The 72,089-nt window shown below is 38.0% G+C and overlaps 1 long non-coding RNA gene across 1 annotated transcript; it reads right to left on the reverse strand.

Annotated features, from left to right (window-relative positions):
* Positions 1–12,001: 12,001 nt before the first annotated feature.
* On the reverse strand, positions 12,002–57,806 carry LOC141413841 (uncharacterized). The gene is made up of 3 exons (XR_012438778.1): positions 52,073–57,806; positions 17,079–17,142; positions 12,002–16,370 (listed from the first exon to the last, which is right to left on the reverse strand). It is a non-coding gene; the product is annotated as an uncharacterized lncRNA (long non-coding RNA).
* Positions 57,807–72,089: the final 14,283 nt, after the last annotated feature.

Consider the following 72,089-nt stretch of genomic DNA (forward strand, 5'->3'; position numbering starts at 1 on the left):
CCACCTGGGGAAGAGAACACTCCAAGGAGGGAAGAGTTTCTGCCCTCTTGGTCACTTTCCCTCATTCCATTAGACACAGTTTCAACTCCTTCATCTGCTGAGTTCATTCATAGTCAATCTATCTTTTCTCTATTGAAAGTCTTCACTGATTCTCTGACCCAAACATACTTTCTTCTTAAACTCTCTCTCATCTGACCTCCTAGACCCCTTTATCCATATCTCTGTACCTTCCCTAGGCCATCCGTATTTCACAATATGTGTTCCTACAGCCTTTTCAGAAACAAAACGGATCCAGGTCCATCCAATGATTAAGTCAGTATGTGAAGGTAAATATAAGTGCATCTTGTGGGGGCAGGAGGGTAATCATTCTTTCTTGGGATGAACTCTTGAGGCTGAAGCCTCTGTCTTCTCCACACACATTCCAGATAGGAAAAGGTAAAGTTTCTGTTTTAGAGGAATCATTCAATTCCCTTCATTCCTCACAAATCTCAGTGTCCATGAGTATATATGCCCAGGAGTGTCAATCACCTTCAGGGGCAGAGTTGGCTGAGGTATAACACAGGGCATAGAAGGTTGGGTTGGGACTCTGAGTTAAAGATATTAATGATATATCTAAAGGTTCCTCCCATTGTGTAAGGACTATGTTAAGGAGCATTGATTCCAGGAGGGCTGAAACTTGTGCCCTTCCCCATGCAGGGACTCCAGAAGTGGCCATTGCTGGGATGGGGTGGTGGTGGACTGAAGACTAACAAATAGTCCCCAAATTCCACCAACAGGTTGTTCCAAGGCAAGAGAGGTGCCTGGTGTAGTAAAGACTGATGGATTGAACAGTAGATATCTCATTATCAACCAAGATGGTTTGAAGAACTGATTCCCCTGTTAAACTGCTATCTATGGCAAGCAGCCTGACAATTATTTCTAGACTTAGAATGATGTTAAGAAGGAAGAGGTTCACCTCCAAAGACGTGTCTGAGGTTTATTTCCTAGTAGGCTGACAGATGAGAGTAGACCAAGTATTACAGAAGCACAGAATAGTGGGAGAAAAGGAAATATAGGGTATCATGCTCCAAGATACTGAGCAGCAGATACACATATGTAACCAATTAAAGATCATTTAAACATTAGCATTAGTGTTTTGTAGGTGTTTCTTCAAATGCATGAATCACTGAGACAAGATGGCTCTCACACCATATTGCTTCCTTCTGTTAAGTACAGCACAGGCTTTCACATGCCAAAATTGTTAATCTGACTCTATTTCTTGTCTTTTTAAAGGTGTTCACCAGGTAAATAAGATTTTTAGAGCATAATTTCCATATTTTTTCTCCTAAGGCAAAAACTCATCTAAGGTAAAATGTAAGCAATTTAGAATTCCAACCTGTCTTGGCCCAGAGGTAATCCACAAATATCTGTCTCTCAATGTGGATGCTGAAGGAGTTTATTTTTCTCAATATTCTGAACTTCAATTACAAACCTGAACAAAGCTTTATTTTAGGGAGTGTGTGGAGAGAAAGACTGATAGACTATCATTCAGATCTTTTGGCTCCCTGTGAATGCTGGTTTGCAAATGACACTTTTCTAAAATAAGTTATTATTACTTCATTTCTCGGTGAAGGGTCACCATCAGGTGTCCTGAGAGGACACAGAGGCTTAAAAACCCATAATCTCCTTAGTGAGGGCAACTGTATGTAATGTAGATTATTTTTAGCATGAATTAGAACCTTCCAAAGTAACTTCTTATCAGCAGGGGCAGTAGAGGTCCATAAAAACTGGGGTACCAAGCTGAGTCCCTATAAGTCTTAAGAAAAGAAACAGAGTACAATTTCATTGTCAGTATCTTTCATGTGAGTTTGGATGGAATGACTCTGACTAATGACAATGTGGTAAGGGTCAACCATAAGTGCAAGCAAAAAGTACTTTTTGTCTTCTCCTGAATCAGTTTTGTTCTTGACATGTAATGCTCCTTCATAAGGAAGAAAGGTGATTAAAGATTGACTCATCTCTTTTGCTTGGATGTCCATTTCCTTCTTCTTTGTTATCCTGGAGCTAACTTTATTTCTCTTCTATTTTATTCATGATGTTTCTTTTTAAACAGTGTTCACTATTATATAGGACACCCCATCCCTCTCTTGTCTACACAAGCCTGCTCTCTCCTAACATCTTCCAACTAACATCTTGGAAACTAACATCTACCTTCAGGCCTATGGACTTGTTCCCACTGCCTAGAACATTGTCCAAGTTCTGCATCTATATATCAGCATTCAATAGTCTAAAGTTACAGCTACAAGGGCAGTTCCACACACAGATGACTGCATTGCTTACAGGTTGCTGCCCCTCCACAGCCATTTTACTACTTCCTTCTTGTTTGTGGCTATTTTGTTGATCATTGCAGCAATCATCTCTTGCTGGTATCTCTAAATGTGTATAAAGGTTGTGTGTTGCTTCTTACATTACAAAGTGAGCTCCACACCAGCAAGGATATTGGCTAATTTGTTCCCTGAAATTAGGTGGACATCTATCACAGCATGCACTCATAGGAGAAGCTATATTGTCATGTATTCAGTAATGGGACAGTGCATCATTGGATGGCAAGATGGGATCAAGTCTCCCATGCATTATCAATTATCTAATTATAAGGCTACTCACATGCATATACATCAATTCTTCTAAAACTTCAACATGGTCTCAATTATATCTACTGTAACAATGAAGAACACGAAGTTTTGATTGAGCAGCACTGTAGCTTGCCAAAGAAAAGATCATGACAAATTTTCCTCCCGGATCTTAATACACATTCCCAAATTGATGTATCCATTATCAGCCCCACCTTCCCTGAGCATTAATGAATTCCTCTAATTACATCATTCTTTGAGTCAGTGTAAGGAAACTCCTAAAAAATAACAAAACAAAAGAAAATCAGTTTAAGGATTGATGAATGAGTTTGGGAAATTACCTATTCGAAATAATCCTTTAAAAATATCTGACAACAAGGTTAGCCAGTGGTACTTTCTCTTACAAATTCAAATCAACTTACAGAAAGCAATGCCATTGGGTGAGGAAAGCATGTTGCACAGAGTAGGTGAGTGAAATTTGATCAAGCACTGAAACCTGCAAAAGCTGTAAGAAATGGAAATTAATGCCTTTGCAAATTGAATCAAGAGGAGTAGGATCAGGAATAGAAAGTAAAGGAAGAAGAAGGATAAAAAATAAATAACTTGAAAAGTAGATGTTGGATGAAGAAGAAAGAGAAGGAGGAGGAAGTAGAGGAGGAGGAGGAGGAGAAGTGGAAGATGATGAAGGGAGAAGAAGAAGGAGTAGCAGGAGGGAGAAGAAGGGAGAAGGAGGGAGAAGAAGATGGGAGAAGAAGGGAGATGAAGAAAGGAGAAGAAGAAGGGAAGAAGGGAAAGGAAAAGGAAAGGGAAGATAGAGAATGAGAAGAAGGAGGAGGAGGAAAGGAAGACACCACTATAAGTATGAAAAAAATGAAGAGGACAAACAGGCCCAGAGTTTATAAGATGAATTATATGTTTGAGGCATTTCCAAATAATTTTCCTATGGGCATGTTTCACTGGAGTACTCAAAATGTATGGTCCAAAAATCTGTGTACTCATAGTTTGCAACAAATCACAGGTGTCTTGGTTATGTTTGATCCTCTGGGTTATTGCTGGTGGAATGCTATGTTAATCTTGTTCATATTCTCATTTCCTGGGAAGGACTAACCTGACTCTTCATGGAATAAATACAGCAGGTCTTTGTGCTCATCTCCAAAGATAATTTCTTGATCCTGTTCATATATGACAGAATATCCAACAAAAGCCACCTCAAAATGAAGCTAGTGGTGTTCCTCATGCTGGTGGCCATCCTCCTTTGATGCTATTCAGGTGAAATTTGTACATGAGAATGCTGCCTTTGATCCACATATTATTTACTTGGTACCCAAGGGATCATGCTCCAACTTCCAAGCTCCTGTACAGGTCAACCTCATTATAAGGAACCTGGGTAAAATTCTCTTAAAAAATCACCATAAATCCAGATAATTAAAGAAGGTAAGCCCTCATAGAGGTTATTCCTGCATTAGAGCTGCTTGTAGCAAGTGTACCATTATCACTCAGAGCATTACACCATGGTCACAGCTATCACAAAATCTAGGATATCCTTGGATTAAATGTTAAAATTTGATATTTCCATCAAGACAGAGAAAGATATTTGTTCATGGACCTCGGTCATTGGAGCCATATATGTTTCCAAAACAGAAAAGGAAATTTTCCTGGAGAGAAGGGTCTGTCTTCAGAGTTGGACCCAGCAATGAAGAGCTTGGTTTAGTAAAACAGACCTTTGCAAACTTGATATGAACCTTCAAGAAACCTTTATTTTCTCATAGTCCTTAATGTTAAATGCTGATGGGAAGAAGAACTCATGACCTCTGGAGTCCCTTTCTAGTAATGATGTAAGAAAACTCTCTGCCAGCTACAAAGTGCTCAATGTCAATACATCTCACATGTAATGTATTTGTATAATTTACAAAGTTTGTTTATGTTCCCCACCTTCCTTTTCCTCCCTTCCTTCCTTGTTTCTGATGTTAGGTGAGATGGACAAAAAAGGTGAGGTACTCAATTTAGTAAGAAAATTGCAGAATCAACACTAAAAACAGCTGATGTGAATCCAAGTCTTGAGTTCATTCTCCTTCACAGGTTGGTCACAAGAGGTAACTTCAAATAAAAGAAGTCTTGTTACACATTGTCTGTTGAGGCAGGCTATTGTCAGAACAAAGGCAGGTAATGGATATTATACTAAATCCAATATTTATAGGACAGTTGATAATCCTATGCCATATTCTTAATAAGAGTAGTAACATGTGGCATGACTTTGAAAAAAAAAGACCAAATAATGTTTAATATGACCCAACAAGTCAGCACATCTCTTTTATTTAGCATTCATTTGAGACAAAGATTCATAGTGTTCCATTTCACTGGGCTTGCATAATACAGGAAGAATTAGCAAGACCTCATGTGCACCTCCAATCTGGAATTTTATTTCCTAGAATTTAAAATCTGGACCATCACCATAATCTTTCTGAATCTAGGTCTGAATTCAGACCTAAAATATATTTCCCAACAGGTATTCTTCAAAATGTGTTCATACCACTGATAATGAGCTCATGTTCCCATTTGTCTACACATGTTCTGGCTGCACACTTCTGGAGAAGATAATTGCACAGACCATCAATTCTACAGTGTCCCTGAGTCAGTACCAGGAACTTGTGACTCCTTTAGTCAGTGAGGCCTTCACCAAAAATGCTATGGGACAAAAGAAACTATGTTTTCTCAACCACCCAAGTGACACCCTGATCAAAGAATAACTTATGATGGTAATTTTGGTTTCTTCTTTTTGCTTTGTAGCATGGCTGACTAGAAAGATGCATGCCCTGAGATTGTTACTAGTTATGTCAATGCAACTGATGCACATAATTTTTTAAAACTGTCATGTAATTTAATTATGTGGTGAGTCAAATACCATGCATATTAAGAAAGCCTTCCAAAGTGTCAGGCTGATGTTTTACCCTGTTTTGAGAATCTTCAGTAAATAATAATTGGAAATTACTAAGCAGAGGAGAAGAAATCTCCCAAGCAGTATTACCTCTCCCTCAGTTCCTCTCTCCCTCTCTCTCTCTCTCTCTCTCTCTCTCTCTCTTTCTCTCTCTCTCTCTCCTACACACACATTTTCACCAAAGGAAAAAATCCAAGGCTCCCAAAAACATCTCATTTCTAGGAATGATTAACAAAGTTCCTCTTTGGCAATAAGAAAATAAAAGTAAAAATTCTAACTCAGAAAAATTTCATATGTACCTAATTTAGAGAATTTTGAATATACCCCTCAGCAGCCAAATTTGTTAGCATACCATGTTTGCAAATCTTGGAGGCTTTCTTTTAGCAAACATTGAATTAGTAAAACAGATTCTGGATTTGAAAACACTGTGTGAGATGGATTGTTTAAAAAAAAAAAACATTGTACAAGAATAAGTACTTCCCTAATTATTATTATATGTTTCTTACTAATATATTTAAGGTTCCATTATTCTGTTTAAAAACTCTTATGGTAGAAAACTTAGAAACATATCAGAAAACATAAGAACAAACTATGCAGCATTTCCACTTGAAGACAATGGGAATATTTTTATTTCAGACATGAGTTTGAATAAGCATCCACAGTATCCAGTCCCAATATTATACTGAGCACCTAAGTCATCAATCCTTGGTTCGTCTTCAATAGTTCTCATTTTTAGGCTATAGAGAGAGAAATTCAGAAATATTACATGCTTCTATTTGGCAAAATACTATTTCTGAACTGTATTTTAAGAATTCTGTGTTGACAAGAGACCACGAATAGCCAAGGCAATACTCAGTCAAAAGAACAATGCAGGAGGTATCACAATACCTGACTTCAAACTACATTACAAAGCAATAGCAATAAAAACAGCATGGTACTGGCACAAAAACAGACATGAAGACCAGTGGAACAGATTCGAGGACCCAGATATGAAGCCACAGAACTATAAGCAACTTATCTTTGACAAAGGAGCTAAAAATATACGATGGAGAAATAGCAGCCTCTTCAACAAAAACTGCTGGGAAAACTGGTTAGCAGTCTGCAAAAAAACTGAAACTAGATCCATGTATATCACCCTATACCAAGGTTAACTCAAAATGGATCAAGGATCTTAATATCAGACCCCAAACTCTTAAGTTGATACAAGAAAGAGTAGGAAATACTCTGGAGTTAGTAGGTATAGGTAAGAACTTTCTCAATGAAACCCCAGCAGCACAGCAACTAAGAGATAGCATAGATAAATGGGACCTCATAAAACTAAAAAGCTTCTGTTCATCAAAAGAAATGGTCTCTAAACTGAAGAGAACACCCACAGAGTGGGAGAAAATATTTGCCAACTATACATCAGACAAAGGACTGATAACCAGAATATATAGGGAACTTAAAAAACTAAATTCCCCCAAAACTAATGAACCAATAAAGAAATGGGCATGTGAACTAAACAGAACTTTCTCAAAAGAAGAAATTCAAATGGCCAGAAAACACATGAAAAAATGCTCACCATCTCTAGCAATAAAGGAAATGCAAATTAAAACCACGCTAAGATTCCACCTCACCCCTGTTAGAATAGCCATCATCAGCAACACCACCAACAGGTGTTGGCGAGGATGCGGGGAAAAAAGGAACCCTCTTACACTGTTGGTGGGAATGTAGACTAGTACAACCACTCTGGAAAAAAATTTGGAGGCCCTTAAAAAGCTGGACATCGACCTACCATTTGATCCAGCAATACCACTCTTGGGGATATACCCAAAAGACTGTTACTCCAGAGGCACCTGCACACCCATGTTTATTGCAGAACTATTCACAATAGCCAAGTTATGGAAACAGCCAAGATGCCCCAGCACTGACGAATGGATTAAGAAAATATGGTATCTATACACAATGGAATTTTATGCAGCCATGAAGAAGAACGCAATGTTATCATTTGCTGGTAAATGGATGGAATTGGAGAACATCATTCTGAGTGAGGTTAGCCTGGCCCAAAAGACCAAAAATCGTATGTTCTCCCTCATATGTGGACATTAGATCAAGGGCAAACACAACAATGGGATGGACTATGAGCACATGATAAAAGCGAGAGCACACAAGGAAGGGGTGAGGATAGGTAAGACACCTAAAAAACTAGCTAGCATTTGTTGCCCTTAACGCAGAGAAAACTAAAGCAGATACCTTAAAGCAACTGAGGCCAATAGGAAAAGGGGACCAGGAACTAGAGAAAAGGTTAGATCAAAAAGAATTAACTTAGAAGGTAATACCCACGCACAGGAAATCAATGTGAGTCAATGCCCTGTATAACTATCCTTATCTCAACCAGCAAAAACCCTTGTTCCTTTCTATTATAGCTTATACTGTCTCTACAACAAAATTAGAAATAAGGGCAAAATAGTTTCTGCTGGGTATTGAGCGGGGGAGAGGGAGGGGGCGGAGTGGGTGGTAAGGGAGGGGGTGGGGGCAGGGGGGGAGAAATGAACCAAGCCTTGTATGCACATATGAATAATAAAAGAAAAATGAAAAAAAAAGAATTCTGTGTTGAAAGAGATATGAAAGCAGTTTAATTTTCTATGTAGATCAGTAAATGACTTACTCAGTAAGAGTCCAGGATAAGTTTTTCAAAAAATCTTGAAACTTGAGAGAGTCATTGAAGGGAGCCTTTTGGGGAAATGACATAGACACAGCCCCAGAGCAGCACTTTTTTGACATCAGTAAATATCTCCTGAACAATAGCACATGACTACATGGTCTGAATGTCTCCCCAAGCTTTCTTGAATGCTAAATGCTCATTTAAAAATGCACAAAACTAATGTGAAGAAAAGTTTTTATTTTCAGTGAGACAGAGTTGAAAATCTAAATTATGTCCCTATTTTTGTTTTGCAGGACAAATAACAGCAGTTATTGTGCTGAGTACTAACTTTCCTTAAATTTTTTGACTCTGTGGATTACAGTGAGTGACCAGAAACCAACTGATGATGCTGTAAATCATAACTTTTCTCTCCTAATTTTTAACTTCTTATGAAAAGCAAGACAATTGTTGAAACCATAAATATATTTTCATTTCAATAAACTAATTACAAACCCAAAAGTGTCATTTTGTTCTTTCACCAAAAGGAAGTCTTTAGAAGCTCTCCCATATCACACTGTAAGGAGTGTATATGTCACACACTTCTTCCACCCCAAAACACACCAACAATTATTCATTAAAGAACTCACAAGGTTCTGTCAAGGGCAGACACTGAAAAGCATCTGCCTTTCTCATTATCTGTCTCCAGAATAGGCCCTCTCCCAAGAGAAATCCTCTAGTGCCTTCCTCCCTACAGCCTGTGGACAAGACCATCTTTAGATTCTCAGGCAGGTAAGCTCTGATGTCAGTTTTTCTCAGAGATGTGTTGCCACTTTGTTAATCATTGCTATCTACACCCTAATCCTTGTGGCCCGTGGTTTAGGAAAGAAGAGGATGGAAGGGCCCCGTGGAGAAGTTTCTTCATTTCCCCTTCACTGCATAGTGCCAGGACCATTCTGCAATAAGAGACAGGGCAACTGTGATTGAAGAAAGATGGTGACATGTGTCCAGGCAGAAATGCTTCACTCTGTCTTCACTCTTAGTCCACAAGTATGGATATGGGTATATATTGCATCTCAGGAAAACAAAAGTTGAACAATTTTTTACACAAAAAGGGAATGGGATAGCAGTCTCCTGAGAATGCTATTGTAACAAAAGTGCTTTGATTTCTAATTGTTGCTGAGAAAGACATCAACACCAATGAAATATTGTGTGTGCTTATAATTATCAAAAATTTCTAAAAGAGAATGATGCTTAGACACAAAAGACATTAAAATAGGAGTATTTTATGACTGATATCACTTTGAAAACTACCTCATGGTTGAAAAAGAAAAATACATTGTGTGTTAGTCCATTTTATTAGCATTTGCACTTTCTCCACAGACAGGCAGTCACCAGCCCCAGGAGAAATAGTGACTGGAAATCTCCCTGTCTAACATAACTACCCCATGCTGGTTTGTATGACTATACTTCCTGGAAAACTACATGATGCTGTGATGTAATAGCAATAAAGCAAACATGCAAACTTCTGAGACAGTGGGAAAAATAGTACATGGATTAAGAGGGACAAGGATTTTCCACAGAGTTAAAAGGAACTCATAAGCAACTTTTGTAACTTAATCTAATAGATTAAGTTTCCGTCTGCAAACAGAGCATTTGCTAAAAACACACAGTCCAGCAAGAAATAGTATTTTTAAAAGTGTATTACTTGTTAGCTCCTTTTTAAAATGAAATAATGTGGGCTGGAGGTGTGGCTCAAGGGATAAAGTGTCTGCCTAAAATGAAATAATGTATCAAAATTTATTTTAACTAATAAATAAAACCACAGTAATTGTACATAATTATTGGAATATATGTGACATTTTGGTATGTATATACACTGTGTAATTTTCAAATCCAGCTAACCATATTTCTTTCCCCAAACATTAACCAATTCTTTATGGTGAAAACATTAGTAATCCTTTCTTTGAGCTTTTTGAAATGTACATTGTGGGGAGTGGACTATGAGAAGCCTATGAGAATTGACATAAACACAGCTGTGTCAAATAACCTGTAGGCTGAGTTTGGCATGACCCCAGCCACAGAAGGGGGCAGAGCAAAATGCAGCACAGCTGTTTTTCATAAGATGTTTAGTTCAGAGAGTAGCCCTCACAGGTTTCTCCTGTTATAACGTCACACTCCTCCCCAAGAACTGTTGCTCCACCTCCTTGTTTACTGTATATAGAAGACTCTCTGAAGGAGGACCTGGTGGGATTGGTTGATTGGCTGGCTGCTTGCAAGGTTGGCTGCCACTGATGACACTGCTGGTAGTTGTGTTGTGTGTCAGAGAGTCTAAGGACTGAGACTTTAGAAATTACGCTAGAGATTAGAGGAAACATGGGACAGTGAAAGTCTGAGGACCAAGACTTTAAAGAATAGAAAACAGTTAAGGTTTTAAAAATAGAGAAAAGAAGTAAAGTAAAAGAAGAGAAGTAAAAAAGAAGTAATGTGGCTGTTGTGTGTCTCCATCCCAACACCCAGCACACCTGATCCCAACTTTGTGCATGTTTGTCTTCTATCCTTTGTCCTTTCTGCATCTCCAGTAGACCCCCGTTAGGTTTGTAGGCCAGGGACGCAAAGCTTGTGAGAGTGCATCATATTATCTTTGTCTATATTCACTTTCAATTTCTTCACACAGAAATATGCAATAAATAACACTTCATATTTCAGTTTTTATTAATGCTTTGGTGGTTACTTAAGTGTCTTCAGGAACATCTTTCTTGGGTATTCTTACAATTTTTACTTTCTCTCATTCTCGATTTTGTGAGTATTGATCTTTGATCATTAAGACACATATTTACTTTTATATAAAGTAATATTAGTATTATTAAAAATAAGTATTTGAATCAAGAATGAGTTTACTTTTGTAGTATATGACCTGTTTGGAGAGCTTCTATTGGTGTCAGGTAACCATGCATAAGAACCCTTTGTAAAAAAGAAACAAACCCTCAGTAATTAACACTTTTGAAAGGGTTTTCACAAGTCACTCCATTTAGACTTTGACAATTTGTCTTGTAAATCATCTTGTAAAACATGAAATGTTTGTCCTTTAAAGCCACTTTGCAATTTAAAACAATTGCAAAGTTTGTGAATTTATACAAAATTGTTTTAATGACAGTATTTTCTTTTATAATTTTTATCAAAGCATAGCTTAAACAATTAATATGTTTTGCATATAGAATTATATGCCAAAGGAAACTTAGTGAATACCCAGGAGAAAGCAAGTTTAAGCAGATTTTTATAAAATAATGATTGTGAAAAAAACATTTATTAATAGTCCCAAATAAATTGTGAAAAATAGTTGAATTCAAACTGTATTTATGACAGAATGACACAAACTTAGTCCATGTGACTAAACTTTAAGATTATCATTTTGTTGTAGGACTCACGTAGACTTTATTGTCACATGGATTTATAAAAGGTCTTTTTGCAGATTGTGTCCTTTTGTATCATATTAGTATAGAAGTTATAGAATGTCACTTTTTAGCTAGGGCAAAGATAATGAAGCTTGGACAACTAAGGCCAATAGGAGAAGGGAAACAGGAACTAGAGAAAAGGTTAGATCAAGAAGAATTAACCTAGAAGGTAACACCCATGCACAGGAAATCAATGTGAGTCAATGCCCTGTATAGCTATCCTTATCTCAACCAGCAAAAACGCTTGTTCCTTCCTATTATTGCTTATACTCTCTCTACAACAAAATTAGAAATAAGGGCAAAATAGTTTCTGCTGGGTATTGAGGGGGTGGGGGGGAGAGGGAGGGGGCGGAGTGGGTGGTAAGGGAGGGGGTGGGGGCAGGGCACATATGAATAATAAAACAATAAAAAAATGAAGCTTGGAAATGACCTTGAAAAGCAAACACAGGAGCATTATTAATAAAGTGTATTGATTTCCAAAACCCCAAGAACATATTTTGGGGACAGAGACAGGGATATATCCATCATGGCTAGAAAGAGACACATGCTTTCAGAAACATGGTATAAATGAACGACACACTCACAGCAAGGCTCAGAAACTTGCTGGCCTTTGAAAGCTAAGAACTTATAAGGCCTGGGTTGCATTGTTGCAACTTAGTACTCTCTTTCAAATCCCTTTAGGTGAGGTCAGAGATCAGTTCCACAGTAGAGCAAATTTATTGCCAGGGCCTCATGGAGGTATGCAAGCCTTGACTCTTGATGACAAGGAGTGTAGGATGGAAAGAGAGTCCACAATAGTCAAGTGTTTTCTTCATTGTGGAGGAAAACCACTGGAACCCTGCCTGAATGCCTATGGACTTCATTATCATTTCACATGTCAGATTGCTACACTGGATCAGCATAGCCTAGAGGTGCAAGGGCTTTGAAGTATTTCATGGATCTTCTTACATATACTTGTGTTTTGGTCTACTACCAGTATTAACATACTGGAAGTCTAGTGCTATTCTATTTGCCTTTGATATGTTCCTGTGAATTTGAATTTATTTCCATTATACAGGTAATAATTTTGTCCCTGAAGCAAACTGTGTCATAATGAAAATACTTCTCAGTTATCTAGAGAATTCTGACCATCCAAAGAGAATGTGATAATTGATGTTGTGTGTAGTTAATTTTCATGTGTAGCAATGCTCCCCAAAATCTAAGTTGCATACCAATGGTACAGAAAATGTCTTTTGGCATAGGTAGGAAATTGACACAATGCGAATCTGTTTTCTTTGATGATTCTGAGTCAGATCAAGCATTTGTGATATTTGTTCTTCCATCGTCCTGGAGTGTGTTCTAGAAAAGTTTCCAAGACTTGCTAAACAAAGTGAAGGAAGAAAGCTCAGATGTCCAATGACCTTATCCAAATTGTTGAGTCACGTTGTAACTCTGAGTTTCAGCAAGAAATGTGAATCAGGTGCATGAGGTAGTAAAAGGTGGTCTCTTGGAATGTAAGTGGTAGTAGCATCAATTCACTCTGAGCATGGGTAAACTCAAGGACACAGGTTTCACAGGCTCAACAAGGAACAAGGGAAGAAAAGAAGTAATAAAAACATGTCATTGAATTTATGAATTATGATAGGATGGTAATTTGATTATCAACGAGATTGGAACCAATTTGGATAAATGTACAATATATGTATTACAACTTATAATCATAGAAATAAAATTTAGATGTTATAAAAATGTATCTCCTCATTTTCAGAATGTTTCTTTTATGTTTCCTGTTCCTATCAGTGATGTTATTCATTGTCAATGTCATCCAATTTGAGTCATGTTTTTCACCTTATTAGGTGAAAATACTTGATACATGAATGGACACAAGAAAGCATGAGTTGTGCTAAAATGATGTTACTCAATTCCTTGAGTCCTCCAAATTATAGATTAAAATTTACATTTTAATGCATCCCTGAAGATTCTATTGAATGGTTTCTGGGCCATTGATGAACTAATTTTTTCCTGATTATTATTAAAAGCAAATTTTAGAAAACACCTTTTCTAAAATCAAGTTTTAATGCCACAATATTGTACTTTAATTTGTACTTTTAACTGAGGAGCAAAGGCTTCTACATTTCTATTCAGTGTTATAGATTAACATTCACATTGGGCATAGATAGACACACAGTCTGTCTCTGGTAAAATGGAATAAGAAAGATTATGAAAGGGGAGAAAGAAGTGAGAATCCACACATGAAGTTATATCATTAGGAGCTTGAGCTGATCCTTAAGAAGTTTACAGATGTTCACCTGTCAAAAACAAATCTTCGGGAATTCAGTCTGTACCCTCACTGAAAAGGGCTAATGAGACCAGTACGTCCTTCTGAGGACTGGAATAGTGAGACTCCATGTGCCTTGGGGCTAGTATGTATTCTCAATCCACTACCCACCAGTACCTGAGCTTCAAAATTCATAACTGAAGCCTTAATAGAGGTTTAGACCAGTTGCTCACACCAATAATACCATCTAGGTATTAAGAAGGTTAGTCCTAGGCATGTCTGAGTGATAAAAGGGCCTATCTAAAAAATAACTAAACTGAAAAACAGATGGACATATGGCTTAAGTGATGGAGTACCTGCCTAGCAAGCATGAATACCTGAGTTGAAAACATAATACCACAAAAATAATAACACTAATACCATTTGATCTGATCAGAAAGCAATAAATGAAGGTATTGTAATGTAATTGACTCTGCTTAATACCAGAATTGGATTTGAACCAGACCCAGATTCTGGAGTGCATTTTGTTAGCAGTTAGGATAAATAAATATTCCTTGTTGACAGATGAGATTCCGTTTGCTCTTTTGTCTTCAGAAAGTGGTGAATCATTTTCCATAACTTATTTCTAATTATCCTTTTCATTACATAATCATAGCTACTGACACTTACTGTCAAATGCTGTCCCAAATGCTTTTCTTGTATTAACTCATTTCTTTCATAAGTCCAACAAGGCAGGCATATGACCCGTATTTCCGCAAAGTGAAAACTGAGTCTGAGAGGTGGAATAACCTGTTTAGGATCCTACAAGTAGAAAAAGCAAGAGCTGAGCTTGAACCAAGATAATTTGGCCCAAAGTCTGCCACCTCCTCCCTCTTCACCAAATGAATGCATTCTGACTTTGAAAGTTCAAAACAAAGCATGCAATTAGCTAATTAGTAATCTGACGGAAGCTGCATTTAAATTGGGGATGATTTTGAGAAAAATTGATCTCTTTAAATGTTATAATGTTTACATCTGGAGCATGGCATATATCTCCATGATGCATTCCTGTGTGGCAGGAAAGAGAAAACTTACACTGCTCTCTCTTTTAAAGTTTGCATATTCCCATTGAAGTATATTTTGATATATATTTTGGTTCTATTACTGCTGTCAATGGTGTCATTTTTTTCTGTTATGCTATATAATGGTTATAGTTGGGTTTAGGAGAGCCATTGATTATTAGACTGATTTGATATTCAGTGATGTTGGTGAAGTCTATTCTGTGTTAATAGATATTTTTGAATTGATTATTTAGATATAAGTGGATAAGTATGATAAGTAGATATAAGAGGATAAGTATGAATGATGATTTTTTTCTTGTATTCACTTAATATAGAATTTTCCCTATAAGCAGAAATATTTTAAGTTATGATTCAAGACATTTAAAATATAGACTTTTTAAAAAGAAGTTTTACATTTGCAGAAAAATTGAGCATAAATACAGAGATTTCTCATTTACCTCAGACCCTCCACACACATGTACATTCCTTTCTAGTCTGAACACTTCTCAGAAAGTGACATGCCTTACCACACAAAGTTTATAGTTAACATTTAGATTCCTCTTCATCTTGCATATTTTAGAAATATGGACAAATGTGCAACAAAGTGCACTCACAATTATATAATGTATCAAGCACAGTAAACTCACTGCCCTAAAATCCTTCTGTGCTCTATCTGTATTTGCTCCCTTTTCCCTGACCTCCAAATAGATTTTAACCCTCTCTATCATTTTTCATTCCCAGGATGTCTTATTGTTGCAATTAAATAGCCTTTTCATAATTGCATCTTTCATTTAATAATGTTCTTTTCAGGCAATTCCAAGCTTTTACCAGGTTTCCCTTTGGGTGACAATAGAAGTCTATTGTCTGAAACCACCATAATTTATTTATCCTTATTAATGAATGCCATTGCATATTTTGTAATATAAGTTCCCTTAATTATTTCCTGATTCCTCACAAAGGGAACATGTTGGTGAGTTGTTGCAGTACCTGTGTGCTTCTGATGTGGTTGGAGCCTCTTTACTATGACTCTTTGCTGTCTTCTTTCCAAAGCATTATTCTTGGTGGATTAGAAATCTGAATATCTAAATCTGAATATCTAAAACATTGTCAAATCTCAACCATGACCAGTCTGCAGCTCTTCACTGAAGCCAGGCAAATCATATAGGTAAAGTGTTTTCTCCAAAGGAAATTATCCAAAAGGAAGTGATTTTTAAATATTTTAGGGTATAAATGTAATGAGGAAGATGGTTAGGAGATGGAATCCAAATGGAAGAATAGGCTTGTTTTATATTTGATGAAAGTGGAACTGAAGCATACCTTTATTGCTGTCACTTATATCACTAGAGGAAGGGAATGGGTCTTCTTATAAATATGCTTTCCCATAACTGAAGGGCTTTACCTTCTTGTGTTGGGCATTTGTCCTACTCTTCCCAGAAGCCACATATGCCCATGAGCTGCCAGAGACAACAAATTTGAAGATATAATCTTCAATTTTCAAAAGAAAACTGAAATTCCTGAAATCCATTCCTGGGGACCTGAAATGAGTGCTAGGTTGAATTTCTATATGGATGCTCTCTTAGACCTGGCCCCTACAGGAATGAGCAAGGTGTGAGGATTTATACTGAGGAATGACTTCAGGTCCCACTGAGGAAAGAGGGCTGCCAGCCAGGCCTTGAAAGCTGCTACCTGTCTCTGTGTACAGTACCTGTGAGACTCACTATGTACAAATAGCCCTGAACTCCACACACCACACAGGATATTGACCTTGAGCCAAAATTGCTCATTATTTACTAAAACTGATATTTGATGCACAAAAAGCACTATGATACTGTCCACATCTCTCCTGCTGGTCATTCTTGCCCTTTGCTGTTATGATTGTATCATTGGTGATAACTCTAGCCCTCATCCTTGTTGAGTTTCCTTCTCTTGATATTAGATAAAACTATTTGTGGTATGGTTGATTAAGGAACATATCTATATTCTAAAATTTCTGCTGAGGTTCTTGTCCTACCCACTAGAACAAAGACTCTTTAACTTTCTCTTGAGAAGAAAATCATGCAGGCAAATGTTAAGAATTCTTCTGCTTGTAGATTCACATATGGACTGTGACCTATGTTTCAGAAACACCAAGGTATAATAGGAATCTTGACTCTATTACATACCATGCCTTGAATCTGGGCCAACTTTTTGAAGCATTTTATCTTCTTTACATCACTGTCCTTATATCTACAAACAAGAGTACATATAAGAAGCTCCTGAGATAAAGTCTATCAAGAAGTTCATTGTAAACATAACACTATCAGATGTTGTCACTTCAGACCATAGCTTTCATAGTTTTAATTTAGATTGATCAAATGTTGTAGCTGTGATTATGAATGGAGAATTCCCAGTCAAAAGGCACTCTATTAGTGTTTCATATACATGGTCAGTCTTCTCTTTCTAGAAATGATTTTAGATCACACTTTGTCATGTTGTTGTCCTTCTCTTCAGTGTAATTTCTCCTAAACTTCTTTGTGTCTCCACAAAGGCTATGACAGGAACATGCAAGAAAGAGATAAGATTTGGTTATCAACTCAACAATGCCCACAAGAACATCCTCAAAGAAGAAATCCTGCAATTAATCGCTAAGAATTTCATGGAGCTGTTACTAGACATGGTCAACCAAAACATTCAAGAGGCACTCCAGAAATTCCAAGACAACAAAAATAAAGAATATGAGAAGACACCAAAAAAAAAATGAACTTATAGGAGCCCTAAATGAACACAAAGTGAACCAGAGAACACTATAAATAGATAAATAAATGAAAGACAAAAATTGACAATATTAAAGATGAAGTGACCCATGATATGGAAAACCTCAGAAAAAAGAATGAAACAGAAATTTAAAAAAACACAAGGGAAGGCCATTCCAGCAGAATAGAACAAGGGAAGGACAGAATCTGAGAACTTGAAGATAAAATGGAAATTAAAGGAAAATTGAAGAGCTATTAGTCTTCAAGCAAAAGGGATTCATAATATACTCAACAAAATAATAACAAAAACTTCCCAAATCTGGAGAAAGCTATACCTATTCAGGTACAGGAAGCCTGCAGGACACAAAAAAGACTTGACCAAAATAGACCTACTCCACAACATATCATCATTAAAACAACAAGCACAGAGAATAGAGAGAGAATACTGAAGGCAGTAAGAAGGAAAAAAATAACACGTAAAGTTAAACCCATCAAAATCACAGCAGATTTCTCAATGGAAGCCTAAAAAGCAAGAAGGGTATGAAGTGAGGTATTCTGGGCACTGAATGAAAATAACTTCAACCCTAGGATACTCTACCCAGCAAAACTATCATTCAAATAAATGGAGCAATAAAAGTCTTCCATGCTAATCAGAAACTAAAAAAAATATGACCACCAAGCCACCACAACAAAGATGCTTCAAGGAGTCCTGCACATAGAAAATGAGAGCAAACAACACCATGAGAGGACAGGCAGTACCAACCCACAGGAGAAGAAAAAATAAGGATTCAGAGAGTAACATCGATTCAGCTGCACAAAATCAAACCCTTAAACAACAAACACAACTAAATGACAGGAATCACCATATACCTATCAATACTAACACTGAATGTTAATGGACTTAATTCCTCCATCAAAAGACACCATTTGGCAAACTGGATTAAAAAGGAAAATCCAATAATCTGTTGTTTACAGGAGACCCATCTCGTTGATAGAAACAAGCAATGGCTTAGGGTGAAAGGCTGGAAGAAGATTTACCAAGCCAATGGCCCCTGAAAACAGTAAGGAGTAGCAATACTTATCTTGGACAAAGTAGACTTCAAACATACATTGATCAAATGAGATAAAGAAGGACACTACATACTAATAAAAGGGAGAAAACACCAGAAGGAAATAACAATTATCAACATATATTCACCCAATGTCAGTGCACCCAATTTCATCAAACATACTTTGAAAGACTTAAAAACATATATAGACTCCAACACAGTGGGGGTGAGAGACTTTAATACCCCCTTCACCAATAGATAGGTCATCCAAACAAAAAATCAATAAAGAAATTCTAGAACTAAATCACACCACAGATCAAATGGACTTAGCTGGTGTCTACAGAATATTTCATTCAACTTCTGCACAATATTCATTCTTCTCAGTAGCCCATGGAGCCTTCTCCAAAACTGATCATACCTTAGAACACAAAGCAAGCCTCAGCAAATACAAGAAAATAGAAATAATTCCATGCATTCTATCTGATTACAATGCATTACAACTAGATCTCAACAACAAAAACAACAGTACAAAACATGTAAACACATGGAAGCTGAACAACACATTGTTCAATGACCAATAGGTCACTGATGAAATAAAAGAGGAAATTAAAAGTTTCCTGGAACCTAATGAAAATGAAAACATGACCTACCACAATCTATAGTACACAGTGAAGGCAGTCGTAAGAGGAAAGTTTATAGCCATGAGAGCATATATTAAAAGGTCAGAAAAATCTCAACTATATAACCTAATGCAAAATCTCAAAATCCTAGAAAAACAAGAACAAGCAAAACCCAAAACAAGCAGAAGGACAAAAATAATAAAAATAAGGACCAAAATTAATGAAATAGAAACAAAAAAAATAAATAAAGAAGCAATGAAACAAAACTGGTTCTTTGAAAAAATAAAAAAATTGACAAACTTGACTAAAATGAGGAGAGGAAAAAACCCAAATCAGTAAAGTCAGAAATGCAAAAGGGGAGATAAAAACAAACAGTACACAAATCCAGGAAAGCATCAGAGACTACTTTGAGAACCTATATTCTAATAAATTTGAAAATCTTGAAAAAATTGACAAATTTCTACATACCTATGACAATCCAAAATTGAACCAAGAGGACATCAATCACCTGAATAGATCCTTAACACAAAGTGAAATTGAAGCACCAATATAGTCTCCCAAAAAAGAAAAGTTCAGGACCTGACGGATTCTCTCTGAATTCTATCAAACCCTTAAAGAAGAACTAATTCCAATTCCCCTTAAACTTTTCCATGAAATAGAAAGGGAAGGAACACTGCCTAACTCATTTTATGAAGCTAATATTACATGCATCCCAAAACCAGACAAAGACATCTCTAAAAATAGAACTGTGGGCCAATCTCCTTAATGAGCATTGATTCAAAAATCCTCAATAAAATAATGGCAAACTGAATACAACAACTTATCAGAAAGATCATTCACCACAACCAAGTAGGCTTCATCCCAGGATGCAGGGGTGATTCAACATACACAAATCTGTAAATGTAATACAGCACATCAATAGAAGCAAAGACAAAAACCACTTGAGATGATCTATTGATCATCTCAATAAATGCAGAAAAAGCCTTTGATAAGATCCAACACCACTTCATGATACGATCTCTAAGAAAACTAGGAATAGAAGAAATATACCTCAACATTGTAAAGGTTATATATGACAAACACATAGCCAGATCACACCGAATGGAGAAAAACCAAAACCCATTTCCCTTAAAATCAGGAATGAGACAAGGGTGCCCACTATCCCCACTCCTATTCAACATAGTCCTGGAATTCCTAGCCAGAGCAATTAGGCAAGAAGAAGAAATAAAAAGAATACAAATAGGTAAAGAAACTGTCAAAATATCCCTTTTTGCAGAGAACATGGTCCATATTTTAAAAACCAAAAAAAATCTACCCAAAAACTCCTAGACACCATCAACAGCTACAGCAAGGTTGCAGGATACAAAATCAACTTACAAAAGTCATTAGCTTTTCTATACTCCAAAACAAATGAATTGAGAAAGAATATATGGAAAAAAATTCCATTTTCAATACCCTCAAAAAAAAATAAATACCTTGGAGTAAACTTAACAAAGGATGTGAATGACCTCTACAAGGAAAATTGCAAACACTTGAAGAATGAGATTGAGGAAGACTACAGAAGGTAGAGCAATCCCCCATGCTCATGGATTGGTAGAATCAGCATAGTAAAAATGGCTATGCTACCAAAAGCAATGTAGTACATGTTTAATGCAATTCCCATCAAAATCCTAATGATATTTATCACAGAGATTGAAAAATCTACCCTAAAGTTCATTTGAAACAAGAAACTGAGAATTAGCCAAGGCAATACTGAGCAAAAAGAGCAGCACTGGGGATATCACAATACCCGACTTCAAACTATATTACAAAGCAATAGCAATAAAAACAGCATGGTACTGGCACAGACATGAAAACAAGTGGAACAGAATAAAGGACCCGGATATGAGTCCACACACCTATGCCCACCTTATTTTTAACAAAGGCACCAAAAACATATGATGGAGAAAAGGCAGCCTCTTCGACAAATGTTGCTGGGAAAAATGGTTACCCATCTGCAAAAACCTGAAACTAGATCCATGTTTATCACCCTGTACTAGTATCAACTCAAAATGGATCAAGGACCTTAATATCAGACCCAAAATTCTGAAGTTAATACAGGAAAAAGCACAGAATACTCTGGAAGTAATAGGTATAGGCAAAGACTTCCTCAATAAACCCCCAGCCGATCAGGCATCAAGAGAAAGAATGGACAAATGGGACTTCATAAAATTTAAAGCATCTGCACAACAAAAGAAATGGTCTCTGAACTGAAAAGACCACTCACAGGGTTGGAGAGAATATTTGCCAGCTATACTTCAAACAAAGGTTTGATAACCAGAATATACAAGGAACTCAAACTAAACTCTCCTAAAATCAATGAACCAATAAAGATATGGGCAACTGAACTAAACAGCACTTTCTCAAAAGAAGAAATTCAAATGCCCAAAAACACATGAAAAAATGTTCCCCATCTCTGGCCATAAATGAAATGCAAATCAACCACACTAAGATTCCACCTCACCCCTGTTAGAATAGCTATCATCAAAAACACCACCAACAACATGTGTTGGCAAGGATGTGGGGAAAAAGGAACCCTCATACACTGCTAGTGGGAATGCAAGCTAATGCACCCACTCTGGAAAACAATATGGAGGCTTCTTAAAAATCTAAACATAGACCTGCCATATGATCCAGCAATCCCACTCCTGGGGATATACCCAAAGGAATGCGACTCCCATTACTCCAGAGGCACCTGCCCACCCATGTTTATTGCAGCACTATTCACACTAGCCAAGTTATGTGAACAGCCAAGATGCCCCACTACTGACGAATGGATTAAGAAAATGTGGTATTTTTACACAGTGGAATTTTACTCAGCCATGAAGAAGAATGAAGCCTTATCATTTGCAAGTAAATGGATGAAACTGGAGAACATCATCCTGAGCAAACTTAGCCAGGCTCAGAAGACAAAAAATTGTATGTTCTCCCTCATAAGTGGACTTTAGATCTAGGGCAAATACAGCAATGTTGTAAGACTTAGGTCATGTGCTAAAGGGAGAGCACATTCGGGAGGAATGTGGATAAATAGGAAAAACCAGAACATGAAAGTATTTGATGTCCACACTGCAGAGGAGCTAATCCAATAATGTTAAAGCGACAGAGGTCAATATGGGAAGAGGATCAAGAACTTAGCAATCCTAAGAATCTCTCTGTATAGCTATCCTTATCTCAACTAGCAAAAGTGCTTTGTCTTTCTTTCCAAAAAAGAACAAGTAAAAATGAAAGTAAGTCAATAACAAAAGAATGAAACAACAAACTCAGTATTTCGTTAGAACTTTTCAAGATATTATGGCCAATGGTGAACCAAGAGATAAAATCTACAAAACAAAAACACCACAGAAAACTGAAGTCCATCCATGTGGTGCAGAAAAAAATCTTTTAGAGAGAGTAGCTTTTCATGCAAAAAGGAAAATGACACCTGGAATAGGATATGGGTAAGCGTTGATGAGCAATCAGGAAAGGATCAGAGTAGAAAAACACAACCATGTTTGGACACCTATCTGTGCCCAATTTTTCTTTTTTTTTTTAATTTTTTTTATTTTTGTGCTGGGGGTGCATTGTGGCATTTGCAAAAGTTCTTTTTTTTTTTCCTTTTATTACTCATATGTGCATACAAGGCTTGGGTCATTTCTCCCCACTGCCCTCACCCCCTCCCTTACCACCCACTCCGCCCCCTCCCTCTCCCCCCACCTGCTTAATACCCAGCAGAAACTATTTTGTCCTTATTTCTAATTTTGTTGTAGAGAGAGTATAAGCTATAATAGAAAGGAACAAGGGTTTTTGCTGGTTGAGATAAGGATAGCTACACAGGGCATTGACTCACATTGATTTCCTGTGCATGGGTGTTACCTTCTAGGTTAATTCTTTTTGATCTAACCTTTTCTCTAGTTCCTGGTCCCCTTTTCCTATTGGCCTCAGTTGCTTTTAAGGTATCTGCTTTAGTTTCTCTGCGTTAAGGGCAACAAATGCTAGCTAGTTTTTTAGGTGTCTTACCTATCCTCACCCATCCCTTGTGTGCTCTTGCTTTTATCATGTGCTCAAAGTCCAATCCCCTTGTTGTGTTTGCCCTTGATCTAATGTCCACATATGAGGGAGAACATACAACTTTTAGTCTTTTGGGCCAAGCTAACCTCACTCAGAATGATGTTCTCCAATTCCATCCATTTACCACTGAATGATAACATTGCGTTCTTCTTCATGGCTGCATAAAATTCCATTGTGTATAGATACCACATTTTCTTAATCCATTCGTCAGTGGTGGGGCATCTTGGCTGTTTCCATAACTTGGCTATTGTGAATAGTGCCACAATAAACATGGGTGTGCAGGTGCCTCTGCAGTAACCTGAGTCACAGTCTTTTGGGTATATCCCCAAGAGTGGTATTGCTGGATCAAATGGTAGTTCAATGTCTAGCTTTTTAAGTAGCCTCCAAATTTTTTTCCAGAGTGGTTGTACTAGTCTACATTCCCACCAACAGTGTAAGAGGATTCCTTTTTCCCCGCATCCTCACCAACACCTGTTGGTGGTGGTGTTGCTGATGATGGCTATTCTAACAGGGGTGAGGTGGAATCTTAGCGTGGTTTTAATTTGCATTTCCTTTATTGCTAGAGATGGTGAGCATTTTTTCATGTGTTTTTGGCCATTTGAATTTCTTCTTTTGAGAAAGTTCTGTTTAGTGCACTTGACCATTTCTTTATTGGTTCATTAGTTTTGGGAGAATTTAGTTTTTTGAGTTCCCTATATATTCTGGTTATCAGTCCTTTGTCTGATGTATAGTTGGCAAATATTTTCTCCCATTCTGTGGGTGTTCTCTTGAGTTTAGAGACCATTTCTTTTGATGAACAGAAGCTGTTTAGTTTTATGAGGTCCCATTTATCTATGCTATCTCTTAGTTGCTGTGCTGCTGGGGTTTCATTGAGAAAGTTCTTACTCAACTAATTCCAGAGTATTTCCTACTCTTTCCTGTATCAACTTTAGAGTTTGTGGTCTGATATTAAGATCCTTGATCCATTTTGAGTTAATCTTGGTTTAGGATGATATACATGGATCTAGTTTCAGTTTTTTGAAGACTGCTAACCAGTTTTCCCAGCAGTTTTTGAGGAAGAGGCTGCTATTTCTCCATTGTATATTTTTAGCTCCTTTGTCAAAGATGAGTTGGTTATAGTTTTGTGGCTTCATATCTGGATCCTCTATTCTGTTCCACTGGTCTTCATGTCTGTTTTTGTGCCAGTACCATGTTGTTTTTATTGATACTGCTTTGTAATATAGTTTGAAGTCAGGTATTGTGATACCTCCTGCATTGTTCTTTTGACTGAGTATTGCCTTGGCTATTTGTGGTCTCTTGCGTTTCCATATAAATTTAATGGTAGATTTTTCAATCTCTTTAATGAATGTCATTGGAATTTGGACAGGAATTGCATTAAACATGTAGATTACTTTAGGGAGTATCGACATTTTTACTATGTTGATTCTACCAATCCATGAGCATGGGAGATCTCTCCACTTTCTATAGTCTTCCTCAATCTCTTTCTTCAGAAGTGTATAGTTTTCCTTGTAGAGGTCTTTCACATTTTTTGTTAGATTTACACCTAGGTATTTGATTTTTTTTGAGGCTATTGTAAATGGAATTGTTTTCATACATTCTTTTTCCGTTTGCTCATTGTTAGTGTATAGAAATGCTAATGATTTTTCTATGTTGATTTTATATCCTGCTACCTTGCTGTAGCTATTGATGATGTCTAGAAGCTTCTGAGTAGAATTTTCTGGGTCTTTAAGGTATAGGATCATGTCATCTGCAAATAGGGATAGTTTGACAGTTTCTTTACCTATTTGTATTCCTTTTATTCCTTCTTCTTGCCTAATTGCTCTGGCTAGGAATTCCAGGACTATGTTGAATAGGAGTGGAGATAGTGGGCATCCTTGTCTGGTTCCTGATTTTAGAGGGAATGGTTTCAGTTTTTCTCCGTTAAGTGTAATGCTGGCTATAGGTTTGTCATATATAGCTTTTATAATGTTGAGGTACTTTCCTTCTATTCCTAGTTTTCTTAGAGCTTTTATCATGAAATGGTGTTGGATCTTATTAAAGGCTTTTTCTGCATCTATTGAGATGATCCAGTGGTTTTTGTCTTTGCTTCTGTTAATGTGGTTTATTACGTTTATTGATTTTTGTATGTTGAACCACCCCTGCATCCCTGGGATAAAGCCTACTTGGTCATGGTGAATAATCTTTTTGATGTGTTATTGAATTCGGTTTGCCATTATTTTGTTGAGTATTTTTGCATCAATGTTCATTAAGGAGATTGGCCTTTAGTTCTCCTTTTTGGAGGTGTCTTTGCCTGGTTTTGGGATAAGTGTAATACTGGCTTCATAAAATGTGTTAGGCAGTTTTCCTTCCCTTTCTATTTCGTGGAACAGTTTAAGGAGGGTTGGTGTCAGTTCTTCTTTAAAGGTCTGATAGAATTCAGCAGAGAATCCATCAAGTCCTGGACTTTTCTTTTTGGGGAGACTCTTGATTGCTGCTTCAATTTCATTTTGTGTTATAGATCTATTCAGGTGATTAATTTCCTCTTGGAAATTAATATGACCTCTTGGATGGTCATATGTATCTAGAAATCTGTCCATTTCTTTAAGATTTTCAAATTTATTTGAATATAGTTTCTCAAAGTAGTCTCTGATGATTTCCTGGACTTCCATGGTGTTTGTCGTTATCTCCTCTTTTGCATTCCTGATTCTACTAATTTGTATTTTTTTTCTCCTCATTTTAGTCAGGTTTGCCAGGGGTCTATCAATCTTGTTTATTTTTTCAAAGAACCAACTTTTTGTTTCATTAATTCTTTGTATGGTTTTTTTGGTTTCCATTTCGTTGATTTCAGCTCTTATTTTTATTATTTCTCTCCTATTTGTTTTGGGATTTGCTTGTTCTTGTTTTCTAGGAGCTTGAAATGTATCATTAGGTCATTGATTTGGGATCTTTCAGTCTTTTTAATATGTGCACTCATGGCTATAAACTTTCCTCTCAGGACTGCCTTAGCTGTGTCCCATAGGATCCAGTATGCAAAAGTTCTTACAATATATCAAATATATCATAGCTGAATTCACTCCTTTCATCATTCTCCTTTATCCCCCTCTCCCAAATCCTGGAATAGTTTCAGCAGGTCTCTTTTGTGCCCAATTTTTCTATCCATGCTCAACATGTGCTTTGTCAGCACAGAAGACAGATGTGAAAACAGGACATCTGATTTTCCTGAGCTGCATTAGTTCATATGATGAGATAATCAGGCTGATATAATAAACCATTACAAAATACTGCATAGTATCAACTCTCTAATTAAACCAATACTACCAAAATAACTAAACTCTTGGTAAAGTGTTGTGGTCACATGATTTTGGGGGTGTTAGAATGTAAAACATTGCAGGCTTAAGATTAGTTAACTGATTAATTTTTTCTGTACTAGGCAGTCAGTGTGACACAGAGCTCCATCCATGCTGGTACTTCCCTCTCCCTTTATTACTCAGCAAGCTACATGTTTTCATGCACATACTCATTGAAGGTATACATCAATTTTGTGTTGTTTCCAGTTGGTGTGCAGACAAGAAAGCAGAAGACACTTAGGTATATTGATCAGAAAGAATTGATAATCAGTTGGTTATATGCTTTCAGAAATAAGACAGTGTTAGTGAATAATATTCAATGTTGCATCATTGATAAATGATCATACCCCCCCTTCACAGACAAGCAGGAAAAGAAAAGGAAAATGATCTGTTGTCCAAAATCCATGATGAAAAGGAAGCTGTTCTTCTGGAAAGTGAGCTGACTTAGCAAGTATCCAGGAGCCCATCCACAATAACCATGGCTATGTCACTACCTTTCCTGACTTGTGAGCTATTGCATGTGCTTCTTCACAACAACTGACAAAGTGAAGTAGAAGCCAAGAAAACTCAGCTTATTACCTCCTGCCATCTTTCAATATCCCTCTCCCCCTAGTGCCTTTTATGGAGAAACTACCATGAACTAGTTTGCAAAAGCGTCTAAGATGTGAAACTCACAGGCCCTTAGTTTTAGGAATAGGGATTTGAATAGGAAACACGAACTCTGGAAATAAGAACATATGGAACCAATGGAAGAGAGTGAATATAATCCACACAGACTTTGCCTTATTTATTGTCCAGTTGGAAACTGTTTGACTTACAGAAACATGAATAGGCAGTATTTTTGTTTCTTTCATCTTGATAAACAAAAATATAGTATAATAAAAGGACCAACAAAGCTTCATATAAGCTGTACAGAGAAATACCTATGTATGAAGGCAAACTGGGATGAGCGTGAAGGAATCATGTCTTGATGTCCAGTGTAATTTGTGGGCATATCTACAATTGGGAGGATAAGGGTGAAGATGTGAAGATATGTGTACTTATAGGATTAAATGGTTATAGTAACTAGTACATGCCAATAGCCAGAGTCAACAAAGGATTCTCTTATCCCCTTAATTGAAAGGACAGTTGATTCCTGGCCATGAGCTATAAAATTAAGAAAGATAAATACTCTCAAGTATCCAAGTGAATGTCAACACAACAGTTTCCTGGTCTATGTCAAACATCCTGACCTCATTTGTTCTGCCTCTCCCCTGTTCTTCTGGGGCTCATTGCTAGTTTGTTTCAACCTGTTGCAAGTGCTCATTCCCATATATCATAATCATGAAAAAGCGTGCACTCATCTTTCTACACTATTTTTGCTAAGCCCTCAAATACTCAATGTCTGGCGCATCCTCTTCATATTTGTGATTTCTTGTCCTTGCATCTGAGATTCACAGTGTGTTTGGTCTCACAATGAACTGCATACACCTCAACCATGGCCCAGCAATGTCTTTAGGATGGTGAAGAATAGTTAACAAAGCTAGGGTTACATTTTCACAAACCAGTCTCCTCTTTGAAATCTCTTTAGGTAAGATATGTTCCTGAGTAGGCCAGATATATTGACAGGAGCCTTGTGCTTGTCTGGGAGATTTGACTCCTGATGACAAGGGATGTAGGATGCAAAGGGATTCTTCAGTATTCAGGCATTTCCTCCACGGTAAAGAAAACTACTGGAGATCGTACTGAATTTCTCTTGAGTTCATGATGATTTCACAAATCAAAATGTAGCCTGAATGTGCATAATGATATTGCCAGGACTTGAGAGAATTTCAAGTGTTCTTGCAAATTCTTTTTGTTTCACTTCCATAATTAACATTCTGAAACTCTGAGACTGGTTGAAATATATAGTTGTCATTTGATTTTCATGCTTGCACACTTGTTGGAACAATTTTCCTCTAAACTGAGACCCTTTATTTAGTCTTTGTGGAGTGGACATGAACCAAGGAAACTGCATTACTAAAACCAAAGGAGAAAGATGTCCATAATAAATGGAAGCAGGTAAGCATGTACAAGAGCTCCCCTTCTCTACACGGCATTGCAATGTTTCTGTGAGTTTGAAGTTATTTTCAACATAAACGTAAGAATTATGTCACTGAGACAAAATGTATCATTATGAAAATGCTTCCAGCTTACCTAGAAATGGGGCCGCTAGCCATGCAGAGAATATGTATGGGTTCTGGGTGGTGGGGTGACCCAACCAAAGGCAGATATTTTATGAAGTCAATTTCCAGATATATGAAGGGTCTTCAAACTCTAGGTTATGTACTAATGGGTACAAGGTCTTTCTTCCAGCATTAGGAACTGTATAGGTAGGAGTTGCATACAACTAGAAGCTATTGTCTTTAACTTAGAGTCAAATGTGCTCCTTGGATATAACACAGAAAAGGAACCGACATATAACAGGATCTTCTGTTTGTGCCAAGATTTGATGCAAAAGATGAAGGAAGCAGGGTCAGATATCATGATCTTTCCAAATGGCAAAGTCATTTTGCAACTATAAGCCTGGAGCAAGAAGTGAGTGTGCATTACCTATGCTAGGTTGTAAGAGTTAGTCTGTGGGAGTGTAAATGGTAACTTAGTCAGTTCACTCAATGCCCTAAAGATCTCAAGTAAGTGGATCTCACAGGCTCTGTGGGGAATAAGACAAGGAGTAACAACATCATGGAATTTGAAACTTATGACACAATGATTATTTGAATACCAATGTAAATTTGAATCAAAATCCAATGTATTTAATTCAATTTTTGAAAATCATGAATATGTACATTAACGCTTCCTGCACAGAATGTGGCCTTTTCACCACCTATGTTTCTATGAAGGATATTATTTATTGCAAAAGTTAGTCATTTTTCATCATGATAGGTGAAACTACCAAACATTTACCTTTGAAAACACTTAAAACATGACTTGGCATATGGGAAGGCATGAGTTCTGTTGTAATGATGTTATTGATGTTTTGAATCCTCTGAATGATAGGCTGAAAATGACATTATGGCTTCCTTTCAATTGTCTTGAATGTACTGTTGGTCACTGCTTAGGAATTTATGGAAATGTCACAAGAAAATTCCCTGTAGAGCTATCTAAAACAAAAATATATCTTTTATCAAAAGCAAAGAACAGGAAGATAAAAAATCTTGTCTGGGACTTGGTACCAGTAGGAAGAAGAAGGATATAAGGAAAGGGGAAAGGAGGTTGAATATCATGGAACTAGTATCTACTCATGTATGAAAATGCAAAAATGAGACATCTTGATACTATTCCAAGGTGGAATGGTGGGTAAAGGAAAATGATGGAGGGGGTGAATTCAATTATGATATATTTTAAGAACTTTTGTAAATAGCACAATGCACTGCCTCAGTACAACAATAATGTAAAAAAGAAGAAAAAATTATTGAAATTATAAACATCTATGAAAAAAGCAACATTTAGAAAACATTTGTTCTTCAATATATATTTGTATTCCCAAAAACAGAACTTTAATCAACTATTATAGGTCTATTGATTTTCAAATGATATAAAGGACATTCCATACTAATAAAAGGGGAAATAGACCAAAAGGAAATAACAATTAACAACCTATATGTACCCAACGTCAATGCACCCAATTTCATCAAACATACCCTGAAGGACTTAAAAGCATATATTAACTCCAACACAGTGGTTGTGGGAGACTTTAACACCCCATTATCATCAATAGATAGGTCATCCAAACAAAAAAATCAAAAAAGAAATCCAAGATCTAAAATATGCAATAGATCAAATGGACCTAGTAGATGTCTACAGAACATTTCATCCAACTTCTACACAATATACATTCTTCTCAGCAGCCCATGGAACCTTCTCCAAAGCAGATCATATCCTAGGGCACAAAGCAAGCCTCAGCAAAATAAGAAAATAGAAATTATACTGTGCATTCTATCTGATCACAATGCAATAAAACTAGAACTCAACAACAAAAGTAAAGACAAAAAACATGCAAATAGCTGGAAACTGAATACCTCATTACTTAATAAACAATGGGTCATTGATGAAATAAAAGAGGAAATTAAAAAGTTCCTGGAAGTCAATGAAAATGAAAGCACAACCTACTGGAACCTATGGGATACAGCAAAGGCAGTCTTGAGAGGAAAGTTTATAGCCACGAGTGCATATATAAAAAGACTGAAAGATCCCAAATCAATGACCTAATGATACATCTCAAACACCTAGAAGAATAAGAACAAGCAATCCCAAAACAAAGAGGAGAGATAATAAAAATAAGAGCTGAAATCAATTGAAATAGAAGCCAAAAAGCGATACAAAGAATTAATGAAACAAAAACTTGGTTCTGTCAAAAAATAAACAAGATCAACAGACCCCTGGCAAACCTGACTAAAATGAGGAGAGAAAAAACCCAAATTAGTATAATCAGGAATGCAAAAGGGGAGATAACAACAAACACCACGGAAGTCCAGGAAATCATCAGATACTACTTTGAAAACATATATTCAAATAAATTCAAAAATATTAAAGAAATGGATATATTTCTAGATTCATATGGTCATCAAAAACTGAAGCAAGAGGATCTTAATCACATGAATAGATCTATTACACAAAGTGAAACTGAGGCAGCAATCAAGAGTCTCCCAAAAAAGAAAAGACCAGGACCTGATGGATTCTCTGCTGAACTCTATCAGACTTTTAAAGAACTGATACCAACCCTACTTAAATTATTCCATGAAATAGAAAGGGAAGGAAAAATGCATGACACATTTCCTTCTTTTTTTATTGTTATATTATTCATATGTGCATACAAGGCTTGGGTCATTTCTCACCCCTTCCCTTAAAACCCACTCCGCCCTCTCCCTCTCCCCCCGACCCCCTCAATACCTGGCAGAAACAATTTTGCCCTTATCTCCAATTTTGTTGAAGAGAGAGTATAAGCAATAATAGGAAGAAACAAGTGTTTTTGCAGGTTGAGATAAATATAGCTATACAGGTAGTTGACTCACATTAATTTCCTGTGCATGTGTGTTACCTTCTAGGTTAATTCTTTTTTATCTAGCCTTTTCTCTAGTTCTTGGTCCCCTTTTCCTATTGGCCTCAGTTGCTTTTAAGGTATCTGCTTTAGCTTCTCTGCATTGCAGGCAACAAATGCTAGCTAGTTTTTTAGGTGTCTTACCTATCCTCACCCCTCCCTAGTGTGCTCTCACTTCTATCATGTGCTCAAAGTCCAATCCCATTGTTGTGTTTGCCCTTGATCTAATGTCCACATATGAGGGAGAACATACTATTTTTGGTCTTTTGGGCCAAGATGCCCCACCACTGACTAATGGATTAAGAAAATGTGGTATCCGCTAAGATTCCACCTCACCCCTGTTAGAATAGCCATCATCAGCAACACCAACAACAACAGCTGTTGGCGAGAATGCGGGGGAAAAGGAACCCTCATACACTGTTGGTGTTGTAGACTAGTACAACCACTCTGGAAAAAAATTTGGAGGCTACTTAAAAAGCTGGACATCGATCTACCATTTGATCCAGCAATACCGCTCTTGAGGATATACCCAAAAGACTGTGACACAGGTTACTCCAGAGGCACCTGCACACCCATGTTTATTGCAGCACTATTCACAATAGCCAAGTTATGGAAACAGCCAAGATGCCCCACCACTGATGAGTGGATTAAGAAAATGTGGTATCTATACACAATGGAATTCTATGCAGCCATGAAGAAGAACGAAATGTTATCATTCGCTGGTAAATGGATGGAATTGGAGAACATCATTCTGAGTGAGGTTAGCCTGACCCAAAAGACCAAAAATCATATGTTCTCCCTCATATGTGGACATTAGATCAAGGGCAAACACAACAATGGGATTAGACTATGAGCACATGTTAAAAGCGAGAGAACACAAGGGAGGGGTGAGGATAGGTAAGACACCTAAAAAATTAGCTAGCATTTGTTGCCCTTAAAGCAGAGAAACTAAAGCAGATACCTTAAAAGCAACTGAGGCCAATAGGAAAAGGGGAACAGGTACTAGAGAAAAGGTTAGATCAAAAAGAATTAACCTAGAAAGTAACACCCATGCACAGGAAATCAATGTGAGTCAATGCCCTGTATAGCTAACCTTATCTCAACCAGCAAAAACCCTTGTCCCTTCCTGTTATTGCTTATACTCTCTCTACAACAAAATTAGAAATAAGGGCAAAATAGTTTCTGCTGGGTATTGAGGGGGTGGGTGGGAGAGGGAGGGGGCGGAGTGGGTGGTAAGGGAGGGGGTGGGGGCAGGGGGGAGAAATGAACCAAGCCTTGTATGCACATATGAATAATAAAAGAAAAAGAAAAAAAAAAGAAAATGTAGTATCTATACACAATGGAATTTTATGCAGCCACGAAGAAGAACGAAATGTTATCATTCGCTGGTAAATGGATGGAATTGGAGAACATCATTCTGAGTGAGGTTAGCATGGCCCAAAAGACCAAAAATCATATGTTCTCCCTCATATGTGGACATTAGATCAAGGGCAAACACAACAAGGTGATAGACTTTGATCACAAGGTAAAAGCGAGAGCACACAAGGGAGATATGAGGATAGGTAAGACACCTAAAAAACTAGACAGCATTTCTTGCCCTCAAAGCAGAGAAACTAAAGCAGATACTTTAAAGTAACTGAGGCCAATAGGAGAAGGGGACCAGGAACTAGAGAAAAGGTTAGATCAAAAAGAATTAAGTTAGAAGGTAACATTCATGCACAGGAAATCAATTTGAGTCAACTCCCTTTATAGCTATCCTTATCTCAGCTTCAAAAACCCTTGTTCCTTCCTACTATTGCTTATACTCTCTCTTCAACAAAATTAGAGATAAAGGCAGAATAGTTTCTGCCAGGTAGTGAGGGGGTCAGGAGGTAAGGGAGGGGGTTGGGGAAGGGGGGAGAAATGACCCAAACATTTTATGCACATATGAATAAAATAAAAAATTTTTTAAAGACATGTATAAGGTAAATATTAAAGGAAGGACTTTTTAGGGTTGACAACCAGCAGGAATGGGACAGTGACAGGAGAGAGTGATGTGGAGTGAGCAAGATCAAAGTATATTGTGTGTATGCATTAGCATACCATACAGAAACTCATTACTATATTAGGTGGGGATAAGAAAGCCAGGGTAAGATATGTGGGGGGAAGACCATCTGACTTAGAAAGTGTTCAGTTATTACTTCTTCTGGAACAGCTTTCAGGTTTCTCAATCTCTCTCTCTCTCTCTCTCTCTCTCTCTCTCTCTCTCTCTCTCTCTCTCTCATCAGTATTCCCCATGTTACTTTGTCTTTCTTCACTCATTTTCATTCTTTTTTCTTTTTGGTACTTTGAATAGATAGTTTCTCATGAACAGTTTTCAAGTGCATTGAATTTTTCTTTCTGCTCAACCTGCTCTGTTATGGACTTGCTCTTAAGATTTTTCCATTCAATTATTTAATTTTTGGATTAAAAATATTTCTACTTTTAGTTGAAATTATCCATTTGTAAGCAGTGGTCTCTCTTATTATAGGTCAATACCTGCAAGAGAATCATTTAAAATATTCAGATATTTATACTTATTTTTTTCATGATAATTGATTTTTGGAGATGTATCTCATTCCTTTATTTGGACTATTTTTTCCTGAATTTTAAAATTTCCTTTGCATTGCTATAGTGTTTGAACCTTTTCTTCCTGTCTTCATGGACCAGCCTCTTACAGAAGCAAAGCCCATCAATCAGTGTGGCAAGTGATTTCAGGTGAATTTGCCCAGTCATATCCTGAATGGGAGAAAAAGGCATTTTTGATGATTTTGTCTGCTTGCTCCATTTTTGGTCACTGTACAAGCTTTAGAAACTACAGGACAAGACATTGGTTGCTTTTACCCCCTTGGGTAACTACACTCTTATGAACACGTAAGAGTTTCAGGAACAGTCACAGATATGTGAAATTTGGGAGAAGTCACAGAGAAGATGGGGTAGTGCATACATATATCAATCATTTCTTTTCCTAGCACAAGGTGAGATGTCACTTTTTTAAGTCTCTCTATCTCCTTAGCAAGGGAGAAATTCAACACATTCTTCTAACCACATTGCTACCTCCAGTGTCACGTGGGTGACAAGACATCTTGACTTATCAGAAGTCCCAGGCTATAGAGACAGAAGTCAACTACTGAGATACTCATTGGTCAATCTTGAGACTCTGGATATGTGATTTACTAACTTTTGTTCCCATGCTGAACTTGAACGTTAGGGGTTTCTTCCATATCTCTGATGCTGCAACAGGCTCAGGGGCTCTGGTGAGAAGGTTCCAGAATACTTCTCCTTGTTTCAGGAAATTGGGTTTTACATTTTTCTTGGACACCAGGGTCCCTCAATTAGTTTCTGATTCTTCAGAGAGAGAATATGTCTGTGAGTAATTACTATATTGTTGTGTCTACTGTGTGAAGCAGGATTCTAGACCTTGTTATTGTGGGTCCTTATTGACTTTCCTCCCTAGCATTACCATTTTTGGACTGAAAATCTAAAGCTTTCAAGTCTTATCAATGTCACTTATAAGCAAACTCTGTGCCTGTGGGTTGAGGCCAGCAAAAGCAAGTGTAGCAGATTCCAAGATGGTGACTAGAGGGAGGAAGCAGAAAGTGTAAGTCCTAAAGTAAAATCTTGGAGAGATGCTGGAGACACACCTTACAGGAAAAACCACCAAGAAGAGGAAAAACTCTGACTCCTCCACACCCCCAGCCCACACATAGCATCCCAACTCCATGGTAAATGGGGAAACTAGGAGGGTTCCCATGCCACCAGACACTAGCTCCTACCGGCTCAAGAGATGCAGACCACCAGGTGAGCTAAGCAGCACACAATACTTGCACAAACAACCCTGGGCCAGATCAGCATAGCCCCCTGGACAGACTGACGCCCACCCAGGGAAAAAAGAGAAAAAAACAAACTGAAGAATAAACAACAGAAACAAAAAAAAGACAAATAACAAAGACAGCAGAGCTCCCTGAGTGCCAAAGAGGGGGGAAGGGGCAATCCCTCATGGAACTGTAAATAAACAAGCTGGCCAGAGAAGGCAGGAGTGGCAGGACCCACCTAGCAACCTTGGAGCAGGAAAGCTTGTAAAAGTGGCTGTGTGAGGAAAGTGCCACTGGAGTAGGGAGAAGAGACACTTCCCACATTAACTGTAAATAAACACACCAGCCGGAGAAGGTGGGTGTAGCACCACATCCCCCAGTGTGCTTGGAGAGGGGAAACCTTGCAGCAGTGGCAGTCGCGCCCAGGAGAACTCTAAATAAAGCTAGGTGAATGTTAAGCTCACTTCTGAGATCTGCAATCAATAAAACTTCCAGCAACACCTGGCTGACAGTACCAGGCGGGTGAGCCACAGCCTCAGATAGACATTCACAGACCTGTCTCCAGACCCTTTTTATTTCCACTTTTCTCTTCCTTTGATGAGACGACTGAACTACAACCTCATGTTGAAAGACTTACCGAAACTGTACTGCATTTGAACTTGGGATATTTTGTTGTGGTTTTTTGTTTGTTTGTTTGTTTTCATTTTTTAGGTTTTTTCCCCATTGATGAGACAATGACAGAACTACTTCTGAGACACCATCTCAGGATTGGAGGCTGAGGGACTAACACCAAAATTATTAAGACTGAAACTTTATTGTATTTGAACTGGAGATTTTCTTTAATCCTTTCCCTGTCTCTCTAATGCCTGTTTGGCTTACTGTTGATTAGTACACTATCTTTCCTTGTTTATTTCTTTAACACAGGTTTTTTTGTTGTTGTTTGTTTGTTTTCTTTTTTACTTGTTTGTTTGTTTGTTTTTCCCTGTTTCTTTACCTTCTTTGCTTTCCCTCTCCTCTCACCCTTCCATTCTAGATATCACCATTGTTATTATTACAAGCTAGAAAATACTTAAGTGCAAACAGTACAGGGACAGTAACAATAGCAAAGGCAATGATGGGAAGATGGAAAAAAGAGGGAAACCAGTTTCACCACAGCAATAAATTAGTACAGGAACCAGAGGGAAATGAAGAAAACAGATACGCAGACCCAGACTACAAAAAATCGAAGATAAACTATGCCAAAGCACCCAATGAAGCCCACCAGAACAATCTGAAAGAAGAAATCCTGAAAGTAATCAATGAAAAGTTTATAGAGATGATACTGGATAGGGTCAACCAAAATGTACAGGAGACACTCAAGATATTCCAAGACAACAAAAATAGAGAATTTGAGAAAGCATAAGAACAAATAAAAGAAAGAACAGAAGCACTGTATAAACACCACAGTGAAACAAAGAACAGGATTAATAAAGAGATAAATGAACTCAGCGTGAAAACAGACAATATTAAGGAGGAAGAAACTCAGGATATGGAAAACCTCCGAAAAAAGAATGAAACAGAAATGCAAAACAAAATGGATGGCCAATCCAGCAGAATAGAACAAGCAGAAGACAGAATCTCAGAACTTGAAGATGAAATGGTAATTAAAAGAAAAACAGAAGAAATATTAATTAAACAACTCAAGAGCTGTGAGAAGAAAATGGAAGAACTCACTGACTCCATCAAAAGACTAAACCTGAGAATCATGGGCATTGAAGAAGGAATAGGGGTGCAAGCAAAAGGAATGCCTAATATATTCAACAAAATAATTACAGAAAATTTCCCAAATCTAGAGAAATCTATGCCCATACAGGTGCACGAGGCTTCCAGAACACCAAACAGACCTGACCAAAATAGAACAACCCCATGGCATATTATAATTAAAACAACAAATACAGAGACCTGAGAAAGAATATTGAAGGCTGTAAGAGAGAAAAAACAAATAACATACAAAGGTAAATCTATCAAAAACACAGCAGACTTCTCAAAAGAAACATTAAAAGCAAGAAGAGCTTGGGGTGAAATCTTCTGGGCACAAATGAAAATTATTTCAACCCTAGGATACTCTACTCAGCAAAACTATCATTCAAAATAGATGGAGCAATAAAAGTCTTCCATGATAAGCAGAAACTAAAACAATATCTGACCACAAAGCTACCAGTTCAAAGTTTCTTCAAGGGATTCTGCACACAGAAAGTGAAACCTAATATAACCATGAAAGGACAAGCAGCACCAAACTACAGGAAAAGAAAAAGCAAGAACCTAGAGCGTAAATTAGGTACATACAATCAATCCTTCAAACAACTAACACAACTAAATGACAAGAATCACCACATACCTATCAGTACTAACACTTAATGTTAATGGACTTAATTCCCCATCAAAAGAAACTGTTTGATGAACTGGATTAAAAAGGAAGATTCAACAATTTGTTGCTTACAGGAGACCCATCTCACTGACAGAAATAAGCATAGGCTTAGGATGAAAGGCTGGAAAAAATTAATGAAGCCAATAGCCCCCAAAAACAGGCAGAAGTAGCAATACTTATCTCTTCCAAAGTAGACTTCAAATGTACAGTGATCAAATAAGATAAAGAAGGACATTCCATACTAACAAAAAGGAAAATAGACCAAAAGGAAATAAAAATTTTCAACCTATACGCACCCAATGTCAATGCACCCAATTTCATCAAACATACCCTGAAGGACTTAAAAGCATATATTAACTCCAACATAGTGATCATGAGAGACTTTAACACCCCATTATCATCAAAAGATAGGTCATCCAAACAAAAAATCAATAAAGAAATCCTAAATTTAAAATACACCATAGATCAAATGCACCAAGTTGATGTCTACAGAACATTTCATTCAACCTCTACACAATATACATTCTTCTCAGCAGCCCATGGAACCTTCCCCAAAACAGATCATATCCTCGGGCACAAAGCAAGCTTCAGCAAATATAAGAAAATAGAAATCATATCATACATTCTATCACAATGCAATAAAAACAGAACTCAACAACAAAAATAAAGACAAAAACATCCAAACAACTGGAAACTGAATAGCTCATTGCTTAGTGAACAATGGGTCATTCATGAAATTAAAGAGGAAATTAAAAGGTTCCTGGAAGTCAATGAAAATGAAAACACAACCTACTGGAACCTATGGGACTGAAAAGGCAGTCCTGAGAGGAAAGTTTATACCCATGAGTGCATATATTAAAAAGACTGAAAAAATCTCAAATCAATGACCTAATGATACATCTCAAACTCCTAGAAAAACAAGAACAAGCAAATCCCAAAACAAATAGAAGGAGAGAAATAATAAAAAAAAATTTTAAAAAGCTGAAATCAGTAAAATAGAAACTAAAAAAAAAATACAAAGAATAAATGAAACAAAAAGCTGGTTCTTTGAAAAAATAAACAAGATTGATAGACCCCTGGAAAACCTGACTAAAATGAGAAGAAAAAAACCCCAAATTAGTAGAGTCAAGAATGCAAAAGGAGAGATAGCAACAAACACCATGGAAGTCCAGGAAATCGTCAGAGACTACTTTGAGAACCTATAATAAAATAAATTTGAAAATCTTAAAGAAATGGACAGATTTCTAGATACTTATTATCATCCAAAAATGAACCAAGAGGAAATTAATCACCTGAATAGATCTATAACACAAAATGAAATTGAAGCAGCAATCAAGAGTCTCCCCAAAAAGAAAAGTCCAGAACCTGATGGATTCTCTGCTGAATTCTATCAGACCTTTAAAGAAGAACTGATACCAACCCTTCTTAAACTGTTCCACAAAATAGAAAGGGAAGGAAAACTGCCTAACACATTTTATGAAGCCAGTATTACACTTATCCCAAAACCAGGCAAAGACACCTCCAAAAAGGAGAACTATAGACCAATCTCCTTAATGAACATTGATGCAAAAATCCTCAACAAAATAATGACAAACCAAGTTCAACAACACATCAAAAAGATCATTCACCAAGACCAAGTAGGCTTCATCCCAGAAATGCACGGGTGGTTCAACATACGAAAATCAATAAACGTAATAAACCACATTAACAGAAGCAAAGACAAAATCACTTGATCATCTCAATAGACGCAGAAAAAGCCTTTGATAAGATCCAACATTTCATGATAATAGTGCTAAGAAAACTAGGAATAGAAGGAAAATACCTCAACATTATAAAAGCTATATATGACAAACCCACAGCCAGCATTATACTTAACAGTGAAAAACTGAAACCATTACTTTTAAAATCAGGAATGAGACAAGGATGCCCACTATCTCCACTCCTATTCAACATAGTACTGGAATTCGCAGCCAGAGCAATTAGGCAAGAAGAAGGAATAAAAAGAATACAAATAGGTAAAGAAACTGTCAAAATATCCCTATTTGCAGAAGACATGATCCTATACCTTAAAGACCCAAAAACTCTACTCAGAAGCTTCTAGACATCATCAATAGCTATAGCAAGGTAGCAGGCTATAAAATCAACATAGAAAAATCATTAGCATTTCCATACACTAATAATGAACAAACTGAAAAATAATATATGAAAACAATTCCATTTACAATAGCCTCAAAAAAATCAAATACCAAGGGATAAACCTAACAAAAGATGTGAAAGACCTCTACAAGGAAAACTATAAACTTCTGAAGAAAGAGATTGAGGAAGACTATAGAAAGTGGAGAGATCTCCCATGCTCATGAATTGGTAGAATCAACATAGTGAAAATGTCTGCACTCCCAAAAGTAATCTACATGTTTAATGCAATTCCCATCAAAATCCCAATGACATTCATCAAAGAGATTGAAAAATCTACCATTAAATTTATATGGATGTTCTCTTCAGTTTAGAGACCATTTCTTTTGATGAACAGAAGCTTTTTAGTTTTATGAGGTCCCATTTATCTATGCTATCTTTTAGTTGCTGTGCTGCTGGGGTTTCATTGAGAAAGTTCTTACCTATACCTACTAACTCCAGAGTATTTCCTACTCTTTCTTGTATCAACTTAAGAGTTTGGGGTCTGATATTAAGATCCTTGATCCATTTTGAGTTAATCTCGGTATAGGGTGATATACATGGATCTAGTTTCAGTTTTTTGCAGACTGCTAACCAGTTTTCCCAGCAGTTTTTGTTGAAGAGGCTGCTATTTCTCCATCGTATATTTTTAGCTCCTTTGTCAAAGATAAGTTGCTCATAGTTGTGTGGCTTCATCAAAAGAAATGGTCTCTAAACTGAAGAGAACACCCACAGAGTGGGAGAAAATATTTGCCAATTATACATCAGACAAAGGACTGATAACCAGAATATACAGGGAACTTAAAAAACTAAATTCTCCCAAAACTAATGAACCAATAAAGAAATGGGCATGTGAACTAAACAGAACTTTCTCAAAAGAAGAAATTCAAATGGCCAGAAAACACATGAAAAAATGCTCACCATCTCTAGCAATAAAGGAAATGCAAATTAAAACCACACTAAGATTCCACCTCACCCCTGTTAGAATAGCCATCATCAGCAACACCACCAACAACAGGTGTTGGCGAGGATGCGGGGAAAAAGGAACCCTCTTACACTGTTGGTGGGAATGTAGACTAGTACAACCACTCTGGAAAAAAATTTGGAGGCTACTTAAAAAGCTGGACATCGATCTACCATTTGATCCAGCAATACCACTCTTGGGGATATACCCAAAAGACTGTTACTCCAGAGGCACCTGGAGTAACACATCCATGTTTATTGCGGCACTATTCACAATAGCCAAGTTATGGAAACAGCCAAGATGCCCCAGCACTGATGAATGGATTAAGAAAATGTGGTATCTATACACAATGGAATTTTATGCAGCCATGAAGAAGAACGAAATGTTATCATTCGCTGGTAAATGGATGGAATTGGAGAACATCATTCTGAGTGAGGTTAGCCTGGCTCAAAAGACCAAAAATCGTATGTTCTCCCTCATATGTGGACATTAGATCAAGGGCAAACACAACAAGTGGATTGGACTATGAGCACATGATAAAAGCGAGAGCACACAAGGGAGGGGTGAGGATAGGTAAGACACCTAAAAAACTAGATAACATTTGCTGCCCTCAACACAGAGAAACTAATGCAGATGCTTTAAAGCAACTGAGTCCAATAGAATGGGACCAGGAGCTAGAGAAAATGTTCATTGGAGAAGAATTAACTTAGACAATAACACACATGCACAGGAAAGCAATGCAAGTCAACTCCCTGTATAGCTATCCTTATCACAACTAGCAAAAACCCTTGGTCTTTCCTATTATTGCTTATACTCTCTGTTCAACAAAATTAGAGATAAGGGCAAAATAGTTTCTGCCGGGTAGCGAGGGGTTGGGGGGGTAAGGGAGGGTGTGGGTGGTAGGGGCGGGGCAGGGGAAAGGAGGGAGAAATGATCCAAACATTGTATGCATATATGAATATAATTTAAAAAGAGAAAAAAATAAAGCTGTAAATATGATACACAAAAAAAAAGCAAGTGTAGCAACTGTATTCTCCAAAAGAAATTCTCCAAAGGTAAATAGTGTTAAAAATTTTTTAAAGTACATGGATGGCAAGGAAGTCAGGGTTGGAATAAAATCCAAAGTATAGGATTAGCTTGTGTTATATTTGCTGAATCTACAACTGAAACACACCTCGTCTGCTGTCATGCATCTCTGTGGTGAAGTTTTAAGTGGGTCTTCTATGTTCCTGCTGTCCCATAACCAAAGTGCTCCCACATTCATGTGTGCTGCTGATTTGTCCTCCTCTTTTCAGAACTCACCCATGATTGTGAACTGAGGTGGAGAACAGAGATGCTATCATACAAGCTCAGAAGTAGACCCAAACTCCTCATGTAGTCCATGGGGAAACTTTGTCACCTGAAGGACAGGACAGAGTTCCCTTGAGCCAACGCTTTTGGACTCTGGCTCATACAGAAGTAAGAGGAATGGGATTTCACACTGAAGGGCAGCTTCAGTCCCCAACTGAGGAAAGAAGACTGCCAGCCAGGCCATGTGACCTGCCACATGCCTCTGTGGGAAGGACCAGTGAGGCTCACTAGGTACAAATTGCCCTGGTTTCTACATACTTCACAGAATAGTGATCTTGAGTCCAGATTGTGCATTAACTGCCAAATCTGAAAACTCAAACCAAGTAAAGTACCATGAGGCTGTCCATGTCTTTCCTGGTAGTCACTCTGGCTCCTATACAATATGTGTAATTTGTAACCATTTTGGGAGCAGCCCCAGGTACATTACCTTTTCTGAATACTAGATAAACATATTGGTGGTAAGGTAGGATTAAGGAGCAGAACACAATTCTAAAACTTCTCCTGAGGTTTTTCAGTTCATGTCTAAAAAATGCAGTACAGATCCAAGATGGTAACCAGAAAACAGCCACAGACCTGACCTTCGTGATCCAGGGACTTTGATAAGAAGCTGGAAACACGCTTTTTTTTGCCTTCTTTTTTTTTCTTTTATTCATATATGCATACAATGTTTGGGTCATTTCTCCCCCCTTCCCCCACCCTATCCCTTTCTCTCTGCCACCCCCACCCCCTTGCTACCAGGCAGAAACTATTTTGCTCTTATCTCTAATTTTGTTGAAGAGAGAGTATAAGCAATAATAGGAAGGACCAAGGGTTTCTGCTAATTGAGATAAGGATAGCTACACAGGGAGTTGACTTGCATTGCTTTCCTGTGCATTGGAGATATGCTTGATTGAGGTAAAGCAGCAGGGAGAGCTGAAACATCAGCACTCTGAGCCCCTAGCTCTTGGGAGGCCTCTCAATGCCACCATATACTAAAAGAATAGCAGGCACTGCATGCTAAGCCCCGCCCCATAGGCCTGCTGAGCTGCTTCTCCATATACCCTGGGATTGCTGATCCTCCGGCCCTGCTCTTTTGCCCAACTAAGGCTGTTCTATCACAAACTCCCACTCCTCAGACCTGCAGGATCTCCATGGGATGAGCCCTTAAGGTCAGGAATCCACAGACATTTATGATCTCCACCAGGCCATGCCCCCCCTCAGGCCTGCCCAGCCCTGCAGGAGCTCTGTTTCACTGGGCTGCACTCCCCACCCTGCACAATCTCTGCTTTGCCAGCCAGGCTCCCAAGGCCTGCATAGCCCTGCAGGAGCTCCGCCTCACTGGGCCACACTCCCCAGTCCTGCACAATCTCTGCTTTGCCAGCCATATCCCCAAGGCCTGCACAGCCCTGCAAGATCTCTGCTCTGCTGGGCCACACCCCCAAGCCCTGCCACACTGGAGATACAAACATACATGATCTCCATTCTGCTGGGCAATGACCCCAAGGCTGACACAGCCCTGCAGGAGCTCCATTTCCCTGGACCGCACCTCCCAGCCCTGCATGATCTCTGCCTTGCTGGCTATGCCCCCCAAAGCCTGCACAGCCCTGCAAGATCTCTGCTCTGCCGGTACATACCCCCAAGGCCTGCCACACCAGAGATGCAAACACGCACGATCTCTGTTCCATTGGGCCATGCCCCCAAGGACAGCACAGCCCTGCACAATATTCACTCCGCAAGCCTGTGCCCCTAAGGCCTGCCAAGCCAGGGACCCACACATGCAAGATCTCTGTTCTTCTGGATCACGCCCCCCCAAGCCTGTCAAGCCAGGGATCCACAGACACGCAGATTCTCCACTCCACCAACCTGCGCCCTTAAGGCACACCAAGCCCACGCTCCAAAGGCCTGCTACTTCACCTCAGCTAAAGGCCTACACCTGTAGGACCGTGGGACCCCACCCACCATCCACTTACCACAGGAAGACTCCAAACCTACCTGACAGACACACACAGACAGGTCTGGATGCTAAAGAACTAGCATCAGAACAACTAAGACTGCAATTCTACTGTTCCAGAACTGGTGATATTTTTCCCTTCTTTAAGGGATTTGCTGCCTGGTCTACTGTTTGACCATCGACCACCTCTACCTTTTCTTTTTCTCTTTTCCTCTCTACTCTATTCCTTATATCTTTCCATCTCTTTCTCTTTTTTATCCTTCTTTCTTGGTTGTGTTAGTATTAACACTATTACCCAACTAATACTAAATTACACATAGTTCAGGGATAGAAATGTTACTTAGTGGAAATATGGGAAGAAGAAAAATGGAAGGAAACCATTCCCCTGCAAACAATAAAGTACTACAGGATTTAGAGCGAAATAAAGAAAACAGATACCAAGACCCAGACTCCAACAAACAAAGATGAACTATACCAAGGAGCCCAATGAAGCCCACAAGAACAATCTGAAAAAAGAAATCCTACAAGCAATTAATGAGAACTTCATAGAGATGTTACTAGACATGGTCAACCAAAACGTACAGAAGGCACTAAAGAAATTCCAAGACAACAGAAATAAAGAATATGAGAAAACACAAAAACAAATAAAAATCATAGAAGCACTAAATAAATGCCAAACTGAAACTGAGACCACCATAAACAGAGAGATAAAAGAATTAAGGTCAAAAATTGACAATATTAAACAGGAACTAACCCATGATATGGAAAACCTCAGAAAAAAAGAATGAAACAGGAATACAAAACAAAATGGAAGGTGATTCCAGCAGAATAGAACAAACAGAAGACAGAATCTCAGAACTTGAAGATGAAATGGCAATTAAAGGAAAAACTGAAGAACTATTAGTTAAACAACTCAAGACCTATGAGAAGAAAATGCAAGAACTCACTGACTCCATCAAAATACCAAACCTGAGAACCATGGGCATTGAAGAAGGAGAAGAGGTGCAAGCAAAAGGAATGCACAATATATTCAACAAAATAATAAGAGAAAATTTCCCAAATCTAGAGAAAACTATGCCCATTCAGGTACAGGAAGGAAGCCTCCAGAGCACCGAACAGACTTGACTAAAATAGAACTACCCCATGACATATTATCATTAAAACAATAAGTACAGAGACTAGAGAAAAAATATTGAAGGCTGTAAGAGAGAAAAAAATAACATACAATGGTAAACCCATCAAAATCACAGCAGACTTCTCAACAGAAACATTAAAAGCAAGAAGAGATTGGGGTGAGATCTTCCAGGCACTGAACAAAAATAATTTCAACCTTAAGATAGTCTACATAGCAAAACTATCATTCAAAATAGATGTAACAATAAAAGTCTTCCACAACAAGCAGAAACTAAAACAATATATAACCATCAAGGCACAACTACAAAAGATTCTCCAAGGAATTCTACACACAGATAATGAAAGCAAACAAAACCATGAAAGGGCAGGCAGTACCAAACGACAGGAGAAGAAAAGGCAACAAAGTAAAGAGTAACACTGATTCAGCTACACACAATCAAACGCTTAATAAACAAAGAAAACTAAATGACAGGGATCACCACATACCTATCAGTACTAACACTTAATGTTAATGGACTTAATTCCCCCATCAAAAGACACCAATTGGCAAACTGGATTAAAAAGGAAGATCAAATCATCTGTTGTTTACAGGAGACCCATCTCATTAATAGAAACAAGCAATGGCTTAGGGTGAAAGGCTGGAAGAAGATTTACCAAGCCAATGATCCCCGAAAACAGGCAGGGTAGCAATACTTATCTCAGAAAAAGTAGACTTCAAACCTACTTTGATCAAACGAGAGAAAGAAGGACATTCCATAGTAATAAAAGGGGAAATATACCAAAAGGAAATAATTATCAACCTATTTGCACCCACTGTCAATGCACCCAATTTCGCCAATCATACTTTGAAGGGCCTAAAAGCTTATATAAATGCCAACACAGTGCTCATGGGAGACTTAATACCCTCCTATCACCAATAGATAAGTTATCCAAACAAAAAATCAATAAAGAAACCCTAGAACTAAATCACACCATAGATCAAATGGACCTAGCTGATGTCTACAGAATATTTCATCCAACTTCTGCACAATATACATTCTTCTCAGCAGCCCATAGAACCTTTTCCAAAATTGATCATATCTTAGGGCACAAAGTAAGCCTCAGCAAATATAAGAAAATAGAAAAAAAACCATGCATTCTGTCTGACCACAATGCATTAAAACTAGAAATCAACAACAAAAACAGCAGTAAGAAACACACAAACACTTGGAAGCTGAATAACACATTACTCAACAATGAATGGGTCACTGATGAAATAAGAGAGGAAATTAAAAGGTTCTTGGAAGTTAATGAAATTGAAAACATGACCTATCGGATCCTATGGGACACAGCAAAGGCAGTCCTAAGAGGAAAGTTTATAGCCATGAGTGCATATATCAAAAGGACAGAAAGATCTCAAATCAATGACCTAACACTACAGCTGAAACTCCTAGAAAAATAAGAACAAACAAATCCCAAAGCAAGCAGAAGGAAAGAAATAATTAAGATATGGGCTGAAATCAATGAAATAGAAACAAAAAAAAAAACCATAGAAAGAATCAATGAAACAAAAATCTGGTTATTTGAAAAATTAAATAAGATTGACAGACCCCCGGCAAACCTGACTAAAATGTGGAAAGAAAAAACTCAAATCAGTAAAATCAGAATTGCAAAAGGGGAAAAAATGGAAATCCATAAAATCATCACAGACTACTTTGAGAACTTATGTTCTAATAAATTTGAAAATCTTGAAGAAATGGACAGATTTCTAGATACTTACAACCATCCAAAACTGAACCAAGAGGATATTCATCACCTGAATAGTTCTATAACACAAAATGAAATTGAAGCAGCAATAAAGAGTCTCCAAAAAGGAAAAGTTCAGGACCTGATGGATTCTCTGCTGAACTCTATCAGACATTTAAAGAAGAACTAATACTGACCCTCTTTAAAATGTTCCATGAAATAGAAAGGGAAGGAACACTACCTAACTCATTTTGTGAAGCCAATATTATCCTCATCCCAAAACCACACAAAGACACCTCGAAAGAGTGTCCAATTTCCTTAATGAACATCAATGAAAAAATTCTCAATAAAATAATGGCAAACCAAATACAATAACACATCAGAAAGTTCATCCATCATGAGCAAGTTGGCTTCATCTCAGAGATTCAGAGGTGGTTCAACATGCACAAATCTATATAATACAGCACATTAATAGAAGCAAAGACAAAAAACATTTGATCATCTCAATAGATGCAGAAAAAGCCTTTGATAAGATCCAACACCACTTCATGAAAAAAGTTCCTAAGAAAACTAGGGGTAGAAGGAATGTACCTCAACATTGTAAAGGCTATATATAATAAGCCTACAGCCAACACCATACTTAATGGTGAAAAACTGAAACCATTTCCCCTAAAATCAGGAATGAGACAAGGGTGCCCACTATACCCACTCCTATTCAACGTAGTACTGGAATTCCAAGCCCGAGCAATTAGGCAAGAAGAAGAAATAAAAGGAATACACATAGGTAAAGAAACTGTCAAAATATCCCTATTTGCAGATGATAAGATCCTATGCCTTAAAGACCTAAAGAACTCTACCCAAAAACTCCTAGACAACATAAATACTATAGCAAGGTGGCAGGATACAAAATCAACTTACAAAAATCATTAGCTTTTCTATACACCAACAACAAACAAACTGAGAAGGAATATATGAAAATAATTCCATTCACAATAGCCTCAAAAAATATCAAATACCTAGGAGTAAACGTAACAAAGGATGTGAATGACTTCCACAAGGGGAACTACAAACCCCTGAAGAAAGAGATCGAGGAAGACTACAGAAGATGGAAAGATCACCCATGCTCCTGGATTGGTAGAATCAACATAGTAAAAATAGCTACACTACCAAAAGCAATCTACATGTTTAATGCAATTCCCATCAAAATCCCAATGACTTTCAACACAGAAATTGAAAAATCTACCCTAATGTTCATTTGAAAAGACAAGAGACTGTGAACAGCCAAGTCAATACTCAACAAAAATAGCAATGCTGGAGGTATCACAATACCCAACTTCAAACTACATTACAAAGCAATAGCAATAAAAACAGCATGGTACTGGCACAAAAACAGACATGAAGACCAGTGGAACAGAATAGAGGACACGGATATGAATCCACAAAACTATGCCTACCTTATTTTTGACAAAGGTGCTAAAAATATACTATTGAGAAAAGACAGCCTCTTCAACAAATGTTGTTGGGAAAAGTGGTTATCCATCTGCAAAAAACTGAAACTACATCCATGTTCATCACCCTGTACTAGTATCAACTCAAAATGGATCAAGGACCTTAATGTCATACCCAAAACTCTGAAGTTGGTACAGGAAAGAGCAGGAAACACTCTGGAAGTAATAAGTATAGGCAAGGACTTCCTCAATAGAACCCCAGCAGCTCAGCAGCTAAGAGAAAGAATGGACAAATGGGACTTCATAAAACTAAAAATCTTCTGCACAACAAAAGAAATGGTCTCTAAAGTGAAGAGTCCAGCAACAGAGTGGGAGATAATATTTGCCAGCTATACATCAGACAAAGGTTGATAACCAGAATATACAGGGAACTTAAAAAATTAACTCTCCCTAAGTCAATGAGCCAATAAAGAAATGGGCAACTGAACTAATCAGACCTTTCTCAAAAGAAGAAATTCAAATGGCCAAAAAACACATGAAAAAATGCTCACCATCTCTATCCATAAAAGAAATGCAAATCAAAACCACACTAAGATTCCACCTCACCCCTGTTAGAATAGCCATCATCAAAAACACCACTAAGAACAGGTGTTGGTAAGGATGTGGGGGAAAAAAACCTCTATACACTTCTGGTGGAAATCCAAACTGGTGCAACCACTCTGGAGAAAAAGTTGAAGGCTTCTTAAAAATCTCAACATAGATCTGCCATATGATCCAGTGATACCACTCCTGGGGATGTTCCCAAAGGAATGTGACACAGGTTACTCCAGAGGCACCTGCACACCCATGTTTATTGCAGCACTATTCACAATAGCCAAGTTATGGAAACAGCCAAGATGCCCCACCACTGACGAATGGATTAAGAAAATGTGGTATCTATACACAATGGAATTTTATGCAGCAATGAAGAAGAACGAAATGTTATCATTCGCCGGTAAATGGATGTAATTGGAGAACATCATCCTGAGTGAGGTTAGCTTGGCCCAAAAGACTAAAAATTGTATGTTCTCCCTCATATGTGGACATTAGATCAAGGGCAAACACAACAAGGAGATTGGACTTTGAGCACATGATAAAAGCGAGAGCACACAAGGGAGGGGTTAGGATAAGTAAGACACCTAAAAAACTAGATAGCATTTGTTTCCCTTAACGCAGAGAAACTAAAGCAGATACCTTAAAAGCAACTGAGGCCAATAGGAAAAGGGGACCAGGAACTAGAGAAAAGGTTAGATCAAAAAGAATTAACCTAGAAGGTAACACACACGCACAGGAAATCAATGTGAGTCAACTCCCTGTATAGCTATCCTTATCTCAACCAGCAAAAACCCTTGTTCCTTCCTATTATTGCTTATACTCTCTCTACAATAAAATTAGAAATAAGGGCAAAATAGTTTCTGCTGGGTATTGAGGGGGTTGGGGGGAGAGGGAGGGGGCAGAGTGGGTGGTAAGGGAGGGGGTGGGGGCAGGGGGGAGAAATGACCCAAGCCTTGTGTGCACATATGAATAATAAAAAAAAGGAGAGACTCACTTAGATAATTGACTTTGGATAAACCTGGAGATCGAGGGAATTGAGCATATGCCTAATGGATAAAGGTTTAGGGACTAAGAGGGCATAAATCCATGCATCTAGAGTGATCTCTCCCAACTTCCAAACCTGAATATTTCCAGTTCACCTGGAAGGACTGGCAAGTTGCACCCTGCTAAGACCCCTTTAGTAGATAACAGATAAATAAACTATGGTGCACTTAGAGAAGGGACATTTATTGCCACTAAATTTAAGAACACCAAAATACTTGGGATAGTATGCAAAGACTGTGAAATGAAAGAAGCATATATAAGCTGGCAATTGAATTCCAATAAGACATCCTGGTGAATGCAAAAATATATAGATAATCAAAATATAACTGAAGGGCAGGGAAAGTCAGGAGGCAGGGATAAATTGCTTAGCAATTAAGAGAAGGGTTTGGCAAACTGAACTGCATCAAACTAAAACTGTTCTGCAAAACAAAGGAAATAGTCATAAGTCCAAAGAGACAGCATAAGAACAAGAAAAATCCTTTGCCAGCTATACATCTGTCAAGGGATTAATAGTCAAAATATACAGAGAGCTCAAAAATCTTAAATTTACAAAGAATCAACAACCCACTGGATAAATGGGCAAATGAGCTCAATAGACAATTCAAAAAGAAGAAGTAGGAATGGCCAAAACATCTATGAAGAAATGCTTGGCCATAAGGGATATGCAAATCAACATGACATTAAGATTACACCTCAGTCAGGTGAAAATGGTCATCATCAATAATACAAACAACAAGTGCCAGTGAGGATATAGAGAAAAGAAACACTTCTACATTGTTGGTGGGGAATGTAAATTAAGGAAACTGCTATGGAAAGCAATATGGAGCCCCTCAAAGAACTAATCATAGAACTAACATATGATCAAGTGATACCACTCATGAGCCCATGTGTGAAGGAATGTACTCCAGAATAGGATGAAGCCACTCGCTCATTCATGTTTATTGCAGCACTATTCACAATAGCCAAGCATAGGAAACAGCTGAGATGCCCCACGACTGATGAACAGATTGATAAAATGTGACACATGTATCTAAAAAATATCAACTTAAGTATATACAAAACATGTGCTCCAAAGTTTACTAGTCAGTTGTTTTCCTGGAAATTAGGTGTAGATTAAGATTTTGGGAATCCTTTAACAGACTTAACATTTGGGCTGAAGCTTGAATCCTATCAGGGAAATGATTTGGGTTAATCTCCAATAGAACTGTTACCATACCCATTAGATCATTTAGTCTGCATGAAGTCAATCATCTTAGGCACAAAGTAATAGTTTAGGTAACACAAAAATGATACTAAAACAGTGACATCAATTTACACTGCATGTGATAATTTACAATTATCACGTTTTTTCCTAGGCTGATAACTACAAGGTGACCAATTTTTCAAGGTACTCTGATGGAATAGCCATAGAATCAATCATAATAAATACAACACACAAACACAAAGCAAACAAATTAACAAAAGGGATTCCCCAAAGCCAAGTCCAACAAACAGGAACCTATAACAAAAGAACAAATGCTATAGGAAGGAAGAGTCCCTAGGTTCCCTAGTTCTGCTTAACTGAATCTGTCCATGCAATATTGTGGCCACAGAAGTCCATGCAGTGGGACCCAAAAGTCCTCAAGTTTACCTTCCCAAATGAGTAGAACCAAGGGTTCTCAGGGTGTGCATGGGAGCACTCACCAAAGTTGCCAAGGGCATTGCACCTCTGTCAAATCCTTTTTCCTTTTCCCTAAAGTCATTTCAGCAGCAAGAGTCCTGACTATATGACCTGTAGGGGAGAAAATAGGAGATCCCCTCAGCTATAATGTCTCTGGCAGATGTGGAGAAGGACCCACGTATCCCACTCTTCTTGTACAAGGCTACTTCTGTTGAGGATGTACCCCAGTCTGACCCAGAGGGAGGAGGTTCCTAGAAATCTCCATTCCCCAGTATCCAGGAGCTCAAAGCAAGGTCCTTCCTGAGTTGCCAGGTTTGTTAACAAAAATTTCATGCCCTGAAATCTATGATGCATTTACAAACAAAAGAGCAGACATTTTTAGAAAAGTAAAGTGAATATTTATTCATTTGTCCACCCTAATTAGGACTGCAATGCACTGATTTTTCAAAAGCTGCAGTCTTAATCCCAAAGATAGATGGGTTTTTTAGGGAAAGCCCAGGAGTTTGGACTTGAAGATGTAGATGCTGAGGGTGGACTTTGTTCAGATAGTTACTGTGAGTATCTTTGTTTCACAATGTACTGACATTATTCTGCAGATCTGTAGGTCTTACTGTCCTGAATGTTCCTTCAATGTTATGGACAGCTACATAAGTTAAGGAAAATGGTGACCTTCCTTAAAAGTGAAAAGATGTTTTTAGTTCCCTCTACTGAAGGAATGGGGAATAGAAAAGCAAACAGAAAAAGAAAGGGTAAAAGTCTGTTTAAAACTTTTGTTGTAGACCAGCACTGTGGTCAAGTCTGTAATCATACCTACTTTAGATGCAGAGGTCAATAGGATCATGTTTTGAGGTCAATAAAAAAAATTTGCAAGACCTCATCTCAAACAATGGCTATGAGTGGTTACATGCACTGGCCATCCCACCTACACAGGGAAATACATCCTGATGGTATAGGGAGGGTCAGGCATAAAGTGAGATGATGCCTGAAAAACAACCAACACCAATAGGGTTTTCAGGGTGGGAAAAGTGGAGGAGTGACTGCCTAGCAAGTGTGAGGCCACCAATGTGATTCCACCCCCTAAAAACCTTCTTTGGTGAGAACAAAACCTTATGTAATGGAAAACTGGCAGGCTAGTAAAGTGAGATGGTTATGGAGCTAAAATTAGATTTGTGAATATATTTTCATGTCCAGTTCAGTTACACTGGAATTACAGTGTCCTGGGTAAAAAAGCATGAGTATTATTGTTTAAAATGTATTGATTCCTAGAACCCTAAGAATACATTTTGGGAACTTCCAGCAGTTCATAGATTTCACATTGTGACCCACAGTATTATGTGAGTATAGAAATACCTGAGTAAATTTACTCTGTTCAAATCAGTAATGAAGGACAGAGAGGGCCTTCTCCTAAAAGAGAGACATAATTAGGAGAATACAGGAACTAAAGTTCAGTCCAATATCAAATGCTATGATCAACCTTACCTCAAAAACACTAAAAGAGAAGCCTCACCATTATATGAATAAATGGAAGTTTTTTGATAATATTCAGGACCGTAATAAGTAAAAACTTCTGTAGCTGGAAGAAACTTCTTACACCAATAAAATCACTTTACAATGCCAACAGAAAATATTGTCCTACAATAATAACTTCCAAGCATACTTCCATATAATCAAGTAAAAATTCAAAATGGTTGTTATGCCCACTATTGGTCAATAATGTTCTGTGCTGGCCATCTGAGTGAGGTTCTGGAACAAAGATTATGAATCCCTAAAGCTAATGCTTTGGTGACTTCTTCAGATGAAATTAGACTCTGGATAGCTTAATATGGCTAGTATCATCCTTTACATTGATGCTGTCTTTTATCTCAGTAGTTAGAAACTTCATGTGGGAATTTTCGTATCCATATGTATTTTTATGCCATCCTTACTTTTTACTTGATAAGTATGAAGTTGCCCTAAAGTAGAAGCTTGGCACTGTCAAAATCTTTAATGCTCACATATTTCCCTGTAGTTTGTGGATCTTCTTACTACCTCTTGGTAGAAATCATGTGTGAGGAAGCTCCATTTCTGGTCACTGTAGTGACCAGAACCACCCAATTCCCTAACATGCTGTAGGTTTCTGGTAAGTGAGGCATTCCATATGCCTCTGGTCTGCCATTTTTTCCAAAAGATAGCAGCATTCATGTAAATATTCATAAGTACAGAGAAAAGGATATATCCAACAGGGTTTGAAGTAGACATAGAACTTTCCACATTAGAAAAAGTGAAAGAAGATCTGCATTCCTCATGTTAAATGCTTGGTATCTGACAATGATCTGTTATTAATCCACATGTCACTATACTCTCCTATACAGCTGATGTGGAAACTACTGAATTTCTGATAATGTCTCATTGACCAAATGGCACACATATCAGAATTTCTACTCTGTTATCCATTGATAGACCCTAAAATCTTCTTTCCAAATTGTTGCCAGGATATCCAGGATACGGCCATCTGCATATCTGTGTAAACCCAGTTGTTTCTTGTAAGATAAATACTTCCACTGCACCTACTTTTGTGGGAAATTTCCTCGTGGTTATTCTTATCAAACACTCACCACACATATCCACCACCACATAAAAGGGGCTGAATCCTATTCCTATTTAAATGTAGGGCAATTTCACCTCTCTGATATCACCTACAGTTTCTCGTTCACTCCTTGTGTCTGCGTCACTAACGTCCTACCATTCACTGCAGTTAGGTCCTTTGTTTTAATAATGTGTGAAATTATTAAAGGCTGATTTTAACCCCAGTGTCAGTTTTTCTTTATTTATATTTGAGCCATATCTTCAAGAAGCTTCCCGTAATTGCTCATAGGTTATATGTAGCTATTTTCCCAATTTTCCCATCTCACTGTCAACAATAAAATGGTCATCCAGGCAAAAGATAAAAAGAAAGAAAGAAAGAAAAAGAAAAAGAAACTTTAGAGCTACTCTACATATTAGATCAAATAGAAATGGTAGATATCTACAGAGTATTTCACCCAACAACCAGACAATGCACATTCTTTTCTGCAGATCATGGAACTTTCTCCAAAATAGATCATATTTTAGGACACAAAGCAAGTCTTAACAATAACAAGGAAATTGAAATAACTCCATTGGTTCATATCAAATCACAACTGAATAAAACCAGACCAGAACAACAAAGAAACCACAGAAAATATTCAACCACATAGAGACTGAACAATGAACTGCTGAAAGACCAGTGGGTAACTGAATAAATAAGGGAAGAAGTCAAAAACTTCCTAGAATTCAATGAAAATACAACCTATCAGAATATGTGGGACATAGCAATGGCAGTTCTATTGGGAAAGACAAACAGGGACCTCTTGAGCAATCTAATAATGCACCTTAAGCTCCTAGAAAAACAAGAACAAACAAAACCAAAAAGCAGCAGACAGAGAGAAGTAATAAAGATCAGGGCCAAAATAAATAAGATTGAGACAAAAAAAAAGATACAATGAAGCAAAAATTTGGTTCTCTGAAAAAATTAACATGGTTGACAAATGCTTAGCCACCATAACAAAACAGAGGGAAAAGACCAAAATTAATAAAGTCAGAGAGGAAACAGGTGACATAACCACAAATACTAGTAAAATCCAGAGAAATCATTAGCCAGTACTTTGAAACCTTATATTCAAGTAAACTGGAAAGTCTAGATGAAATGGTTAAATTCTTAGATGTATATAACAAACCAAAACTGAGCCAAGAAGATATTAAACACGTAACAAGCAATGAAATTGAAGCAGTAATAAAGAACCTCCCTACAAAGAAGATCCCAGGACCTGATGGGTTCAAAGCTGAATTTTATCAAACCTTTAAGAAGAGCACCAATACTCCTCAAAATTTTCCAGGAAATAAAAGGGAAGAAACATTACCCAACCCATTCTATTAAGCCAGCATTACCCTCACTCCAAAACCCAATAAAGACTCAACCAAAAAAGAGCTATAGGCCAATACCTTTAATGAATATAGACAAGAGTCTCAATAAAATACTGGCAGACAAAATTCAAAAACACATCAAAAAGATCATACATCATCACCAAGTTGGTTTCATTACAGGTATGTAAAGATAGTTCAACATATGTGAGTCCATAAAGGTAATACAGCATATAAACAGAAGCAAGAATGAAAACCACATGATCCTCTCTATAGATGCAGAAAAAGCCTCTAACAAAATCCAACACCTTTTCATGATAAAAGCTATGAAGAAACTAGGAACAGAAGAAATGTTCCTCAACATAATAACAGCTATATATGACAAACCTAGAGCCATATCATACTATATAGACAGCAATTGAAACCATTCCCACTAAAGTAAGGAATGAGACAGGGATGTCCACTTTCTCTGCAACTATTCAATATAGTTCTGGAATTCCTGGCCAGAGGAAGAAAGAAATGGGATTCAAGTAGGGAAGGAAGAAGTCAAATTATCATGATTTGCAGAAGACATGATCCTATACCAAAGAGACCCTAAAAACCCTACCAAAAATCTATTAGAAATCATAAATTCTCTCAGCAACATAGCAGTATACAACATTAACATACAGAAATAAGTAGCCTTCCTATATACAAACAACAAACAGACTAAGAAAGAAATCAGGGAAACAATTCCATTTAAAATAGCCACAAAAACAGTAGAATACCTTGGAATAAATGTAACAAAAGAAATCAAAGATCTTTTTAATGAGAACTATAAACCACTAAAGAGAGAAATTGAAAAAAACATCAAAGATGGAAAGATCTTCCATCCTCATGGATTGGTAGAATTAACATTGTGAAAATGGCCATATTACCAAAAGCAATCTATATGCTCAATGCACAACAGTAGAAAAATCAATCTTGAAATACATATGGAAACACAAAAGACCTGGAATCACCAAAGCAATTCTGAGCAAAGAGTCCAATGCTGGAGGCATCACAATGCCCAACTTTAAACTATACTACAGAGCCATAACAATAAAACTGCATGGTATTGGCACAAAAACAGACAGGAAGACAAATGGATCAGAATACAAGACCCAGATATAAACCCATGAAGTACAGCCAACTGATCTTTAACAAAAAAAACTCAAAACATACAAAGGAGAAAAGATAGCCTCTTCTACAAATGCTGGTGGGAAAACTGAATATCCACATGAAAAAGACTGAAAATAGATCCCTGTCTTTCACCCTGTACCAAAATCAACTCAAATTGGATCAAAGACCTTGATATAATGCCTGAAACTTTTAATCATCTCCAGAAAACAGTAGAAAATACACTGGAACAGGTAGGTATAGGGAACAACTTCCTAAGCCAAATTCAAAAAGCCCAGCATCTAAGAGAAACAATGAACAAATAGAACTGCATCAAAGAACTCTTGCACAGCAACAGATATAGTCACCAGACTCAAGAGACAGTCCACAGCTGCCACAGTCCACAGCTGCCACAGTCCAGCTGCAGCAGGGGCTCCAACTCTGGTCTTGGGTGCTCAAGTGGCAAATAATGACATGATCTCCAGGATTGTGCTGGGCTGCAATGGTGTAGTTTATTTTCTGAAGAGTGTATTTAAGCAGTGCAGACAAGCAGGAAGGAGTAGGTGGCAGTCCCCTGGTTTCCCTTGACCTCTGTACTAGGATTGGCTGTCACATTGCTATGGCTATGAGCCCAAGTGTGGAACATCATGTTCTCAGGACTGAGTCTTCCCGGTCCCACTCAGAGAGAGAACAGGGGTGTTCAGCAACTGTCCTTTTGGACTGTTGCAATCTCTCTTAGGGCTATTGCACAAAAGCTACAGTGACTCCGCTCCTTTCCAAGAGGCTTTGGGGGTCCTGAGGGTTTCCACATTTCCTCCTTTTTTTATTTTTTATGAAAAAGTTGTTTAGAAATTTTTCTTTTTTGTGGCAGTTAGTTTCTCAAGTGATTAGTCTTTTTTAGCCATATGATACTAAGTAGACCCAAAATCATGAGTCCACCTATGTCTATTAGTCCTTTAAGTCCAAAATTAAACCAATGACTAGGATTAAGTTTTCCAGCCAAAATCTTTTCATGGGTCCTATCAGTGGCTGTGACTGGTTTGATGCATCGGAGAGGCAGCCATCTTGGTTGCCATTCATGTTCTGGAAAGTCACAAGCATATCCTCGACCTGTAGTTATTAAAGGGTCAGGTCCCTGCCATGCATTTGTCTCTAAATTCTTCCAAAGAACATGCACAGGTGAGTGTGGTTCCATGCACCGAAGTGCTTTTCCATAGGTGTAATGCCTTGATCGTCAAGTGAGAAAAAATTTAAAGTTAATAGGATGAGATGTAATTGGGTATGTGGAGATTTTGGGGTGAACTCCCCCTTTTTATTTTTTAAAAGTTGGTTTTTTATCCTTTGATGTTGTCATTTTACAATGGCCTGGCACCATTATTTTGTTGAGGATTTTTGCATCAATGTTCAGTGCAGGTGTGTGTGATTGTGTGTGTTTGGGTTTGAGTGCCTTGAGGATTATAAGGAATTCCAGTATTGTGAGTGATGTCCCATAATGTACAGAATTCTTGAAATTTTTTACTTGCATAGGCGGGACTGTTGTCCATCTTTATGGACTTTGGAATTCCAAAGGTTGCAAAAGCACCAAGCAGGTGACCAAGGGCATGTTTGGTAGTTTCCCCTGTGTGGGCTGAGGCAAAGAGGACACCAGAGTATGTGTCCATTGTCACATGAACATATTTTAAGGTGTCATACTGGAGAATATGTGTGACATTAGTTTGCCAGATATGGTTTGCTTTCAGACCATGAGGGTTGATGCCAGTATTAGGGCCCAAAGGTAGAAGAGTACTGCAGGTGGGGCAGGCCCTAATAATATGTTTGCATTGGTCTTGAGTCAAGGTTGGGAGTTGTTTGTGTAACATGTCAGCACTCTGGTGTAGTAAAGAGTGGCTTTGTAAGGCCTGTTGAAAAATGGAAGAAGGGCTTTGAGAGTTCTCAACAGCAGTGAAGGAGATGAGCTGGTCTACTGCTTGATTTCTTTTGGCCATAGGGCCAGGCAGGCCCGTATGTGAATGGATATGAGTAATAAAAAATGGAGAAGTATGAGCTTGAATAACCAATTGAGTCCATGTGAATAACTGAAAAATGGTAGAATTAGGATCTCCTAGCTGTTTCAAGAGTTAATGGCTCTAACTACATATTGGGAGTCTGAAACTATATTGACTGGACCAGGGAGAGCTCGCAGGGCTGCAAAAACCACTAAGATTTCACTAAGTTGTGCAGTTGCTCCTGTAGTTGCAATGTTTATTTGTTCTGTACATGTCCCCGAGGGGGAGTAAATGATATAACTGGCTCTCCCTTCACTATTGTCATCAGTATGTACTGTGATTGTATTGGGTAGGTGTTTGGTGGCTGTGATGTGAGGTAGAATCCAGGCCTGAGAAGTCAAAATTTTTATGGTAGGGTCTTTGGGATAGTGATTGTCAAATTGTCCTGAGTAATTACTAGTTGCAATTTGCCATAAATAGTTTTGTTGATAAAGATAGTCTATCTGAATATTGGTGAAGGGAGTAACTATGAGTGATGAATCATTGCCAGACAATTGTTTGCATCTTTGCCTTCCTTCATAATTAGATATATCACTTCTTGTATATAGGGAGCAATAGTCCTAGGGGTTGTGTTATGGATAAAGAGCATCTCCATCATCTTATTTGGCCATCGTATAATAGCCCCTGCTTGAGTAGTTGGAGTACCCCCTATGATTAGCTGGAGGAGCTGACTGGGGTCTATCCTGTTGATGAAACTATATTGAAGAGTGGTTTCAACAAGTTGTATAGCCTGCTGTGCTTCTGGAGTTAATTTTCTTAAAGAGTTTAATTGTGAGTCTCCTTTTAATAGTTCAAATACAGATTTTAAAGAGTCTGAGGGAATTTTAAGAAAAGGCCAAATCCAATTAATATTTCCTAATAGTATCTGTAATTAATTTAATGTCATAACCTCTTTTTATGTGTAACTTTAGTTTAGGAAGTTTGACTATATTATCAACTATAGTGTGTCCCAAATGTTTGAATGGTGGACAGAGCTTTGTTTTGTCAGGAGCTATACTTAACCTTCCTTGGCTAGGCATCTTTCTAAGTTTTGAGGGCCTGGTGTTATAGTGTAAATGAGGGATGAGCAATTAAAAGATCATCCATATAATGAAAACATCTAAATTGTGGCCATTTTTTATAGAAGGGTATAAGAGCAGCATGGACATAGGCCTGACATATGGTGGGAATGTTTTTCATGCCTTGAGATAATACTTTCCATTGATGTCATTGAGCTGATTTTTCATTATTAATGGATGGCAATGTAAAGGCAAATTTTTCCTTATCATCATCATGTAATGGGATAGTAAAAAAGCAATCTTTCAAATCTATAATTATAATTGCAAATCCTGCAGGAATCATGGCAGGAAAAGGGAGGTAAGATTGTAAAGCTCCCATGGTTTGCATGGCTTTATTAAGGGCTCGAAGGTCATGTATTAATCTATATTTTCCTTTGGCCTTTTTTTCTATTATAAAAATAGGACTAGTCCATGGACTATTGGAAGGCTCCATATGTGCAGCTTTTATTTGTTGCTGTACCAAAATATAAGCCTGTTGGAATTTTTGTTCCAAAAGTGGTCACTGATCAACCCATATAGGCTCATTGATTAACCATTTAAGAGGTACAGCTGTAGGCTGGAACTTCATATCAGTGGCCCCTAGGAGGGGGGTGGTTACAAGAATAACCAAGGCCACAGCGACAGGAAGAATGTTGGGAAAGGGCCTCCTCCCAAGGTTTTATGATTGTCTTATCTTGTTGAGCCTGGGAAAGAGCTTCCTCCCAAGGTTGAGCTGTGTGCGTTGTAAAAGTCATGTGCAATTGTTGTATTATGTCTCTCCCCCATAAGCACAATTGTAGTCCTGTAATTATGAAAGGTTAAAAAGTCCCTGAATTGCCTTCTTCATCCTCCCATTGGAGTACCTCTGCACTAACCTTGGCTAATTGTGGTCCTCCTACACCTTGTACTGTGGTTCCTCTTTTTGTTACCCAATGTTTAGGCCATAATGACTGAGGAATAGCACTCTGATCTGCTCCTGTGTCTAGAAGACCTCAAAAAGCTATTCAACTAATATAGATAGTAGCTAAGGGCCTTTGATGTAAAATGGTTGAGTCCAATATATTTGAGGAGAGGTCTCAGATAGTAAAGGCAAAAATATTGCAATCTTCGCATCCTTCTCTGATCCTAACCATTGCCTAGAGCTAGAAACATAGACCATTGGAAACTTGGATTGTAACATAGTATAATAAGGATGCACAGTTAGTCCTTGAAGAAGATACTTTTCATTCCCCAAGATTATTCTTGTTAATTCTTTTACAGAGTTATAGAAATGACATGTCACTGGGACTGGTGTATTAGCCGGAGAGATGGTTAATGCCTCTAAAACCAGGAGATTAAATCCTAAACTCCAGGAGTTTTCCCACTGGATACAGGAAATTTTTCCTTCTTGGGGTGGGGCTGAAGGTTGCCCCCAGTCTCATTTAAAGGTATCCCATTAGCATGATATTTGGATTTACAGTCTTTAGCCTAATGATAGCCTTTATTGCATTGTGGGCACCTTTTAGAAGGTTTTCCTCCTGGTGGGACATGCTTTGGGCCCCAGTAACCTTTGCCTTCACGGCAGTCCCTTTTCCAGTGGCCTTTTTGTCCACATCCAAAACATGAAGTTTAGGAGAGAATAGGGCTCCCTTTTATTAGGGCAGCTGTAAGAGTGGTGGCCATATAGGTTTTGGTGCCAATATCCCAGGTAGCAGAAACCCAAGTAGAAAGATCTCCATTCTTTACTGATCTGATAGCTTGTTTACATTCTTTGGTGGCCCCCTCATATGCAATTTGACAGACCAACCACCTTTGTGCATCTGTATGTTGAATTTTGCGACCACTAGCACGTTTTACATGAGTCAAGATTTCAGCCCATGGCTCATTGGCCTTTTGTTTTAGTTGCAAGAAACTTTCAGTTGATTCTCTACCGGAGTCAGGAAGGCTACTCCAAGCTCTTTTGGCACAAAGTCTTACCTGATCAAAATATTGGGGCATGCCTTGCATCTGTTGAAGGGCATCAGCAAATAGGCCAATGACCTGCAGTTGGTCCTCAGTTAAAGGAACCCCTGTATTCCTATTTCTTTGTGCCGGTTCATTATATTAATCATAATGTTTTGCTTTCCATATAAGGAAATCACCAGGGCTAAGGCAAGCTCAGGATAACTGCTTGTAGTCTCATGGTGTACAAATTTCTCAACTCAGATTTTCCAATAGAGTAAGAGTGTAGGGACCATTAGCCCTGTTCTCCCTGACTGAGTCTCTAAATCTCCTAAATACTTCAAGAGAAATGGGCTCATGCAGTCATTGTCCCTGAGGCCCCAGGATGACTGGAAGGGCCAGAGGGTTCTCTGAAGATGAAAGAGCCAAAGGCGGAGGAGAAGGGTCATTATTCCCATCCTCCAATAAGAGTTGCCTAAAAGTTGTTTCTAAGGAAAGTTCTTCATTTTCCTCTCCCTGTTTTGTTCTTGCCTTAGGTATAGTACCAGTCTGAGGATCAACCTGAAATGGGGCCAATGATGGGTAAAGGCCAGCATAAGGTGGTGCAAAATCCTCCATAGAGGAAAACAAGTTTTACATGTTTTTGTGGGGGAGCCTTTTCCTCCTCTTTATTATCCTCCTTATTATCCTTCTTATTGCCTTCCTTATTGTTCTCCAGAAGACTTGATTCATGAGCCACTTTAGAAGGATCTGCTAGAGGTCCCAAGCAGTAATGAAAAGAGGACCACATGCCAAAAAAATGAATAGGAATATTTTCCCCTCTTTGGTGAACTCTTTTTACATTTTCTCCTATCTGCTTCCAGCTATAAGGATCCAAAGTTCCATGCTCAAGAAACCAAGAATTAAATTGGATAACTGTGAATTCGATCAGACCTTTAAAGAAGAACTGATATCAATCCTCCTTAAACTGTTCCACAAAATAGAAAGGGAAGGAAAACTGCCAAACACATTTTATGAAGCCAGTATTACACTTATCCCAAAACCAGGCAAAGACACCTCCAAAAAGGAGAACTATAGGCCAATCTCCTTAATGAACATTGACGCAAAAATCCTCAACAAAATAATGGCAAAACGGATTCAACAACACATCAAAAAGATTATTCACCACGACCAAGTAGGCTTCATCCCAGGAATGCAGGGGTGGTTCAACATACGAAAATCAACCAACATAATAAACCACATTAACAGAAGCAAAGACAAAAACCACAAGATCATCTCAATAGATGCAGAAAAAGCCTTTGACAAGCTCCAACAACATTTCATGATAAAAGCTCTAAGAAAACTAGGAATAGAAGGAAAGTACCTCAACATTATAAAAGCTATACATGACAAACCTACAGCCAGCATTATACTTAACAGAGAAAAACTGAAACCATTCCCTCTAAAATCAGGAACTAGACAAGGATGCCCACTATCTCCATTCCTATTCAACATAGTACTGGAACTCCTAGCCAGAGCAATTAGGCAAGAAGAAGGAAAAAAGGAATACAAATAGGTAAAGAAACTGTCAAAATATCCCTATTTGCAGATGACATGATCCTATACCTTAAAAACTCTACTCAGAAGCTCCTAGACTCCATCAATAGCTATAGCAAAGTAGCAGGCTATAAAATCAACATAGAAAAATCATTAGCACTTCTATACACTAATAATGAACAAACTGAAAAATAATATAGGAAAACAATTCCATTTACAATAGCCTCAAAAAAGTCAAATACCTTGGGTGTAAACCTAACAAAAGATGTGAAAGACCTCTATAAGAAAAACTATAAACTTCTGAAGAAAGAGATTGAGGAAGACTATAGAAAGTGGAGAGATCTCCCATGCTCATGGATTGGTAGAATCAACATAGTAAAATGTCGATACTCCCCAAACTAATCTACATGTTTAATGCAATTCCCATCAAAATTCCAATGACATTCATTAAAGAGATTGAAAAATCTACCATTAAATTTATATGGAAACACAAGAGGCCACGAATAGCCAAGGCAATACTCAGTCAAAAGAACAATGCAGGAGGTATCACAATACCTGACTTCAAACTATATTACAAAGCAATAACAATAAAAGCTGCATGGTACTGGCACAAAGACATGAAGACCAGTGGAACAGAATAGAAGACCCAGATATGAAGCCACACAACTATAACCAACTTGTCTTTGACAAAGGTGCTAAAAATATATGATGGAGAAATAGCAGCCTCTTCAACAAAAACTGGTGGGAAAACTGGTTAGCAGTCTGCAAAAAACTGAAACTAGATCCATGTATATCACCCTATACCAAGATAAACTCAAAATGGATCAAGGATCTTAATATCAGGCCACAAACTCTAAAGTTGATACAGGAAAGAGTAGGAAATACTCTGGAGTTAGTAGGTATAGGTAAGAACTTTCTCAATGAAACCCCAGCAGCACAGCAACTAAGAGATAGCATAGATAAATGGGACTACATAAAACTAAAAAGCTTCTGCTCAACAAAAGAAATGGTCTCTAAAATGAAGAGAACACCCACAGAGTAAGAGAAAATATTTGCCAGCTACACATCAGACAAAGGACTGATAACCAGAGTATATAGGGAACTTAAAAAACTAAATTCTCCCAAAACTAATGAACCAATAAAGAAATGGGCAAGTGAACTAAACAGAACTTTCTCAAAAGAAGAAATTCAAATGGCCAAAAAACACATGAAAAAATGCTCACCATCTCTAGCAATAAAGGAAATGCAAATTAAAACCACACTAAGATTCCACCTCACCCCTGTTAGAATAGCCATCATTAGCAACACCACCAACAACAGGTGTTGGCGAGGATGCGGGGAAAAAGGAACCCTCTTACACTGTTGGTGGGAATGTAAACTAGTACAACCACTCTGGAAAAAAATTTGGAGGCTACTTAAAAAGCTAAACATTGATCTACCATTTGATCCAGCAATACCACTGTTGGAGATATACCCAAAAGACTGTGACACAGGTTACTCCAGAGGCACCTGCACACCCATGTTTATTGCGGCACTATTCACAATAGCCAAGTTATGAAAACAGCCAAGATGCCCCACTACTGACGAATGGACTAAGAAAATGTGGTATCTATACACAATGGAATTTTATGCAGCCATGAAGAAGAACGTAATGTGATCATTTGCTGGTAAATGGATGGAATTGGAGAACATCATTCTGAGTGAGGTTAGCCTGGCCCAAAAGACCAAAAATCGTATATTCTCCCTCATATGCAGACATTAGAGCAAGGGCAAACACAAGGGGATTGAACTTTGATCACATGATAAAAGTGAGAGCACATAAGGGAGATATGAGGATATGTAAGACACCTAAAAAAATTAGTTAGCATTTGTTGCCCTCAATGCAGAGAAACTAAAGCAGATACCTTAAAAGCAACTGAGGCCAATAGGAGAATGGGACCAGGAACTAGAGAAAAGATTAGATCAAGAAGAATTAACCTAGAAGGTAACACACATGCACAGGAAATTAATGTGAGTCAACTCCCTGTACAGCTATCCTTATCTCAACCAGCAAAAACCCTTGTTCCTTCCTATTATTGCTTATACTCTCTCTTCAACAAAATTAGAGATAAGGGCAAAATAGTCTGCCGGGTATCGAGGGGGTGTGGGGAGCGGGATGGGGTGGGGTAGGTTGTAAGGGAGGGGGTGGGGGCAGGAGGGAGAAATGACCCAAGCATTGTATGCACATATGAATAATAAAAAAATAAATAATTTTTTTAAAAATTGGATAACTGTCTCTATAAAATCTTCAATTTGTCCCTTGATGTAAGTTATACCCTTACTTATTAGCAAACTGCACAATAGCTGTAAGAAATGCCTATGTTCTGAACTCAGAGAGTTTCCCATTCCATCCCCCAACTTACAGTTTGCGATACCTTGGGTTGGGGCTCCACAGCGAGCCTGTCCCTCCTTGAATTATACTGCCAAGACGTTCAGAGCAGATCCAAGTCACAGCACCACTTGCCACAGTCCAGCTGCAGTGGGTGCTCCACCTCTTGTCGGGTGCTCGAGTGGCAAATAACAACACGAACTCGGGGTTGTGTCAGGCAGCAATGGCACAGTTTATTTTCTGAAGAGAGTATTTAAGCAATGCAGGCAAGCAAGAAGGAGTACATGGCAGTCCCCAAGTTTCCCTTGACCTCTGTACTGGGATTGGCTGTCACGTTGCTATGGCTACGAGCCCAAGTGTGGAACATCATGTTCTCTGGACTGGGTCTTCCTGGTCCCACACAGAGAGAGAACAGGGGAGTTCAGCAACTGTCCTTTTGGACTGTTGCAATCTCTCTTAGGGCTGTTGCACAAAAGCTACAGTGACTCTGAACCTTTCCAAGAGGCTTTGGGGGTCCTGCGGGTTTCCCACACACAGCTATTCATCTAATAAGGGACTAAGATCCAGAATCTACAGGGAACTCAAAAGAATCAACCCCCAAAGAATCAACACACCATTAAGAAATGCGCACACGAATTAAACAGGGAATTCTCAAAGGAAGAGGTACAAATGGCCAGAACTCAGGGAAAGAGGAAAAGAGGATAATACAGCATCAGTAATATCACATAACATAAGATGTGAAGGTAGAGGATACAAGGAAGTGTATGAAACTGTTGATAAATGAGGATGTGTGAGGTAAAGGGGTAAGGAAGACTAGTGGAAGTGATTGAGCAGAACAAAGTAAAGTATACCCACTGTGGGCATACATTGTGACACCCCTTTGAATATCAACTTAAATAAATACAAATAACAAAAAACAGGACTATAAAATAGGTACAGTGGGGGGTGGGTACCAGTGGGAGAGAGGAGGGTGAATGAAGGAGATTAATGTGTGGTATGGTAGATAGACTTCATATACCTACATGAAACACAATTAAGAAACTTCTTGCAATTGCTTTAAGTGGAGCAGGGAGCTTGAGGGGGAAAGACGACGAGGGCAATGTAAGTAATGTACAATATTAGTGTAATCAGAATTGTCACTATTAATCCACCCCCATAATACCAAATATATCCTAACAAAAATTTATTTTTTAAACTCACTATACTCAGAAGTTCCAACCATAGCCATATACAGTAGTCTCTCTTTACACATAATTTCACATTCCACAGTTTCAATTACCCATACCAACTGCAGTCTAAAAATATTAAGTGGAAAAGTCTAGAAAAAAATAATTCATACATTTTAAAAAGTTAAATAAAATAAAACACAACTTATGCTTTCCCTTGTGGTATTTTCCGAGTTGAATAGTGGGTAACTTTCACTGACCACGATGATAAACATGACTCAAATTAACAGACTTTGGCATTAAATTAAACCAGTCACAGAAGTATAAAATGGAAAAGGCCACATTCTACTAGGAATGGTTGTATTTTTGTAATATCTACTTTATATATATATATACATATATATGATTATAAAAATTATAATGAATGTATCAGATGTTTATCCAATTTATACCAAAATTCATTAGTAACAATAATCACCATAGTATCATAATTTACAAACTCCATGACATATTCCTTCCTTTTCCCCAACTGAGTCTGTCAAAGTCTCATGAGTTAAGGCCCTGAGTATATTGATCCACCCAGAACTTCCACTCCAACACACCACCTGTTACAACCCCAACACACCTAATGTGCACTCATTTAATGCTGCATGCTCAAAACTATAAAATGACTCCATGATTTTGAAAAGATCATTGAATATCTGAGCCCGATTCCTTCACTTTAGGCATCAAATCTTGGCACAGAAGGACGTCCTATTATGTTTAACTTATTGCTGCACTTCTGAGCTATACTTAAAGAAGTACCTTTTCACCCAGTGCACTGTCCTACGAAGGCCACTCCTAATGCTGGAAGACATTCCCAGTGCCCTTTTTTTACAACCTAGAGTTGGGGGAGAGTTCATATATATGAAAACTGACTGTACACCACATTGCCATAAATGTTATTATTCTGTTAGAAAGTTATAATATAAAGTCTGTGTGCATGATCTAAGATCACAGATAAGACTCATCATAGCAGATTTTGCTTTAGTGACAAAATTCTTAACTTTACATGTTAGAAATAACTTCAAACTCAAATGTAGCAAATGCATACAGACAAGTCCATGACTTTCTCTATGTTTATAACGGTGGTGAATTAAACAACAATTACATATAAGAACACAATGTAATACTCAAAAGCACTTTCAATATGTCATGATCACATGAAGGCTGCATTCAACCCAGGGTAGAAATCTGACATGTGATATCATCAACTCAAGACACATCCAGCTATGATTTCAGTGGTTTTCCTCCACCATCTGGAAAATACTTGAGGACTAAGGCCTCTTTATAGCCTATGCTGCAGTCATCAAGAATCAAGGCTTCCAGACCAGCAGAAAGTGCTGGTCCATATATTTATTCACTGATCTTATCTAAAATGATTTAAGAGAGTACTGTTTTGTAACGATGCAACCCAGGACTAATCAATTCTTCTTAGCCTTCAAGGAATGTTAGGTTTCTGGGCCTTGCTGATGGTTATGCAGCTGTTCATGGGTACAATAATCATACTCTAACTCCAGAGCCTGGAACCAAGCCAGAAGCAAAAATCAAGCAAACCACCCAGACAAGGAGAGATTGAGAGTTTGGCAAACATAGGCATGACCCAGGATGATGAAAACACACAGATTTTTCATGAGTATACTAGTGATATACGAGTACAACAGGTTGAAAGAAATTGTAAATCAGTTCCAGGGGAGCTGCATGGAGAAGCAGAACAAATAACATCTGGGTGCTTGAAATGGACCAGGAAATTGCTGAAATGACATTCATTTAGGGTCTTTGAGACTTTTTACCTTCCTTAATTATATAGCTTGTACCCAGCAGGGACATTTCTTGCTCAACTGCCCTGTCAGTTAAGGGGACAATTCTTTGTTACCTGTGGTTTTTGGCTTTCATTATTCCCTATACTCCACTGATACTATAAATACAGATATATTGACACATTCCCCCAATCCCTCTTGTTACAGAAGTGCCCATACATCATACTGTATTTCAAGGCATGATCCCTTACTTCTTACCTTTGCTCCATTTACTACATGGATATTTCACTATGAAGTTTGAATACTGATTTACTGATATCTTTATTATATTATTTTTGCTTATCCTGTTGTATGAAAACATAATCTATTAAATGTCCAATAGGTCAAATAATAGTTTCACAAAGTGTAAGACAAAGACTGGGTAGATTACAGTAACTCTGTGCCACCTAGGACTCATATGTGTTAGATTCAGAGCTTATTTTTCTGACCCCTACAACTAATGAAACCACCTGTAAATTTATATATGAATACCTTGCCATCTGACTCCTCAGTAGGTTCATAACTGAAGGCATTGGAAAAGATGTTATAAGGTTGAAGACATTAGAAACTGAGTTTGTTCTGCTTCTGTGTCACTTTATCAGTTTTTGTGAAGGAAGGCCTAATTACTCTGGAGCCCTGGAATGAAAGCAGTGTAGCCTTAGTGATGCTGGATGGGCTCCTGGATTGTCGTTAGCCAGCTCACAGAAAAGCAGCTTCCTGTTCATCAGCTGTCATGGCTTTTGAAGAGCAGATCATTTCCTTTTTCTCTTCCAGCATTCCCCAATTATTGAGTGTACTTCACTACACCTCTTTGGCTTTTGGAAAACTTCTGGTATGAAATTCTTGCTGGTTGGGAGTACATTGTAGCATTTACAAAGGTTCTCACAATGTATGAAATATACCATACTTGAATTCACCCCCTCTACTGCTCTCCTTCATCTTCCCTCCCCCATTCCTGGAACAGTATCAACAGATATCTTTTTTTTCATTTACATACATCATTTGCACAGTATTCATCCTCCTACCCATTTCCCCATCACCTCCCCACTACCACTGGTGCCAGATCCCCTCCACCCCCCCTCTGCTGGCAGAACTTGTTCCACCCTCCTTTTCTCCAACATTTTAGAAGAAAAAGCTAAAAAATAAAAGAGAAACATGACTTTTTTCCTAGTTTGAGATAAAGATAGCTACACATGGAATTTATTTGTGTTGTTTCCATGCATATATGCACTAAAACTCCAATTGCTTCATCTCTTCCAGTCTTCTTCATTCCTCCCTAGTCCACTTCCCATGGTGGCCCCAGCCAGTTTAAGATGTCTATATTCATTCCTGTACAATGAGCACATCAACCATATCAAGTTTTTAGTTTCCTGCTCTTGAGATATTCCTCCTGTGTGTGGCCTCCCCTTATTGTGATCCATGTCCCATAATATTGCTACATTTATTTTAGGTCTAAGATCTGTATATGAGGGAGAACATGAGACTTTTGGCATGTTCTCCAGTTCTATCCATTTACTTGTGAATGATAGAATTTCATTTTTCTTTGTGGCTGAGTAATATTCCATCCTGTATGAATACCACAATTTCTTAATCTGTTCATTAGTAGTGAGGCACCATGGCTGTTCCATAGATTAGCTATTGTGAATAGTGCTGCAGTAAACATGGATGTGCAGGTGCCTTTGTTATAACCTGACTCACATTTCTTCAGGTATAGCCCTGAGAGTGGTCTTACTGGATCGTATATCAGATCTACTTTTATTTTTCTAAGGAGCCTCCATACTGTTTTCCATACTGATTGTATGTACTAGCTTAAGTTCCCAACAGCAGTGTATAAGGGATCCTTTCCCCCACAATTCCCCATCCTCACCAACATTTGTTGTCGTTAGTGTTCTTATTGGTAGATATTCTAACAGGAGTGAGGTGGAATCTTAATGTGGTTTTGATTTACAGTTTCTTTGTGGCCAGGGATGGAGGGCATTTCTCATGTGTTTTTTAGCCATTTGGACTTCTTTCTTTGAAAAAGGTCTAATTACTCCGGAGCCCTGGAATGAAAGCAGTATAACCTTAGTGGTACTGGATGGACTCCTGGATTCTTTGTTAGCTAGCTCACTTTCCAGAAGAACATCCTGTTCATCTGCTGTCATGGCTTCTGAAGATAGGCCATTTCCTGGTCATTCAAGTCCTGGTCATTCAGGTCATTCAAGTCAGGTCATTCAAGTTCTGGTCATTTCAGTTGCCTATTTCATTATTGTGTCATTGATTTGGGGGGAATTTAGTGTTTTTACTTAACTGTATGTTCTGGTTATCAGTCCCTTGTCTGATGTACAGCTGGCAAAGCTTTTCAATTTAGAGGCCATTTCTTTTGTGATGCAGAAATTTTTAATTTCATATAGTCCAACTTGTCGATCCTTTGTCTTAGTTGCTGAGCCACTTGAGTTCTACTGAGGAAGTCACTGCCTGTGCCTATTGCTTCCAGTGTACTCCCTGCTCTTTCCTGTACTATTTTCAAGGTACCTTAATCCATTATGAGTTAATACTTGTTCTGGGTGACAAATATGGATGTAGTTACAGTTTTTCTGCAGGGAAATATCCAGTTTTCCCAGAAACATTTGTTGAAGAGGCTGTCTTTCCTCCATCACATGTTTTGGGCAGCTTTATCAAAAACTAGGTGGGCATAGCCATGTGGATTCATTTCCAAGTCTTCTATTCTGCTCCACTGTTCTTCATATCTGTTTTTGTGCCAGTACCATGCTGTTTTTATTGCTATGGCTCTGAGTATAATTTGAAGGTAGGTATTGTGATGCCTCCACTGTTGCTCTTTTTGTCCAGTATTTCCTTGGCTATTCATGGTCTTTTGTGCTTCCAAATGAACTCTAGGGTAGATTTTTTGAATCTCTGTGATTAATGTCATTGGGATTTTTATTCAAATCGCACTGAACATTTGGATTGTTTTTGGTAGTATAGACATTTTTATTATGTTGTTTATTCCAACTGATGAGCATGGGAGAGCTTTCCACATTCTGTAGTCTTTTTTGGCTTCTTTCTTCATTGGCTTGTAGTTTTCATTGTAGAGGT

This window comes from Castor canadensis, chromosome 1 (assembly GCF_047511655.1).
Source record: "Castor canadensis chromosome 1, mCasCan1.hap1v2, whole genome shotgun sequence".
Taxonomy (NCBI): domain Eukaryota; kingdom Metazoa; phylum Chordata; class Mammalia; order Rodentia; family Castoridae; genus Castor; species Castor canadensis.